This window comes from Sturnira hondurensis, unplaced genomic scaffold (genome assembly GCF_014824575.4).
Source record: "Sturnira hondurensis isolate 20B ecotype Veracruz unplaced genomic scaffold, ASM1482457v3 Scaffold0007797, whole genome shotgun sequence".
Lineage (NCBI taxonomy): Eukaryota > Metazoa > Chordata > Mammalia > Chiroptera > Phyllostomidae > Sturnira > Sturnira hondurensis.
The window spans coordinates 1,722,731-1,785,767 of NW_028080428.1; the positions used below are offsets into that span (position 1 = coordinate 1,722,731).

The 63,037-nt window shown below is 53.2% G+C and overlaps 10 protein-coding genes and 2 non-coding genes across 15 annotated transcripts; 6 read left to right on the plus strand and 6 right to left on the minus strand.

Moving 5' to 3' along the window:
• Positions 1-416: 416 nt before the first annotated feature.
• On the minus strand, positions 417-6,763 carry CDCA5 (cell division cycle associated 5). Its single transcript, XM_037053156.1, has 6 exons — positions 6,578-6,763; positions 6,247-6,341; positions 6,103-6,168; positions 5,984-6,019; positions 2,268-2,702; positions 417-2,092 (listed from the first exon to the last, which is right to left on the minus strand). Exons 1-6 carry the CDS (start codon positions 6,642-6,644, stop codon positions 2,012-2,014), a joined length of 780 nt encoding a protein of 259 aa, XP_036909051.1. The 5' UTR covers positions 6,645-6,763; the 3' UTR covers positions 417-2,011.
• An 81-nt stretch (positions 6,764-6,844) lies between these two features.
• On the plus strand, positions 6,845-11,124 carry ZFPL1 (zinc finger protein like 1). The gene is made up of 8 exons (XM_037053155.1): positions 6,845-7,013; positions 7,317-7,426; positions 7,750-7,861; positions 9,240-9,433; positions 9,538-9,610; positions 9,684-9,830; positions 10,052-10,175; positions 10,665-11,124. Exons 2-8 carry the CDS (start codon positions 7,325-7,327, stop codon positions 10,849-10,851), a joined length of 939 nt encoding a protein of 312 aa, XP_036909050.1. The 5' UTR covers positions 6,845-7,013; positions 7,317-7,324; the 3' UTR covers positions 10,852-11,124.
• Positions 11,125-11,138: 14 nt separating this feature from the next.
• On the minus strand, positions 11,139-11,789 carry CATSPERH (catsper channel auxiliary subunit eta). The gene is made up of 3 exons (XM_037053158.1): positions 11,542-11,789; positions 11,337-11,436; positions 11,139-11,248 (listed from the first exon to the last, which is right to left on the minus strand). Exons 1-3 carry the CDS (start codon positions 11,713-11,715, stop codon positions 11,172-11,174), a joined length of 351 nt encoding a protein of 116 aa, XP_036909053.1. The 5' UTR covers positions 11,716-11,789; the 3' UTR covers positions 11,139-11,171.
• Positions 11,790-16,497: 4,708 nt separating this feature from the next.
• VPS51 (VPS51 subunit of GARP complex) lies at positions 16,498-22,389 on the plus strand. Its single transcript, XM_037053160.1, has 10 exons — positions 16,498-16,790; positions 17,260-17,389; positions 18,493-18,639; positions 18,720-18,939; positions 19,049-19,766; positions 20,123-20,338; positions 20,527-20,745; positions 21,152-21,273; positions 21,360-21,447; positions 22,001-22,389. Exons 1-10 carry the CDS (start codon positions 16,566-16,568, stop codon positions 22,259-22,261), a joined length of 2,346 nt encoding a protein of 781 aa, XP_036909055.1. The 5' UTR covers positions 16,498-16,565; the 3' UTR covers positions 22,262-22,389.
• Positions 22,390-22,551: 162 nt separating this feature from the next.
• Positions 22,552-27,229, plus strand: TM7SF2 (transmembrane 7 superfamily member 2). 3 transcript variants are annotated; one of them, XM_037053161.1, is made up of 10 exons: positions 22,552-22,746; positions 23,167-23,363; positions 23,465-23,519; positions 23,867-24,061; positions 24,141-24,244; positions 25,656-25,775; positions 25,855-26,023; positions 26,247-26,327; positions 26,415-26,537; positions 26,843-27,229. In XM_037053161.1, the coding sequence occupies exons 1-10, from the start codon at positions 22,698-22,700 to the stop codon at positions 27,001-27,003; spliced, it is 1,254 nt and encodes a 417-aa protein (XP_036909056.1). In that variant the 5' UTR covers positions 22,552-22,697; the 3' UTR covers positions 27,004-27,229. The 3 variants fall into 3 exon arrangements, with proteins under 3 accessions (XP_036909056.1, XP_036909057.1, XP_036909058.1); XM_037053162.1 differs by having other exon boundaries at positions 25,656-25,751; XM_037053163.1 differs by lacking the exon at positions 23,167-23,363 and having other exon boundaries at positions 22,553-22,746.
• A 123-nt stretch (positions 27,230-27,352) lies between these two features.
• On the minus strand, positions 27,353-28,672 carry ZNHIT2 (zinc finger HIT-type containing 2). Its single transcript, XM_037053164.1, has one exon. It carries the CDS (start codon positions 28,602-28,604, stop codon positions 27,396-27,398), a length of 1,209 nt encoding a protein of 402 aa, XP_036909059.1. The 5' UTR covers positions 28,605-28,672; the 3' UTR covers positions 27,353-27,395.
• Positions 28,673-30,844: 2,172 nt separating this feature from the next.
• FAU (FAU ubiquitin like and ribosomal protein S30 fusion) lies at positions 30,845-32,332 on the minus strand. The gene is made up of 5 exons (XM_037053167.1): positions 32,219-32,332; positions 31,889-31,971; positions 31,655-31,799; positions 31,177-31,232; positions 30,845-31,017 (listed from the first exon to the last, which is right to left on the minus strand). The coding sequence occupies exons 2-5, from the start codon at positions 31,961-31,963 to the stop codon at positions 30,892-30,894; spliced, it is 402 nt and encodes a 133-aa protein (XP_036909062.1). The 5' UTR covers positions 31,964-31,971; positions 32,219-32,332; the 3' UTR covers positions 30,845-30,891.
• Positions 32,333-32,431: 99 nt separating this feature from the next.
• MRPL49 (mitochondrial ribosomal protein L49) lies at positions 32,432-36,653 on the plus strand. Its single transcript, XM_037053165.1, has 4 exons — positions 32,432-32,562; positions 33,594-33,744; positions 34,518-34,642; positions 34,756-36,653. Exons 1-4 carry the CDS (start codon positions 32,485-32,487, stop codon positions 34,900-34,902), a joined length of 501 nt encoding a protein of 166 aa, XP_036909060.1. The 5' UTR covers positions 32,432-32,484; the 3' UTR covers positions 34,903-36,653.
• Positions 36,562-43,605, minus strand: SYVN1 (synoviolin 1). Its single transcript, XM_037053168.1, has 16 exons — positions 43,517-43,605; positions 42,542-42,690; positions 42,236-42,328; positions 41,994-42,146; positions 41,803-41,851; positions 41,287-41,390; positions 40,500-40,626; positions 40,305-40,404; positions 40,150-40,215; positions 39,940-40,056; positions 39,683-39,846; positions 39,287-39,415; positions 39,043-39,198; positions 38,771-38,957; positions 37,857-37,958; positions 36,562-37,797 (listed from the first exon to the last, which is right to left on the minus strand). The coding sequence occupies exons 2-16, from the start codon at positions 42,671-42,673 to the stop codon at positions 37,650-37,652; spliced, it is 1,827 nt and encodes a 608-aa protein (XP_036909063.1). The 5' UTR covers positions 42,674-42,690; positions 43,517-43,605; the 3' UTR covers positions 36,562-37,649.
• Positions 43,606-45,236: 1,631 nt separating this feature from the next.
• LOC118991832 (U6 spliceosomal RNA) lies at positions 45,237-45,339 on the plus strand. The gene has a single exon (XR_005067478.1). It is a non-coding gene; the product is annotated as a U6 spliceosomal RNA (small nuclear RNA).
• Positions 45,340-47,816: 2,477 nt separating this feature from the next.
• On the plus strand, positions 47,817-58,822 carry SPDYC (speedy/RINGO cell cycle regulator family member C). Of its 2 annotated transcripts, XM_037053398.1 has the most exons (7): positions 47,817-47,972; positions 56,873-57,052; positions 57,300-57,358; positions 57,620-57,705; positions 57,783-57,954; positions 58,036-58,378; positions 58,592-58,822. In XM_037053398.1, the coding sequence occupies exons 1-7, from the start codon at positions 47,912-47,914 to the stop codon at positions 58,618-58,620; spliced, it is 930 nt and encodes a 309-aa protein (XP_036909293.1). In that variant the 5' UTR covers positions 47,817-47,911; the 3' UTR covers positions 58,621-58,822. The 2 variants fall into 2 exon arrangements, with proteins under 2 accessions (XP_036909293.1, XP_036909292.1); XM_037053397.1 differs by having other exon boundaries at positions 58,036-58,822.
• On the minus strand, positions 53,917-54,021 carry LOC118991848 (U6 spliceosomal RNA). The gene has a single exon (XR_005067492.1). It is a non-coding gene; the product is annotated as a U6 spliceosomal RNA (small nuclear RNA).
• Positions 58,823-63,037: the final 4,215 nt, after the last annotated feature.

A 63,037-nucleotide genomic window follows, 5' to 3' on the forward strand; every position in this document is an offset into this window, starting at 1 on the left:
CCCACTGCTGTAGAGCACCCAGGCCGAGCCCGTGTGACCAGCTGGCTCCTCCACATGAGCCTGGCAGGGAGGGGGACAGGAAAACAAGGGCTGGACTCAGGCTAGGAGCAGGATTCATTCCCAGGCATTGGATAAAGCTCTTAGCAGCCTTACCCCGGAGTCAACTTTTCTTCCTGCAATAGCTGGGGATGGGGCTCCCCTTGAGGCCTCCTTCACAGGTAGCCCAGCCTCAGAAGAATGGTTGTGAGCGACTGGACAGAGCGACATGGTGGGGTGGAGGCAGTGATCTACTGCAGGGTACTGAGGCTGGGCTGGCTGGCCGCCCCTGTAAAGGGGACACCCTGTGATACAGCCCAAAGACGGCTTAGCTTTCTAAGCACTGCCTTTGACCCAGTGAAAGAAATACAATCTGCAAATAGACAGAAACTCTTCATTCAGATTTATTTAAAAGAAACTCCAATTTCCCCTTAAACTCCACACTCTTAGTTTTTCAGGGACAGAGATGTTTGCAGCGACGACACCAGCTCATCATCACTCGGCTACTCCTGATCAGGAGCCCTGCCCCACCAGCTGGTGAGGACAAGAATTCTTCAGGTGTGGTCCAGCTCACGGGCGCCTGGCTCACCCTGGCGAAGGGACTTGCTTGCAGACTCTGACACAAGGCGTTGGACAGGTAGTCCGGGGACTCTCAGGCCTTGACAAGTTTAATTAGCGCCCACCAGGCCCGTGGCATTTCAGGTAACCTAACCAAGTGCTCATCTGCCCGACACTCTGCTATCCACTCCACAGTCCTCTTCGCCTACACACCTACAACCCTGTGTATGTGCAAAGGTTCAGCGACCCGGGGGAAGGTGCAAGTTGTGGTTGAGTAGCCTCTGAAAGCACACCTGTTACTCGCACCGAGAAAAGAACAATAGGGGTGAGAGTAGGGTTCCCGAACACAGAGATGACCCCTCTGGCCACTCAGCTCAACCCCTGGCATGTGCCTAGGGCACTGCCCTCCCGTGAGAGGACACTAAGGAAGCTAAAGGCTAAACTGCTCCCAACCTCGGCCCCTTCTGGGTCGGGAGAAAAGCTTCCTACGCCTTCCCAAGTGTGGCTGCAAGATGCTGACGGGACCAGGACTGTTCGACCTACAGTTTTTGTCCTAGAGCTGATGAGACCCTGTGCACTTTAGTTTGTGAGAAACAGGTATGTGTGACAAGAGGGGTCACCCAAGGTTCTGTGGAGGCTAAAGCCTGCGGCACCTGGTGTCACACCCCTAAATGCACCCTTTGCCCCAGGTAGTCAGCCCTCCATCAGCCTGGCATTTAACCAAACACAACAGCAGAACACAGAACTATAAAATACAGTTTCTGAGGAGTAAACGCCCATGGTCTGGGACCAACCAAGGTTCCCCACTCTCCTTCAAGACCAGTCTCTGCTGGCTGAGTGTCCACCTTCCTCCCAGACAGAACTGTCCCCAGTCCACGACTTCTCCCCTGGACCATCTACAGAATCTAAGAGAAAACTCAAGCCTTTTTATAGACAGAACCAAGCCGCCAATAGGAGGCACCTCAGAAGAGAAAGCCTGAGGCTGCTGCGGCCCTTTGCGCCCTCGCCTGCTGGGGCTGGCACAGAGCAGACATGTTCCCCCATGACAGCAGAAGCCCTCGCCCAGTCCCCAGCTCTGTGCCCCGCTCTGGCTGGGCGTGAGTCCTCCTCCCCAGTCTGTGGCCCAGCTGGAAACTGGCCAGGGCACAGTGGGAGGTAGGGAGGAGCCGGTGGTGGGTCACTGACTAGAGCCAGGACACCTGGCCGGGCGAGCTCTACTTCCTACAGCTGCAACGACTGCAGCGGCTGCCACCGCCACACACACCCTCAGAAGACAGACCTGGTATGCAGCAACAGAACACGCACAGGTGACAAGGCCAGCGAAGGGGACCCCAAGTGTCTTTTCCACAGGAAGAAGGAGCTATGTACAGGAAGAAGAGGAGAGAGCCTGGCTAGGTCCCCCCTCCCCAGTTTCATCTCATTCAACCAGGAGATCAAACTGCTCAGCAGCTTCAAACTCAGCATTCATGGCCGCGGCCCACTCATCCAGCTCCGATTTCTGGGGGAAGAGAAATGGGGGACAGGTGAGTGGGGAGGGGGCACATTGGCTAGATCTTTTCTACCCACACCCTGCAGGTGCTGTCTTTCCTCCAAAACAACCAAAGCAGAGCACTGGCCCAGAGTGTCACCCACTCTGTGTGATGGCAGAGGCAAGTCCCTTGCCCCTCACTTACCAAGATCTCCGGCACCTTCTTCTTCTTCCTTTTCTCTTTCACTGGTGGGGAGATTCCAGGGAGAGTCATGTCTGGGGCCCAAGGATTCAAAGGGACCGTGGTGACTTCTGTTGATTTTGCACACACCAAGGGCGAGACTCCAGCCAGGTCTTCTGTCCCCAGCAACCCCTCAGAGCCAAAGCAGGACGGGCGGCCTGGGGTGGAGGTGGAGGCACAGCGAAGGGTCTCCAGCCGGCTATAGGATCTCCTGACTTTCTTCGACATTTCCAAGTCTCTGGTGTCTAGGTCTCCTTCCCTGGAGTCTGACTCAACATCTGGGTCACACAGCACAGGAGTGGTGTTGGGGGTGACAGGGACACTACATGTCTTGAAGAGGTCCTCCCTAGTAAGCTCCTTGCTAGGAGGGTTGTTTTCTTTCTCCAAGAAAAACGCAAGCTGTACCAGGACAGGAGAGAGAACACCTCCCTGTTACTTAGCCATATTACTACTTACTTTCAGAAAGACCCAAGCAGCTCGTGGGTGCAAGGAAAGCTCCACAGGACAAACACTTTTAAAAGGAAAAGAGGAGACAGGCCAGGGAAGAAATCAGACCCTGAGACAGACGTGGAGAGGGGGAGAAAACAAACAATTGGTCATTGCTTCTGAGGAGCCTGTTGTCAACGACACACAGACTCGCCACCTTCTGCTGGCGCTGCCAGCGCTGTCTCTAAAATGTGACTGGAATCTAGCCACCTCTAGCTGACACCAGCCCTCCGTTTCCCCTCCTTCAGACTAGTCCAGTAACCTTCTAACTGCTCTTCCTACTTCCACTCTTGCCTTCTGTGGTCCATTTGTCACAACTGACAAGGATCTCCCTGAAGTGTCCATTAAGTCAGTACGTATTTATTGGTCACCTGTCTGCTTTAGGCACTGGGAGTCCTGAAGGGAATAAAACAGAGAAGACCCTGTCTCTGTGGAGCTTCCATTCTAGTGGGAAAAAAGAAACAGGGAGAAGCCACGTTAAAGACAGCGAGCATTCTGGGAGAAAACAGAACAGGATGGTTAGCGTACTGGGCGCAGGTTGAAATTTTAAGTAGGTGAAGGTCAATGTAGGCTTCACTGAAGTGGCGTTTGAGCTACAACCTGAAAGAGGCGGGTGGGGGTGTAGAGTCATCTGGAGGACAAGTGTTCAAGACAGAAGGAATGGGTGGTGCAGGAGTCCTGGGACGCAGGTGCGCCTGCTAGGGTAAAAGAAGAAGGCCAATGCAGCTGAAGTGAGAGCACGTAAGGAGGAACTGATTGTGGGGTGGGAGAGGTAACAGGGGTGTTACAGGTGCTTTGTAGGCTACCGTAAGAGGAGGCCCAGGGAGCCCTGGCAGGCTGTGAGCAGGAAAGGGTGTGATCTGACCTGTGGACCACAAGGTCCACATACTGGCACTGCATGACCCTACTCAGCTTGGACGCTGCTTGTCAGCGAGGCTGTCCCTTGCCATGGAATCTAGACCAGCCTCTCCTCACTTCCGCTAGTCGCTTTCTTTGACAATGACTTTGTGCTTGTACAGCAAGCACTACCATCTGGTTTTGGTCTATTCACTTGTTAACTGCCGCCCCTCACAGAATGCGAGCTTCACAAGAAGAGTGGGCTTTGCGTCCGGCTGGCCCTGCCTATGCCAAGCACCTCTGGCGGGGCCCTGAGTGTGGCAGCTGTCCAGTGAGTACTCACTCAGTTAATGTACACAAAGCTCGGCACTGAGCCTTTTGGCAGCCCAGACAAGGGGGAAAATAGGGCAAATTCGATGACTATTATGGTCAGTTAGAAGTAAGGATATTGGTTATCAAAAGAGACATTTCCTGTCTACAAGTTCTGGGGAACATGCCCCATGGGTCTTAGTAAAAGAGATGCCCCAAGCCCTGGCTGGTGTAGCTCAGTGGATTGAGCATGGGCCTGTGAAGCAAAGGGTCGCTGGTTCGATTCCCAGTCAGGGCACATGCCTGGGTTGCGGGCCAGGTCCCCAGTGGGGGACACATGAGAAGCAACCAAACATTAATGTTTCTCTCTCACTCTTTCTCCTTCCCTTCCCCTCCCTCTAAATATAAATATTTTAAAAAAAGAGATGCCCCAAAAAACAGGGTTATCTGACTACTTCTTCTTCATCCCTCTCACTATGCAGTCACTCATGTCCTCACAGCCTTTTCTCTTCAATGTCTCATGAAACTATCAGTTAACCAATAAGAATGAGTGGTCACCATGGAGGAAGTGGAAGTCCCTCCCCAGTAAACCTGAAGGTCACTGGTTTGATCTCAGTCATGGTATGTGAGAGGCAACCGATCAATGTTTCTCCCCCCTTTCCCTCCCTTCCCTTTTCTCTAAAAATAAATAAATGAAATCTTAATAAAAAAAGAACAAGGAACGTGACAGTAACAGGGTAGGGGCAGTCAGGGAAGGCTTCTGGGAGGAGGTATCCACAACTCAGTTCTGCGTGATGAGATAGTTACGTGGGGAGCTGGGGTGGAGGGAGCATCACTTTGCCATTACTTACCATATTTGGCCATGTATAACATGCTCCCATGCATAACACACACCCACATTTTGTGTGCATTATACATGGAATTATTATACCCACGTATAATGCACATCCTTATTTTCTCCTCAAAAATTTGGGGGGAAAAGGTTCACACTGTACACAGCAAAATACTTCAGGCCTCTACCACTTCGGGATTCCTGTCTAGTCTTCCTACCTGGTCTCTGTTCCTAGGCAGCTTTGTTCTAGCCCATTCTCTTCCCAGCTCCAAGAGGGAGCTTTGTAAAACATACACCCAAGCTTAACTCAGTAACTACTTAACTTAGGACTCTCCAAAGGCTGCCCACAGCGCCAAGGACAAGAAGCTCAAGCTCCTGAGCACGGCTTTCATGCCTCATCAAGACTTGTGCCAGCTTAGCACACTTCCTCCCCAGCAGAGGCCTACTGCGGACACGCCACACGAACTGATGCTCCCCAAACCTCATGATTTATGTGTGTGGATGCCAGTTCTCTGCAATCACAGCTTCCTTTGCCCGGCATACCCCTACTTGTCTGTCAAGATGAAGGACGCCATTCAGTTAAAGCATTTCTTCTGTGAAACACTCCTGAACCGTCTGGGTTAGAGGCGCTTCGTGGTACCCAGTTCTTTCCACCAGACAATGTTGTTATCACGTGCTCATTTGACGTCCTCTCCACTTGGCTGTAAGCCCCATTCACTCCTCAAGAAGCTGTAATTTCTCACTCACTCTATCTTCAGGCACAGCTTTTAATGAAACATTTTGGCTTCTGCTAACACTATAAAAACATATATACATATGGGAGGGAGGTGGGGAGCACTGGGGGGAGCAGGGCTGGGAATACAGGAAAGAAAACTGTACTTGAACAAGAGTTCAATAAATTTAAAAAAAAACCATGTACACATGATTCGCCTTACAACCATAAGTAAAAACCAAGGACAAGATGGAGTGAAGAAAAAGAATAGCCGGGTCACAGTTCCACCTTTAAAGGAAAATAGTAGAGAATACCACCGCGTGAAAGGCTAGCGAAGTCTACAAGGAGTAAGCAAGGTTAGCGATGCAGGCAGGTGTTGCTTTAGAAAGCAAACTTTCTAAATACTGCAAGAGCTCCCTGAGCACACGGGAGCAGACACCGCGCCCGTCCCAGCTCGACGGTGCCCTGCACTCCACGCCACAAAGCAGATGAAGATGCACTCACCCTGGGGCTCCTTCGAGGCGAATGGACGGACGGCACCTGCGGGGACAACACGAGTCGATCGCGCGGCCGGCCGGCCCCCAGAGTCACTCCGCACCCACCGCCCCTCTCTCAGCCCTCACCTCCACCACATGGGCCACGATCTTCTTCAGAACGATGGGCTTTCTGGCCGGGGCCGCGTCGGGAGCCTGGGGAGAAGGAGCGACCATGAGTTTCGCATCAGGCCAAGGGGACTCCGGGGCGGGAACTGAGGACCCCCGGCTCACCTTCGGACGGATTTCAGGGAGGGGGTTGGGGGAATCAGAGCCAGATTTCCGCTGGGATCTCCGCAGAGACTTAGTAGGAGACGCTGCCGTAGGCCCTGGGGGAAAAGAGAATTGGAGGTAGTGGGGGACTCCAGACCTCAGAACCTGGACAGCAGCGCCCGGAGAGAGCGAAGGAAGGCCCCCGCTAGGCCGGTCGGGGGCGCCCTCGGGGGCGAGGGCGGGGCCGGGAGCCGAGCCTCCTCTGGAGGCAGGGGTAGGGCCTTCCTCAGGGACCAGGGAGGGCGCCCCTCAAACGGCTCGGCCCCACGTCCCCCGAGCGCCCTCCTCTCACCGGAGACTTTGGCGGCCCCGCCGGACCGCGTCCGCCTCTCGGACATATCTGGCCTTGGTCTCGACATTCGCCGCGCCGCGCCGCGCCGCCGCCGCCGGTGCTGGGGCTCGCGCCAACTCCAGACGTTGCCGAGGAACGACGTTCGAACTACCCGCCCTGGCCGCGAGGAAGCGGAAGTGACGCAAGGCGAGAGGGTGAAGGCGGTCGCTTCCCCCTCCCTCACCTGTCTCCACAGCTGGCGTCACAGGGGCGGAGGGGGCCAGGCGCGTGGCGTCATCAGTACGCGCCGCACCCGGAAGAGACGTGGCAGCGGAGGGATAATCCGAGCGGCCCGAGTTGGCAAGAACTGAGCTGAGGTCGGCGGAGCGCGGGGTCTACCTCTCGGACCAGCCGACAGGACCCGGGGCCGCGGTGCATCAGTAACGCCCAGAGTGGGGTCTGTGGAGAAAGTGGGGGCGGAGCTCGGAGGGGTGGTACCCAGGAGGGGCCCTTGGGGCGGGGTTGGTGATATGGGACAGACGCTGGTGGAGGATCCTGGCCAGGGGCGGCATCCAGCAGGAACGAGGGGGGGTCTTCGGAGGCGGAATTTTTGCAGGGGGCGTAGTCAGGAGTGGAGAGGGGAGGTGGGCAGATACATGGGGCTGGTGCCAATGACTGTCAAGGAGGGTAGAAACGAACTGGGCTGGTGAGTGCCTAGTGGGGGCCACCAGAACCTGGCTGCCTACCAACTCTTCCCCAGGGTCGACCATGGGGCTTTGCAAGTGCCCCAAGAGGAAGGTGACCAACCTATTCTGTTTCGAACACCGGGTCAACGTCTGCGAGCACTGCCTTGTAGCCAATCACGCCAAGGTGGGGCCTGTAGGGGAGCCGCTAAGCAGGGCACTGGGAGGGCAGATAGTATTGACTTCTTCCTAATTCATGAAGGGCCTGACACTAGATTGGAATCTCCACGAGGGCAAGGATTTGGTTTATTTGGTTCACTGCTATATCCCCAGATCCCCAGCTATTAAGACAGAGTCTAGCACACGGTATGTGCTCAATAAATGCTTCTTGATTGAACAAAGGAAAGGATCAGTCTCCTCTATGGCAAGAGTTAAAGAGGCAGTTGGCCTTAGGGAGCTGGGCGGTGGGTGGAGACCCTGATCTAGTGTGACCTCTCTCTCCCACTCCAGTGCATTGTACAGTCGTACCTTCAGTGGCTCCAGGATAGCGACTACAGCTCCAATTGCCGCCTGTGTAACACACCCCTGGCCGCCCGGGAGACGACCCGCCTGGTCTGTTATGGTGAGCCCTGGGCACCTTAGGGGTATCAGGACAGGCCCAGCTCGGTCACTGGTTCCTGGCCCTCCAGAAGCAGCAGGACAGTGAGACTGTCTAGCCAGGGAGGCTGGAGCCCCAGTTCCAAGTCTTGCTGGGTCATTTATCAACTGTATGAACTCAGACAAGTCTTTTTCCTTTTTAGGCCTCAGTGTTTTTCCCTAAAAATTAAAGCTCCTAGTTTCCTCCCTCCAGTCTCAGTTGAGTGAGAGCCAGTCAAACTGGTGGGCATGTTTGTGGCTGTGAGCAGTGGCTGGCCAGTCCAGCTATGCACTAAAAGCATGGGGCTTCCAGGCATTCAAGATCCATTACATACTCTAATGTTCAACAGAGAGGAAATGAGTTTCCCACAGTCAAGTCTGCTAAAAGAAGTCAGCAGACACACATAATGACCTTGACCTGGTCTAAGAACCTTAGCTCTACTTGTTGAAGGAGCTAGTGCAAAAGAGTGAGCTCTGTGTGAGCTCTGTTTTTACTGTGTGCACGTGGATATTTGTGCAGAATTTAGTGTGGTTTGTGTCTACGTAAGTATTAGTGTGTTCATTAGTACTTGTGTGTGAACATGACCACACATGTATTGGGGGCTGTAAGAGTATGTGGGTGAGGGTGCTAATGTGTTAGCAAACAAGTGAGTGTGCAGATGTGCATGTGTGAGTTGGTGTGTCTAAGTACAGATATAAGGATGGCACATGTGTTTGTGTGTCTATAAGCCCATGTATATGCATGCCCAGGAATGTGTACAAGCATTCTGTGCCTGTGGGTACATCTAAGAAGCTTTTCTGAAGCTATTCTTTTTTTTTTATACAAAGGAGTCCAATGAGATGGAGAACCTTTTTTTTATAAAGATTTTATTTATTTATTTATTTATTTTTAGAGGGGAAGGGAAGGAAAGAAATATCAATGTATGGTTGCGTCTCCTGAGTCCCCTGCTGGAAACTGGCCTGCAACCCAGGCATGTGCCCTGACTGGGAATCGAACCGCGATCGTGTGGTTCGCAGGCCCGCGCTCATCCACTGAGCTACACCAGCTAGGGCTGAAGCTATTCTTGATTAGCCATTAGTCCAGGCACTTGTGACATCTTCCCACCCATGCCCACACCCTAGTGGGCTGGGGAGCTTTTTAGCATCTGTTTCGCCTTAGTGAGATGGTGACAGTCAGTGAGTCTGAAGGCGTAGGGAACACTGAAGAAGTGGACCTAGGATGAGGACGGGAAGGAGGCGGCTCTGGGCTTACTTACGTGTATGTGTGCATATACCCCTGCAGTGGGCTGGGGGCTGTTGCTGGGCTAGGGATGCAAACTGTCTTCTTCCTTATGCTTCTTCTCTGCTCTTTCATGGGCCCTAAGATCTCTTCCACTGGGCCTGCCTCAATGAACGTGCTGCCCAGCTACCCCGAAATACAGCGCCTGCCGGCTACCAGTGTCCCAGCTGCAATGGCCCCATCTTTCCCCCAAGCAACCTGGTCGGCCCCGTGGCCTCTGTGCTGAGAGAGAAGCTGACCACAGTCAACTGGGCCCGGGCAGGACTGGGCCTTCCTCTGGTGAGAGTCCCTCTGTCGTTCCATCAGCCTTGAGTCCCACCTGGGCCAAATGAATGGGTGGGGACAGCACTGGGAAGGCTGGAGACACAGGTTCCTTCCTCCAGATCGATGAGGTGGTGAGCCCGGAGTCCGAACCCCTCAACAACTCTGACTTCTCTGACTGGTCCAGCTTTAACGGTGAGTGGTAATCTCCGCCTGCTCTTGGGGCTCTTGCCTCCCTGCTCTGCTGATAGCTGTCTTCCTGCCACAGCCAGCGGTGCCCCTGAACAAAGAGAGATAGCCAACGCTTCTACTGCCCCAGCCTTCTACAGCCAAGTGCCCAGGCCCCCGGCTTCTCCTGGCTGTCCTGAGCAGCACACGGTGATCCACGTGGGCAGTCCCGAGCCCTTGACCCATGGTGAGCTGGGGGTTGGCCAGGCCAAGACAGGGTAGAAAGGGAGTTGGGGGCTTCTCCCATCCAGAAGGACCCTCCCACACTCCAAGCACAGACGTTACCTCCCCACAGTTCTGAAATATAATGTCAGTCTGAGAAGGGGAAGGATCTCCTGCCCCACCCACCACCCCTGCTATGGGCCCGTTTCCCTGAGTCTGTGGATGCTGGTGACTCTGCCCTTGTAGCCTCGGCCCCAAGGAAGGTGTATGACACACGCGATGATGACCGGGCACCAGGCCTCCATGGGGATTACGATGATGACAAATACCGTCGCCGGCCTGCCCTGGGCTGGCTGGCCCAGCTGCTCAGGTACACAGGGTCAGGTGGGGCGGGATGCCAGGAAGGGGGAGGAAGCGAGAGCCAGAGGCCGGAACACTACAATTCGATGACAAAAGGGGCCTGGCCTGGTCCCCAGGTTTGGGGGCTGTGTGGAGAGACCTCAGCTGGATGGCAGGAGCCTTGGGTCTGCCCTCTCGGGCTGTTCCTCGGCTGTTAGAGGTGAGGTTTGGACTCGAGCTCTCTGAGGCCCCTTCCTGCTTTAGTGCCACCCAATCTGGTGACCATCCCCATGCCTGACACGTTCCAGTTTCCAGAACACAGGCACTGCCTCTGCTGGTTCAAGCTACACAGTCACCCTTGTAGTGGGCAGGTACAGGGACGGTGGCCCACTGAGGAGAGGAGGCTCAGGGATGGTAGCGCTGGGGCCAGAAGATGGGTGTCATGACCGGGGCTCCTCTCCAGGCCACAGGGGCCACCAGGGGCCGGGGGCCTGATTTGACTTTCCCCTCATCCCCCCAGGAGCCGGGATGGGTCTCGTAAGCGGCCGCTGACCCTGCTCCAGCGGGCGGGGCTGCTGCTGCTGCTGGGGCTGCTGGGCTTCCTGGCCCTCCTCGCCCTCATGTCTCGCCTGGGCCGGGCTGCGGCTGACAATGATCCCAACCTGGACCCACTCATGAACCCTCACATCCGTGTGGGACCCTCCTGAGCCCTTGCTTGTGGCTGGGCCAGCCTAGGACCTGAGGGCCTGAGGAGGGGAGGTGGGGAGGTCTGAGGGCCTTTCTCTGCTCCTTTCTCTCAAGCCCGAGACACTAAGATCCCAGGCCCAAAGCCAAGGCTACTAGAATGGCTGCAGGCTGGGTCTGGGGTTGCTGCAGATCAAGAGTTTGTCTTGACCTGCTTCCCCCGGGTCTCTGGCCTCCCACTCCCAGTCCATGAAGGAGCTGACAGGTGGAAATAAATGGCAGACTTTATTAAAATACCCAAAGCCTCCTTTTCCTTCCCCCTTCTCAGCCCAATCCCCAAGCCTCAGTGGGTCTCCTCCCGGTACTGCATCGCCAGAAACTCCAGGGACAGGCGGTTGAAGAACATGGCTCCATTGAGCACTGAGCAGAGGAGAGAGTTCGCATCAGCCTTTCCTGCCCGCTCCTTGTACCTTCTCAGGGTTCCACAGCTCCCCATGTCCCCACTCACTCAGTACGGTCAGGGCAAAGCACCGAAGAAACTTGTCTCCTCTCATCTCAGCGTAGAGTGACCCCATGGCGGCCCAGCAGATGCTGATCACCTGGGAGAACTGTGGGCCCCGCCCAGTGGGAGAACGGCCCCTTGACCCAGCAGTGGGGTTTCCATCTGCCCCGGGGCACCCCCCAGCCAGCCCTTGAGGCCCTACCTGACCTACCATCAGAACAATTGTGTAGCGGAAGCTCATGCGGTCGTAGTGGTGGGTGAAGTAGAAATTGTTCACGTCACTGGCGAAGACGCCCAGGTGTATGAAGAAGAGCATCAGCGCAGCCATGGTGAGCATCATGCCCTGTGGGAAGAAGAACACAGCTATGCGGTCCCGCCACTGCATCCTGGCGGCAGCACACACTCCAGTCAGACAGAAGAGCTTGAGCGATCCGACGATGCCCCGGAAAGCAGCTGAGCCCTCTGCTTCTAGAATGCACAATCTGGAGTGGCAGTGGAACTCTAGAACCAGGACATTTGAGGGGATAAAATTCTAGAAGGCTGGTTCCAGCCAATACAGGAGTGTTTTGTGGGTGGCCGGGGGAGTTCTGAATTTGGAGGTGTGGGGCTAATGGCACAGATCAGTGGGGCCCATGGTCCGGGAGGGACAGGGTCCTGTTTACCCCACCTGTACTCTGCACTCTTGTGCATGTCCTGTCGCTGAGCCCTCCGGGCACCCCCACCGAAGAGTTTGTGTGGGCGCACTGTGGATGAAGAACTGAGGAACTGGGGCTCAGGAAAAGGGCATGTCCCGGGCCACAGCAAGAATTAGATAAGAGGTCAGGACTCAGATGTACAGCTGGGGGGCACTCCCAGGTGAGGGGAGGCCTGGGCTCTTGAGCTCCAATATTTGCTTCAACACCTAGTGGAGAAGAGCTAAGGGAAGGGTGGAGGGCATCAGGTTTCCCATAGCTGACCTAGGACCTTCCTCAGGTGTGGCCCTGAGAGCAAGTGGCTTTTCAATGTCCTCGGATGTTCTTCAAGGGGCCCGACGATGACCAGCTTCTCCCTCAGCCGCCTACCGCCACTCATCATTTTCACACCCATTATGTCTGTCATTCCTACAGTCCTGTGACAAAGCTGGGGCTGGTGGCGCAAATCCTGTCTCACACACGAATCTGAGCTACAGAGAGGGACTGTGAGCTCAGGCTTTTGCAGCCCATGAGCAAGGGAATCGGTACTGGGATCAGACTGAGATCCAGCTCTACCTGAGGCTGTGCAAGGAGCAGGGGAAGAAACCAAAAAGAAAACATTTCCTCCTTATATGTAAGAGGTGAAAACTCCCAAAACTGTCAACAAAATAAGCCAGAGAAATGACCAGAGATGGTGTGGATGGTGTGGAGGGGAATGCAAGCTCCTCAAAACTTTAGATGAACAGGGAAAATGAGGTTGAACTTGGCCACCCCCATTGTCTCCTGCCTCACTGCCTGGGAAGTAAGGTCAGTCCAAGGCCCAAAGTCTGCCTCGAGGGGTAGGGTCAGAGCCTGGCCTCACCATCCATACTTGCTGCCTAGTGTCATTAATCACAGTGGCCCCTCAGGCCCCTGTCCTATCACGCTAAAGGGGTGATGCCCCAGTGCCCAGCTATGGTCCCACTGTGGAAGCAACTGTTTGCACCTTAGTTCTCATTTGAATACAAATACTTATAAATTAGGGCTTTGGGTTCAAAGCCATTGTTAATGGGCATCTTTGGGGTCCTTTCTTGATGTAACTTTATATACCTATACACTCATACACACGCATAGATTTAAAAAACATTTTTAAAGATTATTTTTAAAGGGGAAGAGGGAGAGAAATGTCAATGTGTGGTTGTCTCTTATGTGCCCCTGCTGGGGACCTGGCCTGCACCCAGGCATGTGCCTTGACTGGGAATCTAGCCAGCAAGCTTTCACTTCACAGGCCAGCACTCAATCCACTGAGCCACACCAGCCAGGACTGAAAAAACATTTTTAAAAATCACATCATATGGGTGTGCTCTCCCTGCTGGGAGAATGCCCACCCCTCTTCCTTTCCATTCTTCTTCCTGCACAGGTGTGCATCTCCTAAACTCGAAGGGTCACCACAAGACTCCTAACTAGGGGGACGATGGCAAGCTCATCTGGACTAAGATGAGCGGCAGCTCATCTGGACTAAGCCCCTGAATCTGTCCCCAAGGCCCTTTTCTCTGACTCTCCAGCAGGCTGACAGCAACCCACCTCAGCTCATTTCTTTCCCGTGACATTTCTGAAGAGCCAGAGCAGCCCCACCTCTCTCCTGTCCTGAACCCCTTCTTGTTTCACTGTCCCCAGCTTTAATACCTGTATCTTCACAGGTTTTTTTAAGTCACATCATATGCATTGTCAAGGTGAAATTTGCAAAAAGTTAAAAGCATCATGTCTAGATAGTGGACATGGAACTCATGTATTAACTCATCAGTGAGGGGACTCCCCCTTAGTAAGGCGGTCGTAGGTCTCGAAGAGCTGGGTATTGATAGGCACGTAAAGAGGGGTGTTAGAGTGTGATTACTAGATTAGATACAAAACTGACTGATGTCCTACAGGACAATAAAAATTTTAATTACAATAATTTTAGGTTATTTTTTTACTGGATATGTTTTGCATTTTTCCTGGAAAGTATCTGTTTGTAATTTCAGAGTCTGAACCCTTAATAGTAAGTAGTAAAATCGAAGAAAATGTACATTCCTGTAGGTAGTTAAGTAATCCTTGGGTGGGCTTGTGAAATAATGGTCCAGCCCTACTGGTGTGGCTCAGTTGGTTGGGCGTCATTCCACATGAATGAAAGGTTCGATTGAATGCTGGTTCAGTTCCCGGTCAGGGCACATGCCTGGGTTGTGGGTTCGGTCTCAGGTCAGGATGTATATGAGAGGCAACCAATCAATGTTTCTCTCTCACATCAGTGTTTCTCTCCCTCTCTCCTTCCGTTTCCCTCTGTCTAAAAATAAATAGTTAAAATCTAAAAAAAAAGAGAGAAAGAATGGGCCAGTATGACACTCAAAGGACCTTTGCACTTTTGGTCTTATTTCCAAAGTTTGGATGATTTTCGTTAGTGTTCTGCATCCCTTTAAAAAGTTTATAGACTTCTTGGGGTAGATCTAAATCTATGCACTTCTTCATCTTAAGATTATAGCTTCATAGGCTGAAATCTTCACATATATTTTTTAAAGCACCCTCTGAACATCCCATAGATTTGGGGATCAGCACACTTTTTCTGTAAAGGACCAGACAGTTAATGTTTTAGGTTTTTCAGCCATATGGTCTCTGTAGCAACTACTCACCTCCACAGTTGTAGAGAGAGCAGATGGGAATGGCTGTGTTCAAATAAAACTTTATAGGCACTAAAGTAGTTTCATATGATTTTATGAAAATAATTTTAAATGAAGATATAACTGATATGTAACATTAGTTTCATTCAATATTTGTATATGTCTGCAAATGGTCACCACAGTAAGTAGTTAACATCTGTCACCACACATAGTTACAATATTTTTTCTTGTGATGAGAATTTTTAAGACCCTACATGAATTTCATATGATTTTCATGTATCATGAAATATTATTTCTTTCAACCACTTAAAAGTGGAAAAAAATCTTATTTCATAGGCCACATGAAAACTGGTGGTGAGTGTATTTGACTCATAGGACCCCCACCAAAGAATAATTAAACAAGATTTTTCCATTCTACCACCATCTCCCCCTCCCTGCCAGTCCGTCATAAGTAAGGTTTCAAGGACCACATTGATAAAAGTCCTTTGTTCCATTCAATGTCTCGGTTTGAACTCCAAGTCATCCCCTGTCCTCTTGAGCTTTTCATCTGGGTGAACAGCTGCACCTTTGTCCAAATCAGGAACCTGAGAATTATCCTCTAATCTCCACTCAGCCCCTCCCTCAGCACATCCTGTCAGTCAATTTAAGATCTGCCAAGTCTGTCCTGTAAACACTGTATATTTAAGTGCACTAGAACCCCTTGGGGACTTAAAAAAAAAAGCGGCAGTAGCAGCAGCAGCAGCAGCAGCCAGGTCTAGCCCTGGCTGGCTCGGCTCAGTAGATTGAGGGCCTGATACGTCCCTGGTTCCATTCTAAGACAGGGCACATGACCCAGGTCCACAGTTGAGGCGGCCCAGAGTCAACCAAGTTATCTCTCGCATATTGATACTTCTTTTCTCCCTCCCTACCTTCCCCTCTCTCTAAAAACATAGATAAATAAAATATTTTTTAAAATATATTTTATTGACTATGATATTACAGGTGTCCCATTTTTTCTACCCTTTATTCCCCTCCGCCCTGCACCTCCCCTCCCACCAGGATTCCCTCCTCACTTAGTTCAAGTCCATAGGTCATACATATAAGTTCTTTAAGAAGCATAGTGGTAGGTACAAAATAGACAGGGGGAGGTTAAGAATAGTATAGGAAATGGAGAAGTCAAATAAGTAAAATCTTTTAAAAAGAAGCTAGGTCTGCCTTGACATCGTCCCTCCCAGTAAGGGCACATGTCTGGGTCGTGGGTTCAGTCCCCAGTCCAGGCACGTGTAGAGGCAGCTCCCTTTCTTTTTTCCTCTCTTCCCCTCCTCTTTAAAAATAAAAGTAAATAATCTTTATTAAAGAAGCAGTAGTACTAGAAGTTCTATCTGGGCGAAACCCAGAATCTTAAAACGCACCACAGGTAATTCTGAAGCACGTCAGAGAACTAGGCCTCGAGAGACTGTACTGGAGGCACGGTGCGACTTACTATATGTGCATTTAATCCTCGCAGCTCTCCTGTGATGTACCCCAATTTTAGGAATTGAGGTGGCAACCGAGCCGCTGCCCAGGTTTTACAGCCCGGCTTTACACACGCCCTCCGGTTTTACAGCCCGCGTTCCGTGCACTGCATCTAAGGACATATTTCGCGGACCCTTGCCTGTGGGGGTGTGGGGAAGTGGGGTTGGGAGCCGCTACCCGCCTGCTCTTTGGGAGGGCAGCAACCGGATCAATTCTACAAAGTTCTTCCATCTGAGAAGGTGGGAGAAACCAAGAGCTCTCTCGGAACGTCTTCGCTCGGTGGCGGAAAGATGCGGGGGAACTCTAGTCTCAGACTCCGGGCGGCGGCGGAACAATATACCTGAAGGACTGCTTCGTTTCAACAATAACTTTATGGTTTCCGGAAGTGCCTCCTCCCAGTCCCCTTCCCAGTCACACGCCGGTGGGCTGAGGTTGGAGCGATGGCGGCGGCAGCCGCTGGGTCTGGCCCGGGGCCCGGACCTGGGGACTCCCCGGAGGGGCCGGAGGCGGAGGCTCCGGAGCGTCGGAGAAAGGCACACGGAATGCTGAAGCTTTACTACGGCCTCTCGGAGGGGGAGACAGCGGGGCGCCCTGCGGGGTTGGACCCCCTGGACCCTACTGATCTCAACGGGGCGCACTTCGACCCGGAAGTTTATCTGGACAAGGTATACTTATGTGGGGGGAACCAGACCCCCAATGTTTTGCACCCCCAGGTCATTCCTCCCACTCTGTTGCGAGGGTGAAGGAAGCAGGGATTCATTAGAGGAAGACGGCCGTCGGCCAATACGGCCCTCGGCCAGGCAATTGGAACAAAGCTGGAGTGTAAGGGGGAGTGGACAGACCTGCGGGTCCGAGGTCTCCTGATGTTCTGATAGTCTCAGCAGAGGGGGCGTGGCCCAGGCGCTGACAGGCACTGGACTGGGCCTTGGTCTGAGGATTTCAATGCTGACAGACCTCAAATATGGTTCCCCAAACGCAGTAACTCCTGAGCCATGCCGGTTTATAGACTCCGTTTTGCGATTCCTGACAGGGGTGGGAAAAGGGTGTTCTTGCACTGAAAGCCCTCCAGTTAAGGACAAGGCTTGGGGACACAAATACCTCTCACCTGAACACTAAATATCCGATTTCCTCCAGCTGCGTAGAGAGTGTCCGCTGGCTCAGCTGATGGACAGCGAGACGGACATGGTGCGGCAGATCCGGGCTCTAGACAGTGACATGCAGACCTTGGTATATGAGAACTACAATAAGTTCATCTCAGCCACAGGTGATTCCCACTGGGATACACCCCTCGGTCCCCCTGCCCCCTAGTCTGCCCCCGCCCCCCATGTAAGGGTTAGTTCTTTTATTAGTGGTAGTCTTCATCTCTGGTCCAGGTCTGTCTTGAGGATAGGCGTGCCTCTTCCTTCCTTTTTTTTTTTAAAGCTTCATTCACCTAGATTTTATTTATTTATTTTTAGAGGGGAAGGGAAGGAGGGAGGGAGAGAAATATCAATGTATGGTTGTCTCTTGTACGTCCTCTGCTGGGAAATGGCCTGCAACCCAGGCACATGTCCTGACTGGGAATCGAACCGTGATCCTTTGGTTTACAGGCCTGTGCTCGATCCACTGAGCTATGCCAGCCAGGGCATCTTCCTTCCTTTTTTCATTTCTCCTTCCTCCCTCCCTCCCTCCCTCCCTCCCTTCCTCCCTTCCTCCCTTCCTCCCTTCCTCCCTTCCTCCCTTCCTTCCTTCCTTCCTTCCTTCCTAGAAGCAGGGGTCTTGAAGGGAGGAGGAGTGGAACCTGTCTGGAAGTGTTAAGGGGCCAGGCCCTGAGGCACCTGGATGTGAAAGGGAGAGCACCCTTCTTGGGCAGGTTTCTGTTGGAACGAAAGGGAAAGGACCCTTCAGAGAAGATGGACCATGTTCCAGAGGGCAGAGTGGAAAGGTTTGGGAAGCCTGGGAAGGAGAGAAAGGTGAACAAGTATTTATTGTCTCCCCAGTGCCTGGCATTGTACTGGGCATGGAGGATCCCCCTGGGAATAAGCAGACTTGTCTTTGCCAGGTGCCCAGTGCCCTCCTTTGGGCCCAGGCATCTTCTGAGGGCAGGGGCTGCGGTGCCATGGACTGCTTTCCCACAGCACCAGGGCCCGGATACGCACAAGGGCTGCTGAGAAAACACCTGCTGCACTGACATAATGCCCCCCCTTCCCATTTACTGTGACCAAGCACCACAGCAGCCCGCATCACTGAAACATCAGTGTGACCCTCCAGTTGCGGGCTCAGGCCCATGGGGAACGACGCGAGTGTGTGCCGGAACACCTGGACTGTGCCTGTTACTGCCCTCCAATCCCATCTCCTTTTCTCTTCTCTACACCCTTGTCCTTCCAGACACCATCAGGAAGATGAAGAACGATTTCCGGAAGATGGAGGACGAGATGGACCGGCTGGCCACCAACATGGCTGTGATCACGGACTTCAGTGCGCGCATCAGCGCCACGCTGCAGGACCGCCACGAGCGAATCACCAAGTTGGCAGGTGGGCCCTGTCCCAGAGAAGGTGCTAAAGTGGGCTACCCTCGGGACTTTGGGGCTAACATCACCTACCCTCACCCCCAGGGGTCCACGCTCTGCTGCGGAAGCTACAGTTCCTCTTTGAGCTGCCCTCTCGCCTTACCAAGTGCGTGGAGCTGGGTGCCTACGGGCAGGCGGTGCGCTACCAGGGCCGTGCGCGGGCCGTGCTGCAGCAGTACCAGCACCTGCCCTCGTTCCGTGCCATCCAGGATGATTGCCAGGTCATCACAGCTCGCCTGGCCCAGCAGCTGCGACAGCGTTTCAGGTGTGGCCCCTGGGTCCTCATCTCACCCCTGCCCAGCACTTTCCTGTCTCCCCTAGCCCCACCCCAGATTCTGTCTTCTTGCACTTCCCTGCTATCTTGCTCCTGGCAGGGAGGGCGGCTCTGGGGCTCCTGAGCAGGCGGAGTGCGTGGAGCTGCTGCTGGCCCTGGGCGAGCCTGCAGAGGAGCTGTGCGAGGAGTTCCTGGCACATGCTCGAGGGCGGCTGGAGGAAGAGCTGGGAAGCCTGGAGGCGGAGCTGGGGCCCTCACCCCCGGCCCCTGATGTGTTAGAATTCACTGACCATGGAGGCAGTGGCTTTGTCGGTGGCCTCTGCCAGGTGGCTGCAGCCTACCAGGAGCTGTTTGCAGCCCAGGGCCCAGCAGGTGCCGACAAGCTGGCAGCCTTTGCCCGGGAGCTGGGCAGCCGCTACTTTGCACTGGTGGAGAGGCGGCTGGCACAGGAGCAGGGTGGTGGTGACAACTCACTGCTGGTGCGGGCACTGGACCGCTTCCACCGGCGCCTGCAGGCACCTGGGGCCCTGCTGGCCACTGCTGGGCTGGCTGAGGCCGCCACGAAGATCGTGGAGCGAGTGGCCCGTGAGCGCCTGGGCCACCACTTGCAGGGCCTGCGGGCAGCCTTCCTGGACTGCTTGACTGATGTGCGGCAGGCACTGGCCGCACCTCGCCTGGCTGGGAAAGAAGGCCCTGGCCTGGCCGAGTTGCTGGCCAATGTGGCCAGCTCCGTCCTGAGCCACATCAAGGCCTCGCTGGCGTCTGTGCACCTCTTCACTGCCAAGGAGGTGTCTTTCTCCAACAAGCCCTACTTCCGGGTATGGCCTGTCCCTTGGCATTTTTTTCCCTGGGGAATTATTTTATCATTCCACAGCTTGGTGGCTACCAGGGCACTTAGTCCTTGCCCTCAGACACTCCGGGTGTGGTTTCAGGCTGCCACGAGGAAGACTGGCATAATCTGAAGGGGTGGGGAAGGCTCCGAGGGCAGTTGCAAGCAGGGTCCCCTGTGCCAGTCCCTTCCCTAAGCAGGGCAGCTGCTCTGGCGTACTGGAATGCAGGAGGAAGCTGTCCCTTGGGGAGGGGCCAGGGCATTTAGGGTTCCAGCCGAGCATCACTAGCAGCCCCTGCCTAGAAGAGGAGACCTGCTGTATATCTGGGCCCTTCCTCCTCACAGGGCGAGTTCTGCAGCCAGGGTGTCCGTGAGGGCCTCATCGTGGGTTTCATCCGGTCCATGTGTCAGACGGCTCAGAGTTTCTGTGACAGCCCTGGGGAGAAGGGGGGTGCCACACCCCCTGCCCTGCTCCTGCTCCTTTCCCGCCTCTGCCTGGACTATGAAACAGCCACCATTTCCTACATTCTCACTCTCACTGATGAACAGTTTCTGGTGCAGGTGAACTGCCAGCCCTGGGCAGGGTGGGGGTGGGTGGTGCTGGGAACACAGGAGGCCATGCAGTGTGCCTTCTTGATTCGACCTAGGACAGCTGCCTGTGCCCAACTCAACCTCCCTCTTGCCCAGCTTATGCCCCTGAGCTTCCCCCAGGACCCACTGTTTCTCTGTCCTCTGCATCCTTGGCTCAGGACCAGTCTCCAGTGACACCTGTGAGCACACTGTGTGCAGAAGCCAGGGAGACAGCACGGCGGCTGTTGACCCACTACGTGAAGGTGCAGGGCCTGGTCATATCACAGATGCTCCGCAAAAGTGTGGAGACGCGAGACTGGCTCAGTACCCTGGAGCCCCGCAACGTTCGTGCTGTCATGAAGCGGGTGGTGGAGGACACGACGGCCATTGACGTGCAGGTGCAGGCCAGGGAGCCCTGCTGCCAACGGGGGTGCTGGGGAAACAGCCCTCTGAGGGTCAAGACCGCAGGGGTCAGGCAGTACCTGCACCCGTGGCCTCAGTCATCTCTGACCTGGATTGTGGCATCATTGCCCCCATTTCACCTGCGAGGAAGCTGACCCCAGGGTCACCCTGAAAATAAGGGCTTCAGTATCAGCTGTGTATGTCCCCACCTTTGCCCCACTCCACTAGTTCTCTACATAGTGACTGGGTACTAACTAGGTAAACCAAGCTTGTGATTCTTGTAACAAATGTGACTCTTGTAGTACATGAGTGTGTGACATAGGGCATCCTTAGCCAGAGCACCTGGTGGGCTGGGGGGCCCCTGTGCTCTGGTCTCCTTGCATTGTCCCCTTGCACCCGCAGGTGGGGCTCCTGTACGAAGAGGGTGTCCGCAAGGCCCAGAGCAGCGACTCCAGCAAGAGGACCTTCTCGGTGTACAGCAGCTCCAGGCAGCAGGGCCGCTACGCGCCCAGCTACACACCCAGGTCTGCTGGCCAGGGCAGCCCCTGGGGGAATGGGTGAAGGGGAGCTGGGTGTGAGGTGGGCTCTGAGTGCTATTCCCTCCACGCAGTGCCCCAATGGACACCAACCTCTTGAGCAACATCCAGAAACTGTTCTCGGAACGTATTGATGTGTTCAGCCCTGTGGAGTTCAACAAGGTCCGAAGTGCGCAGTGACCCTGCCTTCCAGGGGCCCTGCGGAAGGTTGGCTGAGGCAGCTCCACACAGACACAGGGAGACCTAGAACTCTGTTCCCCAGCCCCTGCCCCTGAAAGGTGTTTCTAGGAGTGAGTGGTTGCCCAGAGCCCCACCACTACCATCCCATGGCCCTCTGCCTTGACCTTGGTGTGCCGCCAGCCTGGGTCTGGATGTTTATCTAGTGCACCTCTTTGGCCCTTCCAGCACCCACAGTAGTCCTGGGATCTTCCTGGGGATTTCTGTTCACGCCGTGGTCTCTGCCACAGTCGGGCCCAGCCCATGCCAAGGGACCTGGTGGTGATCCCTAGCTCAGTAAGCCCCTCTCCCCCTCGTTGCCGACCCACATCCAGGCCTGCAATTGCTGGGTGTTCCCTGACTGCGTCCCTCCAGATGAAGGGCCTAGCCTTGTATCCCTCCCTCTCTGGAGCGTTCTGCACCATCACAGCTACTGGCATGGTACTGTCTCTTTGGCCCCTGCTGGCGTGGAGCTGCATCCCTGTGTCCGTTCCTTCAGGTGTCAGTGCTGACCGGCATCATCAAGATCAGCCTGAAGACGCTGCTGGAGTGTGTGCGGCTGCGCACCTTCGGGCGCTTTGGGCTGCAGCAGGTGCAGGTGGACTGCCACTTCCTGCAGCTCTACCTGTGGCGCTTTGTGGCCGACGAGGAGCTTGTGCACCTGCTGCTGGATGAAGTGGTGGCTTCAGCTGCCCTGCGTTGCCCCGATCCAGTGCCCATGGAACCCAGTGTCGTGGAGGTCATCTGCGAGCGCGGCTAGGCCTGGCAGTTGTCATGTCATGCACGGGCTTGCCCGGCCGCCGCAATCGGCACATCCCTTGGCCTTCGCCCGCGTGGCCCTTCCCCTCCAGCCTCAAGACCTTCCTAATAAAGACGCGCTGTCTCCTCCTCTTGCCTTCCCTGGTGGGCGGGGCTTGGGGGGTGGAGTTTCGAGGCTGAAGCTCAACACTTGGGCTGTAGGTGCCTGCGTTGGACTCGCCCCTGAGAGCTGATTGGCTGATGTGCTGGGCTCAGGATGATTCGGGGGGCGGGTCCGTTTCAAGGCCCTGGGACCAGAGCTCTCTCCAAGCTTATCCCAGACAGGGGCAGGTGCTTTGGGCCGGATTCCTCCCGTTACCTAGCCGATCTGCTAGGGGCAGGGTGGGGTGATACCTTGACGGATTTTTGCAAGCGTCGTCTCTCGCGGAGAGGAGATTATGGCCCCTCAGGGCCCGCGGGCCTCGCTGGAATTCGGGGGACCCCTGGGTAATGGGGCAGAGAAGGGGGGTATGGGGCCGGAAGCTCCTCCAGGGAAAACTGGAGGAGTGAGCTACGAGCAGAAAGGGGCAAGATCGGAAGGCTTTGTGGGTTATCGGGGCAGAGTGATGGGGGCTGTTGTGAGGCAGTGTCTGGAGAGGGAGCCGGAGAAGAGCCGGCCCTGGGGAGTGCAGAGTGAGGAATTTGTGGAATGGAGGACTGGACAGAGTTTGGGGAGCGAGAAGAGGGTCTTCGAGGGAGCCGGAGGCGGGGACCAAGATGGAGGTTAGGGGCTGGGGGCTGAGAACAGGCTATGGAACAAGGCGATGGGAATGCTGAGGGGTTCCTGGAGACGACAGGGCGCCCGTGGGGGTCGTGGGAAAGTTGGGGGGCGGACGCCTGACGCGATCGGCATCCCCACTTCACCAGGAGCTGCGGCGCTAATGCTGCTGCTCCCTGCCACCATGTTCCACCTGCTCTTGGTGGTTCGCTCCGGGCCGGCGTGCCTCCTGGACCTACCCCCCTACCTGCCGCGACCCGAGGCTCTGTGGAGTCCCCGGGCACTGCTGCTGTGGCTCGCCTGGCTTGGCCTGCAGGTGGCGTTCTACCTACTGCCTGCGCGCAAGGTGCGAGCAGGGCTCCGACACTGCTCTGGGGAAGAGGGCGGAGGGAAGGGCTCGGTGAGAAGAAAGGCGCCCTCAACCATTGTCAAACTTTGTGCCCGCAGATGGCTGAGGGCCAGGAATTGAAGGACAAGAGTCGCCTGCGCTACCCCATTAACGGTGCCTGGGGCTGGGTCCTTTTGCTAGAGTTGCAGGGTTCGGGTGGAGCTCCAGGTCTAGCGGGATTAATCCCTGACCCCAAACTCCATTATGCGCTTCTTCCGCCCGGGGCTGATCTGGGGGGATCTCACTGTCCCTCTGCGCACCCCTGTCCCTCTGCCCCCTCCTCCAGCATTCACTGCTACTCTGCACCGCAGCAGCCGCTGAGGTGATAGTCTGAAAGTCACGGTGTCAACCTAATGGCTTGGAATGAAGTCTGACCTCCCTGGGCTTCAAGCTGTGTGTGGCGGGGGGGGGGGGGAGGTGAAGGGGTGCAGTGCCCTGGACTCACTCCAGCTGTGGCCCAGGCTTCCAGGCCCTGGTGCTGACAGCCTTGTTGGTGGGCCTCGGGGTGTTGGCGGGGCTGCCCTTGGGGGCACTCACAGAAATGCTCCTGCCCTTGGCGTTTGTGGCCACCCTCACTGTCTTCATCTTCAGCCTCCTTCTCTATCTGAAGGCTCTAATAGCCCCTGCCTCTGCCCTGGCACCTGGGGGAAACTCAGGTGAGTGGGGTTCCAGTAGGGTGCGGGTGGAAGCAGGTGGGGGTGATTGCTTGCACCTTTACCTTCCATTATTCTCCAGGCAATCCCATTTACGACTTTTTCCTGGGACGAGAGCTCAACCCGCGCATCTGTTCCTTTGACTTCAAATATTTTTGCGAACTGCGGCCTGGCCTCATTGGCTGGGTATGCTGGGCATGGCTAAGTGGGACTCGAGCCAGCAGGAGGGGTGGGATGGGTGAGCAGTTCTTGGGCAGGGCAGGCCCAGTATTGCACAGAGATAAATCATTCATCATTCAATCATTCCACAAATATTTGTTGAATTCAACATGTGCCCTAGGTACCAGGATACATGAGAAAAAATACAGAAAAAAATTAAAAGTCTGTCCTCACAGAGCCGACATTCTAGTGGGAAAGCCAGACAAAAAATAAGTATATACAGCATATCGGGCCATGCTGAGTGCTCTGGAGAAAAGAGCAGGACAGGGCTCTCGAGAGCGGGTACAGTTTTAAACAGCGTAGTCAACCCTGGCTGGTGTAGCTCAGCGGATTGAGCACGGGCCTTCGAACCAGAGGATCGCGGTTCGATTCCCAGTCAGGGCACATGCCTGGGTCTCAGGCTGGTTCCCTGCAGGCCAACTCCCAGCAGGGGATGCACAAAAAGCAACCATACACTGATGTTTCTCTCCCTCTCCTTCCCCTCTAAAGATAAATAAATAAATTTTAAAAAATAACATTAAAAAAACAGCGTAGTCAAGCACAAAATCTATTTAGAAGAGGAGAGTGATCTTACACTGCTTGCTCATCACAGCAGCGCAGAACTGAGAACTGATCACTGGGTTTAGCAGCCTGTCCATCACTGACGTGCCAGCTGTTTCTTGGTTATGTTCAGTACTGGACTGCGGTCAGGATTTTCCAGAGGTCCCTCATGTCACCCTGGAAAACTCATTTGTAGGCAGGAGAAATGCCATGTGCTGGGGATTGGGGTCCCGGCCTCCAAGACTATGTCCTGATGTGTGAAACAGAATAAAGTAAGATTATTGTGAGGGTTAGAAGTGGTGGCCTAATGACAGCACCTAGCTCACTACTACCAGATGGGGGTACTCCGTACAGCCAGGCTGCCAGCCACCATGACCGGGCACTTACTACATGTCAGACACACTGTGTTCAGCGTTTCACACCACATCATGTCAATGAGCCCTGAGGTAGCTCTAGGAGGTGGACCCATAATTATCTCCATTTTCCACGTGGGGGTGGGGAAGGTGGAACTTAGAAGGGGTAAACAACTTGCCCATGTGGGGAAGCTGAGATCAAAACCAAGCCTGTTTTAATTCTCAGGCCTGAAGTGTCCATAGATTTCCTATGCTGCTCTCCCGAAGTGAATGCTACAGGACAAGACAGAACAGTCTGGGAGCGCCTCCGTGGTGGTGGCGCTCTCTGCCCTGGGTACAGAGCCTGGGTTCATTTGACAAAGACCTGGAGAGTTAGTGAATGACACCTGAGAGAGAGAGGCAGGGAGAGGCTAACCTCTGCACCACCCTGCCTCCTCCGTGGAAACGGCCTGGGGACAGACTGCCCTGTCTTCCCCAACCCCCAGGTTCTCATCAATCTGGCACTGCTGGTACAGGAAGCAGAACTTCGGGGGAGTCCCTCTCTGGCTATGTGGCTGGTCAATGGCTTCCAGTTACTCTATGTGGGTGATGCCCTCTGGCATGAGGTGAGGTTAGACGGGGCAGGGGAGGTGGAGGAAGTTGCTTGAGGACCTCGTGGAGTGTGTCTGGGTCTTGTCCCTGCAGGAAGCTGTCCTCACCACCATGGACATCACACACGATGGGTTTGGCTTCATGCTGGCCTTTGGGGACCTCGCCTGGGTACCCTTCACCTACAGCCTGCAGGCCCAGTTCCTGCTCTACCACCCACAGCCCCTGGAGTTACCCACAGCCTCAGTCATCTGCCTCATGAATGGTCAGTGAGGAAGGGGCGGCAGGCTGGGTGCATTAGTCTCCCTCCTCTTTCATTCATTCACTGTTTATTCAGCACCCACGAGGTAGGTGCTAAGCTTCAGGCTCTTCCCTAAAGCTAGGGGCTGGGTCCTGGGATCCAGGCAGCCTGGGTTTGGCTGTGGGGGGCGTGATCAGGGCTAGCCAGGATCTGACCCTCAACCCTGACTGCTCATGCCTTCCCCCAGCTGTTGGCTTCTATGTGTTCCGGGCAGCCAATTCCCAGAAAAACACCTTCCGGAAGAATCCTTCTGACCCCAGCGTGGCAGGTGAGCTTGGTTGCTAGGGCGGCACGAGTGAGGTGGGGTAGCTGGGTTTTCTGGGCCTTGCCTACCCCACTACCTGTCTTTCCCCAGACCTCGAGACCATCCCTACAGCCACGGGGAGGCAGCTGCTCGTGTCTGGGTGGTGGGGTCTGGTCCGCCATCCCAACTACCTTGGAGACCTCATTATGGCTCTGGCCTGGTCCTTGCCCTGTGGTGAGTGGCTTGAGTTGGTACAGGGTGGGGCGGCATGTGTGTGGAGCAGAGACGACTGGTAAACACAGGATACCCAGTCTGGGTGTGGAGAATGGGTACGCTACAGCAGAGGCAGCAGCTAGGGAACTGAGGGTGGACTCAGGATGTGGCTGGGCTGACCTCTGTGCCAGCCTTGCCCCACCGGCCCCTTGCTGCAGACGCTGGACCTTTCACCATTGAGTCCTGATGCTCCCATGAGCCATCAGGTGTACAAACCTTTGTGAACTAGGGGCTGCCTGAGTGGTCACAGAGCCTCCTCCCCACAGGGGTTTCCCACCTGCTGCCCTACTTCTACCTCCTCTACTTCACTGCGCTGCTGGTGCACCGTGAGGCCCGGGACGAGCAGCAGTGCCTGCAGAAGTATGGCCTGGCCTGGCACGAGTACTGCAGGCGTGTGCCTTACCGAATTGTGCCCTACATCTACTGAAGTGACTGGCCCACCCACCTCAGGTCCGAGCACGTGCCTGCCTGCCAGGAACCTGGGTGCACCCGACTCAAAAGCTTGTACTCAGTCCTGCCCTGAGCTCCAACAGGCAGGGATGAAGAGCCTCAAAGAAGTGGTTTGGAGCTAGGAGAAATGAAGCCAGTACCCAAACTTGGAGTGGAGGGGTTGCTCTCACTTCTCCGATAAACATCAGGAGCCCTTGGTGTCACTTTTCTGCCTTTCTGGGGCAGGGGCATTTAAAAACTGGCTGGGTCAGTCCTGAGAGATGATTTGTGGGCCCAAGAGTCTGGGGTTGGGTGGGGACGACAGCGGTCTCAGAAATGGGCACTGCTGACAGGGCGAAGTTACAGCTTTATTGACAAGGGGTCCACAGCTCAGCCAGGAAGCTCCTCAATGAGTGTCCTTGGGGCAGGTGGCAGGGGACCTCCCCACAGCCGCTCCAGCTCCCCGGTGAGGGCTGCCACCTCCTCAGCTGCTACCGTGTGAGCTCGGTGGGCCCTGGCACAATCCAGAGCCAGGGCTGGGAGGGCCACCTCATTTTCGTTGGTCCAAGCCAGCAGGAACTGGCACTTCTTCCGGGCCCGGTAGAGGCGACCTCGCTCTTCGGTGGCCTCGGCCTGTTTCCGGGCCCGGCCCAGGGTCTGCGCCAGGTGCCCCAGTGCTGCCAGGGTGTAGCCCTTCGGGTCAGCAGGGCCCTCACCCAACAGGATGCGAGCGGCCTCGCGCATGGCACCCCATGTGCCCAGGGGCCCGGGTGGATGCTCGCCCCCTTCCAGAATGTGAGCTGCAGCTAACAGGGCTTCTTCGGCAGAGGTAAAGACTTGTTGGGCGCCCAGGGCCCCGGAAACCCCTAGCAGCGTGGCACAGAAGTCAGAGAGCAGCGCGTCGTCGCCGCCGTGATACAGGGCAAGAGTGTGTGCATAAGCGAACAGCACGTTGGGCAGCTGGAAGCGTACGAGCGGCGAGGCCCGGCCGCAGCTCAGGCTGGCCAGCGTGGGGATCCGGGTGGGCACGGCAGGCATGCAGGCCCCGGGAGCATCTCCCCTCTCCTCGGCGGCCCGGGTCTCCGCGACAGCGGCATCTTTCGCGGGTCTAGGTGGCGCTCTCGCAGGGGCGGGCTCTAGCTCTCTGGCCTCACCGCCCGGGGTATCATCCAGCTCCTCCAGAAGTCGCGGCCCGGCCCCGCGACTCCACCACCACGGCCGCCAGGGGGGCAGCAGCCGACCGGCCTCGCCACGGTTCAGCAGCCGCTCGAAGGCCGCCTTCTCGGCCGGATCTAGCCGCTCCCAGAGTCCTAAGAGGCCGCCGGGCGCCGGGCCAGGTCTGAGGCCTGCATCCTGCGGCTCGTCCTCGGCCTCGCGTTGCTGGCGCAGGCGGCGGAGGGCGCTGGCTAGGCGGCTGGGAGAGGCGCTGCGGCCGCGGAGTTCTCCTAGCACCTGGTCACGGTAGAAGCCTTCGGCACAGGTGCCATGCGCCCGGTAGCAGCGCAGTGAGCAGTAGGGCACATTACAGCGGGGGCAGGTGTAGCGCGCTGTTCCGGCCTCCCCAGCCGGGCAGAAAGCGCAGGGCCCGGCCGGCTCCATGGCAACCGGCACCGCGCGCCACCCGCGAGCGCACGAGGACTGCGGCTCCGCAACTTCCGGCGCCTCCCGATTACCTCTTCCCCTCTCTGGAGCCTACCGAGGGCCTAGTCAAAATTCCCCGAAGACTCTCGGCAGCTCCCGCCCACGCTCGGAACAAACACCACCCCTTTCTCTAGAAGCGCTTGGGCGGGGCTGGAGCGGGTCGTGACGTAAGCCCGGCCCCGCACAGGGTGAGGTAGGATGGCGCCCTCCGCCGGTTCAGCTCGCCACCTGGCGGTTGCCTTCTCAACACTATAAATCGAAGAGGCAGAAACCCATCTTTGCTAAGCACCTAGTCCGGGTTATTGTTCCAGGCCCGTGCGAGATGAGATGCGTTCCTCCGCTGTAGGGGCAGCCATTCTACTAGGCGTTACAGACAAAGAGCGAATGGAAAGGCCAAGGTGGGGTAACTAGCCCACACTGGGTGTGTCTTGGGGCATTTTCCCTCTTCAAAACAGCAACATTTAACAAAGATCTGAGCTCCTGTTTGATTTTCTCCTCCAAACCTACCCTTTATCCAACTTTAAAGTGCAGATTCCATACGAGGCACCAAAAATACATTGAGCTGAGACGAGGTCCCATCATAATGGAACTTCCATTTTTCGGCAGAGTGGGGCAATGACCCACAAACTTGAGTTGATCCATGGAAGCCCTGAAATCAAGCTTTGGCTCTTTGGTCCTTTCACTTCATCCATATCCAATCTCACATGGTCAGTTCTGCCTTCAGGATACCTTGTACTTATTTCAATATGGATCATATTTCCCTACCAAGATGTAGACAAGTGTAATAACCTTCATGTTTTTTGTTTTTTTCAAGTGCGAGTTGGTTTGTGAAGTGGTGAAACGGTTAGGTATGTTCATGTTTTACATCCCCACCACTGCTGGTGGTCTACACTCCTTGCCCCTCAACCGGATGACTCAACCTTTACTGGTTTCCTATTTTTTTTTTTGCCAGCCTTCTAGAAAAATCAGCCAGAGAAAACATCACAAAACCTTTCCCTGCCCTTGGTGATTCTCCACTGCATTTGAACCCAATTTCCTTTGCATGTGTGACTGCAGCTCTCAATGCGAACTTACCATCTGACCACCTGACTGGCTCCTCGATTCAGGTTCCACATCCTGTCCTCAGAGGGCTTTCCCATGATAGTATGTCTGCACCCAAACCCCCTTCATTAGAGCACCCTACTGACTTTAAGCTATTAACACTTCGTTTCCTCCCCTGAATCTTGAAATATAAATTCCTAGAAGGGAGGAAGCCAAGTCTTTCTAACCAAAGACAAAAACAGCCAATATATCGGTACTTACTATGCGGCCAGTGCTGATCTCAGCACTTCCTCCCATCCTTTATTTAATGCTAACAGCAACACTCAAGAGCCAGTGAATTAAACAGCAGAGATTAAATAGATATAAACGGAGCAAGGACCCAAACTCAAGGCAGTCCAAGTCTAGAGCCCAACCAAGGTCTTTCTCCAAGAAGCAGCAGGTTCAAAAGCAGCAGGTTCAAAAGCATCAGCCGAATGAATGTGTGGGTATGCACTCGTTACTAGCAGAACCCCTGAATCAGTCCCAGAGAACTCACCTTTCTGAGAACAGTGAAACGATCAACCGACTGACCTCAGCTGTGATTAGGTTGAAAAGACCGGCCATGTAATCGGAAGTACAAACAAAGGTCAACACGGCGCCAGTGTAATCAGACAATACTTCCCAAAGCTGGAGCAGACCAAGTTCCCACCCTGGACTCCACACTACGGCCACAGCTGGTCCCAGGTTCAGGGAAAGGCCATACCCGCATCCCGACATTTCTCCCACCAGAATGCCTCCCTCCTAAAGCTCCCACCATGAAACACCCACCACAATGAGTCTTACCTTCTGTTTAAGAGTAAATAAAAGTAATTAAGTAAATAAAAGAAAAAGAACACAAAGATTTGGGAGAATTACTAAGTTATCTGAGTGCAGAAATTTCCCCACCTCTACATTTGAGAAACTGGCACATGTTGTTACTGGTTTTCACAGAAAGCCTTTTCTTATAGTTTACCACGTCAACCCAACCCCCCTCCCCTGCTACCAGCCAAGGGCCTCTGCCATTCTCACTTTACACTGCCAAGAAACCCCAATGAGATCTCACTGTTGTAGGGGGCACACTGCCAGCCCTCAAAGCCATCTCTCTCTCTAAGGCCCTGCAAATGAAGACAAAACAAGAGGACTGGGCTAAGTGGCTTTATTGGGGAAAGCCAGGATGACAAAGGACTTAAGAGTTGGCATTGGGGCCCTTCTTCTTGCCAAAGGTGGGCACAACATTGACAAAACGCCGGTTGTACTGCATCCGCCGCTTGGCCCGACCAGTCTTCTTCTTCTTCTTCTCCTGCTTGGCCACCTGGAAAAAGGGAAGGTAGATCAGACCCTGACTGGCTCTTCCATGTCTTCCCTCGAGCTCATCTCCAGGGTGGGAGAGGACAGACAGGACAAGAGCCAAGGATCTTGGTTTCCTGTGATACAAAAAAACAAAGCCCAAAGGACTAGTACTCTCACTTACCTTGGGGGTCTGACCTCTCACTTTCCCAGCACGGGCCAGGGAGCCATGGACTTTACCTGTGGTGGAGAAGAGCAGCAAGCAGTTAGGAGAGCACAAAGACCCCAGGCAGCAGATTTCTTTCTCCCTCAACTCAAGCCTTTACAGGAACAACAAACAAAGTGGCAGAGATTTCACATCTGACCAAGAATGTTGATCTGGAATGTTCTGGGTTTCACATCAGGACTTTCCAGCCCCTGAGTTTAAACAAAAACTGGAGAGCACCTGGGGATCTGGTCTAACCTGATTTTAGCGAGGAAATGGGAAACTGACAAGGCTCTACTGATTGAGGAAAACAGAACTGTACTCTGACTCAGTCTTCGCAGACCTCTAGAGTTAATTCTGAGGTAAACAGAAAGAAAGCACCCTGAATTGAGGACAATGACCTCCACGCTCACTGTGTGTTGACAAGCAGTTCAAAGGACAGTCCTCTCCAACTCACCTCCCAGCATGCGGCCGGCTACTTCCAGAGTGGTCAGGGACTCCACCCCACACTGGCCCAGGGTAGCCTCATCTTCCAGGGGCGTGCCTGCCAAAAGCACCACTTGATCTTCTGGAGCGATGCCCTCCAGCGAGGCTACGTGAGCCTACAGACAAAAGTGAGGTTCGTTAGCGTTCCCGCAGGAAGCGAGATAAAAGAACAGAAGGGCGCCCGGGGAGCGCCACGCAGGCTTACCTTGATCTGGGCGACAGTCTCCTGGCCCGTCACCTCGAGGGTGTGTAGCTCCTGGGCGCGGACAAAAAGCTGCATGTCGGCGACTGAGGAAAGAAATGCTTGTAAGAGAAGAAATATCCTAGGAGACAGGGAGTTCGGGAACCGGTGGCAGGCTGGCGGCGATCGCAGATCTCACGTGGGTAAGACCGGGCCCACCCACTAGGTGGGTCGGATGGGGACAAGAATTCGGCCCACATAGCAGCCTCTAGTCCTCTATTTCCCCCGCGTCCGCTGACCTCGCAGCCAACCCGCTATGAAGCCCTCCACATTCAACCGTGCCACGAAACTCACCTGAACTGCGGCCCACCGCCGCTACCGCGAAGATGGAGTCGAGAAAGAGGAAGGATCAAGATCGCACACGTACAAGCCGCTTGCTGCGTCCTACGTCACTGCTGAGAGACGACGGGAGCGTCTGCTATTTGTACTGCCCACGGTCGCCCTAGCCCCGCCCCTTTACGCTTGCAAAGGCGTTCTTTCAGTCCGGAGAGGCGTGCTCAGGAAGGGGCGGGACCAGGATGGTTGCGCGCGCAGAGGCCTGATAAACGGGAGACTTCAATATGGCAGCGACCGTGTTCCGGGCTTCTCTGCGGCCCTGGAGAGTCGGCATCCAGCCGGGTTGCGGGCTACGGCGGCAGGTGAGAGCACAGAGATTGGAGCTGAGAGCAGAGGGCTGGGTGTGAGGCTCACTGTCATTTTTTTGGTAACTTTGCAAGTCGCTTTCCTACTAGGGGTCTTAGTTTCCCCATCTGACCCGAAAGACCTTTTCTGTAGTTGAGATACTAGATTGAGGAGGAAGGTGACACGGATTTGTGTGTGTATCGGCATGTGGGGACTTGGAACCTGATTGGAGGACAACCCTGGTTAGTCAGAACTGGGAGGGGCTGCACATCGACCCTCGCTGCCTACTGTTTCGAAGGGGAAACGGTCCGTGGGGTCTGCAGGACGGTCCACTTCTGAGAACCTAGAGCTCATGACATAACAGAGCCTCTGCTTTATCCTGCTTCCCTGTGCCCTTTGTTACCGGGGCCAATTAGGATTCCGGGGTATTTTTAGGGAAAAGTGTCCAAGAAGGATCTTAAGGCTGGAGAATGGGAAGACAGCCTCCGGAGTATGACTTTAGGGGGAGTGCTTAATGTCTTAGTCTTCCTTGGATTCAAAAAGTGTGTAATAAAATACGTTAACTTGTTGCATTGTAACAATTAAGTGAGTGCTTGATGATATCTGTCCAAATGAGACTGAAACCCTCCCGGTAAGAGAGAATCGTGTCAGGTGAGGGTGAGAGGAAAACTATCGTGATTGCTGAAAGTGTCTAACCCCAAACTAGAATATTTCAGTAGAACATTTAAGTGAAACTTCAATTTTGAAATATACCACATTGGTCAGAGTTTCAGTTAATTGACTTTTCAGAAGTATACACATTCTTGTCATTTATGAGTCCCAAGAGGGGCAGGAGAGGAAGGCTCCTCAGAATGCTTGAACTTCTTTCCCAGTCCCACCTGCACCATGATAAACTGAAGTCTGGTGCTTTTCCATCTCCAGCCATTTGTGTATGCCATTCTCGGCCTGCAGTGTTTCCTTCCTCTAATTCCTGAAGTTCTGTCTGTGTTGTGTTGGTTGGGTGGTGAGTGGGCTGATGGAGAGATGGTGGTTTTTGTTTTTGCCTCAGAGCCAGACCAAGGGACCTCCTGATTACCCCAGCTTCGTGGAGTCTGTGGATGAATACCAGTTTGTGGAGCGCCTGTTGCCCTCCACCAGCATCCCAAAGCCCCCAAAGCATGAACATTACCCCACTCCTAGTGGCTGGCAGCCCCCCAAAGGTGAGCAGATAATGGGAATGGTGTGAAGACTGCAGGGAAATAGCCCTCCTTAGTGGTCACCATGCCCCAGCTGAGATTCTGAACTACTCAGGATTTGCATTGAGATCTCTCAAGGCTTAGTATCTGTCTCATGTTCATGGAAGGGCCCAGGATTGGAGCCCTGTGTTACAAATAAACATCCAACCACACTATTGGGATAAGGTCTTCCCATGCAGGAGAAGTGAAGCATAGAGGGAAGACCCAAGAGCTTGGACCACCCCCCGCCCCCATCCCAACACACCCCATAGGCCATGTATTATCATTGAAAATACAGTTTGGGAGCTGGACAGTTCTGGGTCCAAATTTGGCTCTGCTCTTCACCGCCAGCGTGATCTTGTGTCTGCTTCTCCCAACCTGTTTCAGCAAAATGGAGATAATCAGCTTGGCACATAAAGCACTTAGTGCAGAGTCTGGCATGTGGTAATCCTCATTGCTTTGTGCCAGAGATTCACTTTAGTCTCCCTGACCCAGAGGAGAAAGGCAAGGATTGGCCCCCTAGGGGGACCCAGAGATCCAGGGAGGCACAGTCCTGACTTCATTTCTTCTGGAGCATCTTCTGGTGCCTGGTCCTGTGCTGAGCCTTGGGGTACCAGTGTCCTGGCGCTAAACGTAGGGAAGGAGCAGGTCTCCTGACCTGACATCTGGACGAGGCTCTGCCATCGCTGCACCTACCCTCTGCTGCGGTGGGATAAAGCCTGGGAAGGTTTAGCTTATTGCTGTCCTCCCTGTCCCAGACCCTGCACCCAGCCTGCCGTACTTTGTGCGGCGCTCTCGGATGCACAATATCCCTGTCTATAAGGACATCACGCATGGCAACCGCCAGATGACTGTGATCCGGAAGGTGGAGGGAGATATTTGGGTAAGTGTGTGGGCCAGTCAGGGTGTGACTGTGACCGTTCCAGGGCTGAAGGGATGGGAGTCCTCTAGAGGTGACAGTCTTCTGACCAGGCTTGCTTTGTTATCTTCCCCCAGGCCCTGCAGAAGGATGTGGAAGAGTTTCTGAGCCCACTGCTGGGGAAGACGCCCATCACCCAGGTCAATGAGGTGACAGGCACCGTGCGGGTCAAGGGCTACTTTGACCAGCAACTGAAAGCCTGGCTCCTGGAGAAGGGCTTCTAGACCTAGCTGCGCAGCCTGCGCAACAGCATCCCCCACAGATTGGGGTCCAGGGAGTCTTAGGAGGAGGGAGGTGGGTGCTGGATCAACTAGGATGGGGGTGCAGAGACCCGGGGGGCTAAGGGCTGGGACAGGGTAGAGTGAGGGCTAAAGGGCTGCAGAGCTTGCCTGCATAAAGGGGGAAACAAGACCATCTGCACAGGCGCTGGCACTGGGGGAGGGCTGTCTGACACTGGAGACCCACTAGAACAGGGCTGTCAAACTCACAGTCACCATGGGCCACGTCAGCCTTGCGGTTGCCTTCAAATGGCCAAATGTAATTTTAGGACTGTATAAATGTAACTATTCCTTAACAGTTAAGTGAGAGCTCACCACTGCCGCCTGGTAGAAACGAGGTGTGGGGCCGGATAAAAACAAGGTGGAGGCCCGGGTTTGTCCCACGGGCCTGGTGTGTGCCGCCTGTGCACTAGAAAAAGCCAAGCTTTCCCCTGTCACTACCACCTCTGATTTTGGTCTGTTCCTTTTTTTTTTTTCCAATCCTCACCCGAGGACATACTTGCTGATTTCAGAGAGGGTAAGGTAGAGAGAGGGAAAGAAACATCGATGTGAGAGGAACATTGATGGGTTGCCTCTTGCGTGTGTTCCAGTGGGGGACTGAACCCACAACCTAGGCATGTGCCCTGACCCAGAACTGTACCCATGACCTTTCAATGCATTGTACAACCCTCCAACCGAGACACACCAGCGGTCTGTTGCTTTTTTTTTCTTTGTTGGCACTCCTTGGGCTCAGCTATTCAAATTCTGGAGGATGTTGACTGCCTCTCTGGTGAAAGCAGTAGCCCAACCAAGTGCAAGGAATGGCAGCAGGACTGACCCTTTGGGCACCGCCTTCCTGGGCCCTCCAGTCTCCCAAGCGTTCTCAAGCCCTTGCTCTGGGCCAGACCTGGCTTGGAGGCGGCGGAGAATACAGATGACAAGGGTCTAGGAGTCTTCAGTTCCAAGTGCAGTGCTGGGCACAAGGGCACAGTGTGCCCATGTCAGCCCCCCCGGGCTCATTCTTTCTACCCATGGTGAGGTAGAAGGCCCACTTACCTCTGCTCCATTCTGGACCAGAGTTGAGCCTGATTGAGTTTCCAGCTCCAGGAATCTAAGTGATAAGCTGTAGCTGGTCTGCCCACAAGGGGGTGCTTGGGAGCTCCCAGCGGTCCAGCACACAGGGTCTGCTTCCCAGTTGGCAGACCTGGGATCAAGGGTGGACAGGCAGGAAAAGGCTGACCTTTTGTCCCTGCCACCCCACCCCACCCCCAGCCAATAAACCTCACCCTTGGCCTGCCACAAGGGCCAAAGCCCTGAGTTGCCACCCCTACCCCAGCATCAGACTGGCTAAGACAGGGTTCAGAGCCTGGTTCCCCTACTTGGTCTCAAGTCTTTTTGCGCCTCAGTTTGTGTGTAGTATGGGTTTATCTTTCAGACGGTATCAGGCACATTCAGGGTGGTAAGGCCACAGACGACATGCGTGTATCTTTAAAATAGTTTAACTACAATGTGCCCAAGGACAGTGCTGGCTTGTGTAAATAAACCCTCCCTCGTAGAGAGTCCAGGCCACGAGTCTACAGCCTGAGTAAGGAGCCCGGCTCACTGACCCTGACACCAGCTCTACCAATTGTTAATGCAAGTTTTTATTTGGCTGTATATACAATTCAAGCTATTAAAATTTGTACAATATTTACAAATTAAATAATCATCTGAAACTCTCCTGCAACTCATGTAACACAAAACCAAGGGGAAGAAGACAGGGCCGGGCAGGCCTTGGCTCCTGTGGAGCACTGTCCGGCCCAGAGCCTGTTCTGAACTGGAAAGACCCGGAGCCTGGCGTTCCTGTTTCTGTTTCCAGGGTCAAGCATTCAAATTCAAAGACAAGACTTAAGCTGAAGGAAATAGCAAGGAAGGTATTCCAATTCTTCTAAACTCAAAAGAAGTTCTGTATGTTGCGAAGTGGGCTCTGGAGCAGACACATGAGCCCTCGGCCTAGAGGGAGGCTGGGCAGTGGCTGCTGGCTGAGACCGGGGGCAGCCTCACTTCAGACCAGCTACAGGGGGAGAGGCCTGGGGGCGGGGGGCAGTGTCCCTCAGCGCTGCCCTCTTGCTTCTCTGCCCCCAGGCACTCCTTTCCCTGAGTTGTGTGGTTGACAGTAAGACATGGACATGTCACACGGTATAAGGGACACAGCCACCACCACAAAAGGGCTTCCAGGGAGTCGAGGGTAAGAAAGGGACATTGGTACCAGTCTTGGTGGGTGAGCCAGGGAGCATGTTCCTGGCCTGGCCCGGCCCCTTGAGCCCGCACTTGGGAATGGGAGCTAATACTGTTCAGCCCTGCAGCATGGCTCCAGACACACAAGCGGGGCTCGGAGGGCCTGCCCCCCTCCCAGAAAGGGGTGGGGGGACAGCGGGCTTTTTCGGAGGCTGTGCTGTTCTGCCCTCACGGCCCCAGCGAAACGCAGGGCTGCAGGGCTGGGGAAGAGGGTGAAACTGACCCACAACCCCCGTGGCTGCCCCGGACTGGGAGGGCTGGAGTCAGCTGGGGCCTTAGGCCTCTTTCCACTTGGCCTAGGGGATGCCACCTGCTCCGTCTCAGAGCTGGGGGTACTACTCCCTGGTACAGACAGAGAGGGAGCTGGCACTTGGTGGCAGGACATGTTCTAGCAAGGGCTGCTGAGAGTGGGAGCAGGGGCCAGGACTGGGGCAGTGTCAGTGGGCAACCGGCGACTCCAACTTTTGTAGACGGCGGCGGCGGAGCTCTGCTGCGTCAGGCTCCCCATCCTCAGGCAGCTCCTCGGCACCCACCAACTCGGGAGCTGGGCACAGAGAGGTCATAAGTGGAACACAGAGAAGTCCCCTGCCCCGCACCCCCCCCCCCCCCCCCCCCCCCACCCACCCACCACACAGAGCACCAACAAAACGGGGGGGGGGGTTGAGAGGGGGGNAGAAGAGGCAGCAGCAACCACAGTAGGGGCAGCCTCCTCAGTGGGGCTGACTGAGGTGGCAGGCCGGGGAGGCCTAGGGAGAGAAGGGACAAAGGGTGGGCACAGCTTTGACTTACTGGCGTGACTGGGCAGATTCTCTTATCCTTGGTTAGCCTTGCAAAACAGTCCAGCGCCGATGCGCCCTTGCAGCCTGGGGACCGCCTGACAGAGTCAGCACACACAGGCCTCCCTCCACTCCTGCTGACTGTAAACCACTTGCAGGAAGGGACGCATCCCGTTCACTGCGGACACTGCACCCTGGGGTGTCAGGCACCTTTTAAAAGGTACCTACGGAGCATCCCACAGAGCACTCAGGCCTCAGACCCCAGCCCCTGTCCACGCCTGTGCTGTCCTTGTTAGGTGCCAGGCACTGTGTACATGTGACCTGTGAATAGGAACAAGAATCCCTTCTATTTGAGTCATGGTGGCCACACAGCACGTGAGTGATGGATCAGGACCTGAACTTGAGCCAGGGTGGCTCCAAGTAACTAACTTTACTTGCTGTCTCAAATCGGGGTCACTGATTCCCAGTCACAGTGTCACCGTGTCAGGAGGGTGTACACAATGAACTAAAAGACTGAGAACTATGAGTAATTTGACTTTACAAAAATGCAAAGTGACAAGACTCCAAGTCGGCTCTCTAGTAGTCCTCACTCCTACTCATCCAGACAGGCCTGCAGAGAGAGGATCAAAAGGCACCACGAGCCCTCAGACCCAGGATGTGCCTTCAGAGGTGCCTTGCATCAGCAGGTATCAGGGTGGCAGAAGAGAAAAGGCCAAGAACCACTGCTGGGAGCCACCTCCTCGCAGCTGTGCTGCCCACCCTGGTGCCCTGGGCAGACGTACCCCAAGGAGGCGAGCACAGTGAGGTACTGGTTGATTTGCAGCATGGCAGCGTCCAGCAGCGTGTGGATGTTGCGTAGGCTCTGCAGCCGAGCCTCCAGGTGCTGCCGCTCGTGGCCTTCCAGAGCCCGCAGCTCCTCCGGGGTCAGCCCAGCAAAGCCAGCAGGGGGCACAGGCATCGGTGGGAAGGCTGGAGAAAGGTGGAGACTAAGCATGGGTTGCCTGGGCAATACACCCCCCAAGCCCCAAGAATAATTCTGAGTGGCCCTGCTTGCCAAAGGGTGGTGGCAGTGGCATGCCCATCCAGGGAGGAGGGAAGGGGAAGCCTGGGGCGGGGGCAGCCTCGGAGGTCGGAGCAGAGCCAGGTGCCTGGGCAGAGGCGGCAGAAGCGGCTGTGGTTGTGGCTGCTCCACTGGGCCGAGAAAGGGCTGCTAAAGAGCAAGAACAGGAAGTCAGTGTTGAGGGCCTCCGCTTCCATTCCTCCCACCCCCTGGTTGTTGCAGCACCCGAAAGGCTCACCTGCACTGGTGGATGGAGGGGCCGCAGCCTCTCCTGAGCTGGGGGGAGGTGGGACTGGTGGAAAGGGGCCCATGGGGGGCCACAGCGGGAACATCCCTGGAGGAAAAGGAGGCAGGAGGCCCTGGGGGACTGCAGAGAGAGGACAAGAGGTCATGAGAAAAGGTCCGAATCACAGGCAAGGGGTTGGGTGTTGGGATCCTCGTCCTCTGTTCCCACAGGTCCTTTCTGAGCTCACAACTAACCACATGACTGCAACCATCTGTCTCTTCCCATGACCCCCCACCCTAGACTGAGCTCCTATTGGGCAGGGGCTCTGATTCCCCTCAGTGTTTCCCATTCCCAGCCCAGGGCAAGTACTCGACAGTATGGTAGTTGGCCAAATGGGGGGCCACTCACAGTTGGGAGGCTGGGGCAGGAGTGGTGGGGGGTGGGCGGCAGGTGGTGGCCCCTGATCTGCAGGCTCGGGGGGTGGTGGTGACTGGGTTGGCAGTGACGCACGAAGAACATCCATACGGCAGGTGGGGCAGGTCTGCTGCCGCTGGAACCAGGAGCGCAGGCAGCTGGGAGTCCAGACCAGGCGGTGGTCAGCATGCCCCTCAAGGCCAGCCTCCACAAGCCTATCCCTGACGTACAGGCTCCCTGGGGCCCCCCACCTGGTATGGAAAATGTGGTTGCAGGGCAGTCTCTTGGCCCCGGTCACCATCTCTTCTCGACAGATGATGCAGACATTGTCCATTGCCTGGAGCTCCTCTGGGGTGGCATCCGGGTACCTGATTAGGACAGGCCAAAGACATGTCAAGATCAGAGGGCAGAGGGCCACAGCTGGGGCAGAGCCTAGGGAGCACCCGGGGCAGGCCGCTTACAGTGTGTTCATGTTGCGGATAGCGCGGCGAGACATGATGGCGTCTGTCACAGCTTTTTTGAACTGCCTGAAAGGACAGTTTCAGTGCTGGTTGGGAGAGGGAGGGAGGGGGAGGGGCGGGATGAGATGGGCAGGGAAGTGGCGGGCATGGCTTACCTCATGGCCAGGTACATGGGCCGGATGGCAAACAGGGGGAAGGTGTGCACCTTGATCATGATGGTCATGAAAGCCATGTACAGCAGCACCTTGATGAAGCCTGGGGCGAGGAGGCAGGCAGAGAGTGGCAGGTCACGGGCCTGTGGGCCAGAGGAGGATGCTAGCCAGGTCAGGGGAGGCCCAGGCCCCTCTCACCTGTGAACAGCTCTGTGTAGAGCATGTACACAGCTTTGTTGTCCCACGGGTTTTCACTCTGGAGGTCCACGGAGTGCAGCACGTACTTAATGAAGATGGTGAGCACCATGGTCATCAGGATGGCGTACTGAGGGGAGGAAGGGCAGCCGTAAGCATGCAGTGCTGTGCTGCTCCAGGCATGCCGCTGCTCCCAGGCCCCTGCACAGCAGGGTGTGAGAACACAAGCGTGGCATGGACACAGCCGGGGCCTCCCTAGCTCCTCCACTCACTAGCTGGTGCGACTTTTGGCGACCCGTCGCGCCTCTCTGAACTACACTGTGCTTGACTATAAAACAGAATTAACTGCTTCGCTGATTCAAAGACACACAGGGCAGGCACTCAGCACAGGGCCTGGCACCCACCAAGCACTCAACAATGCTAGCTGCTGTCGATGAGCACATTCTTCTCCTGCCAGCGTCCTGCACACTAATTCCTTCTGTCTGTCAATGGCCAGCACCTCTGGTACTAGCCTCCAGGAAGCCCTCCCTGAGTGCCAGGTCAGGGCTCCTCCTCCACAGGCGCCTCCTTCTGTGCCTTCCCCACCCTCTCAGGCTGAGGGTGCAGAGGGCTGGGACTGACCGATAACTGCTCCTTGGTGACACACATGGGCTAGCCATAGAGGGTGACCCCTCCACCACCCCCATTTCGGGGGGTCCCCACAGGTGCTCAGTAAGCATTTTTTGGGTTATTCAAGGCACGTGCAGTGCCACCCCAGGCTTGTCCTCCCGACCTCCCAAGCCCGTTTTACCTCAAAGCCAAACACCAGCTGCACAGAGGCCCCACGGGTCAGAACGCTGTGATAGGCATGGCTGACGAAGAGGAAGTCCAGGATACCCAGGAGGAACATAAGGGCTGTGGGGACCCCCCGAAATGGGGGGTGGGGGGGTCAGCCCAGGGCCCGACAGCCACTCCTGTTCTAAGACAGCTCCCACCCTCAAGCCTACCGAGGCCCCAGCCTCTAGTCAGGTAAGCACACCACTGAACCCGGCCCCCTGGGAGCTCCAATTCTGCCTGGCAGGGTGCGGGGGCAGCCCGAGCTCCAGGTGAGGAGGCAAAGAGCTAAGGGGCCAGGCGGGTGAGAAGCTGTGGAGCGGAACGGGACAGAGAGGATGCAAATTAATTTCCTAAATTATCTTTCCTGTACAGCTGTGGCAGAGCAGACAGCCTGTGCTCTGGGTACAGGGCCACAGCCAGTGACGTTCTATATCCAAACCCTCCACGGTGCCTCCTCTCCCTCCTTTACCCTCGCATGGGTCTCACTTACAAACAATGCGGCAGTGAAAGAGCCAGGAGATATTGGGGCTGCGTTCCATCTGAGGCAGAGCAGAAGAGGGGTCCTGTCAGGAAAGCTGGAGCTCACCCCGTATCCCAGACCCAGCCCCAGCCCTCAAAACAAGCCTGCCCACCGGCCACTCTGGCTTCTGTCTGCTCCAGAGAATCCCTGACCCAACTCACAAAGTCCACACGGTCTTCAGCCAGCCAGTGAAAACACTTGAGGAAGAGAAGGAGAGTGAAGAGTGCGACAAAGCGAGGGCTGAAGTCGTCTCGAAAGACAGTGAAGGCCAGACAAGTCTCAGTGACGGCATACCAGGAACGTTCTAAAAGGTGCTGGGGGTTGGGCAAGAAATAATGTGGAACTCAAGACACTGTGCTTGTCCAGCTCCCTGGCCCTCACTTTGAGACCACAAACATCTTACCTCCATCTCTGCTGCCCTCAGCTGTCCAAAGAACACCTTGCCCATCACCTTGCCCAAGAGGAAGACAAGAACGAAGGCCTGGATGTACAGGACCTAGGGGTAAAGAGAAGCTCTGGTTTGCAGTCAGCTTCCGCTTTGCTTTGCCTGGTGCTCAGCATTCAGGAACCTCCCCACATCCCCATCACAATTTACTGAGAGTTAAGCAGCTGGAGGCGACTTCTCTCCTACTCCCCCTCTAGCCCCACCCCTTCTCAAGCAACCTCCTTTCCTCCCAGGAGTTCCTCCCTCCCCGAGCCTTCAACTCACTGCCATGCTGGGGCTGGACTTGGTCAGGTACACCACAGTGGGGTAGAACTGGTGCTTGAGGTAGTAGGCATGAGCCACCACTGCCCCGGTCAGCGCCAGGCTGGCGGCCATCATCACTGCGGTGCGGAACATGGCCCTGGCCTGGAAACCTGCATGGGAAAGGAAAGAATGACTTGTATGATGTCCATACGGTGCAAGCCTAGCAAGTGCCCAAAACCCAGAGTCAGTTCATAGAAGAAAGAACAACTCATTTCACCCTCACAATCACATCAAGAATAGCACAGACTCACTCCCCCATACTGCAAACAGGAAACTGAGACTCGAAGTGGTTAAGTGATCACACTGGTGCCTGGATCAGTTTTGTCTCAAATCTAGGGCTCTTTCCTCGCTGCCTGCCTGCCGAGCCGCCGCCCCTGGGGAGTAATGAGGGAAGGCAGCAATATTTGAGGGGGAAGAACTGCTACCTAAAAGTGAAGACGATGCTGTGGGATGCAAAAGACAACTCCAGAGGCGGGAACGTGCGGCCTGGACTGGGAGAAGTCAAGGTGCTGCGGGGCACAGCCGGGCAGGCGACAGAGCCGGTGACAGCTATGCCAGAGTGGACAGCTCTGACACGCGCCCCGCGGGAGCGGGCGAGGCCCGTCAGTCTGGAACCCTGCTGCCCCCCAACCCCCGGGGCAGTGTCAATTCAGGTCACCGGAGAAACGGCCGACCGACAGGATGCAGGGGCGAGACTCAGAGGAACCGGGATCGCCCCCTCGTCGCGCACCTGTCAAGCGCCAGGAACGGCGAGCGTCGCAGGCAGGGCCCAACCTCAAAGACAGCGGCCGCGAGGGTGCCTGAGGTCTACCTACCGCCGGCTGACAGGCCGAAAGTGAGTGGCCGGCGGAGGGGCGCGCCAACCCCGGAGACCTCAAGGGGAAGGTCCAGGTCCCGACTCCAACCACAACCCCGGCTCAACCCCGGCCCACTCACCAGGAGCCCAACGCCGCAAGCCCGCTCAATCCCCGCGACTGCGGAGGCGTCCCGGTTAACAACACTCCTCCACCCCCTGCGAGCCGGAACTTCGAGGGTGAGACACCTCACTTCCGGAAACGCGGGGCGCGGCGTGGACTGTACCAAGTGCACCCTTTCTTGTGTCTTCTCTGGTGCTGGGAGCAGTCCTTCCACCACCATATCGTGCCCACGGTTCGAATAAGAGATGTCATATGTGGCCGGAGCGGAATAGGGCAACCCGGGGGGTGGTTAGAGTTTCCCTGTTCATTAATCAGAGATGGTATTGTCTCCGTCACAGAGTAGCGTAGGACTCAGACTCTCAAAGAGGATGGAAGGTGGAGCATCGTGCGGGCCGTACCACGTGGAAGGGGGGAAGTAGGCAGGCAATACACGTTACGGGCCTACGATTAATGTTTTAGAAACTCATTCCGGGGGGAATTTACAACAGTTTGACAAACAAGAAGCTTTCTGGGAAAGCTGGATTCAGAAAAGGAAATATCTACCCCCTCCATGATTACCCCCAAATTGTATGGGAGAGAGTTGAGTCTCCGTGGCTGCTACTAATTGGTCAAGATAGAGTCACGCGGACCAATAAGAAAAATAAAGGAAATTTACTGGCCTATAGGAAGAGAAAACAGGTGAGCGGTTGCTAGGGGCGGAAGGCAGCGTTGCCTAGGACTAGGTCCAACCCCCGGTGGGCGGGGAGTAGAGGGAAGGTACTGTCAGTGGGCGGGTGGGTGATCCTAACTGCCTCGGGGAAAGTTTGCTGCGCTACATAGGGGAGGGGCAGTCAAGTGTGCTAGGGGCTGAGGAGAAGGCAGACCTTTAATACAGTTAATCTTGGAGTGGGAATGGTTTGTGCAAAAGGACTCATTTCAAAGCTGCGTTCCCGCAAGCCTCCCCATACCTGTAGCTTGACTGCCCTGGTATAATCAGTTCTGGGCCATAGGCGCAGTTCCCGCTCCTCTCGTGCTGCCCGGTATTTCAGTTTGTGTCTGGGTCACCGCCAACCCAGTCTGTTCTTTGGCAGAAAGGAGCTAATGGACTAATGCACCCACTTTGTGCCTTGCAAATTTGTCGTCTTCGATCTACCTATCAATCATTTAAGTTTGTAATCTAGGTGTGGCTATCCTCATATTGTACGTGGCACAACTGAAGTCCAGAGATTGATCAAGACCGGTTCTGGGATTGGCAATGGGTACCGTTTTATTGGCCTCAGCCACCTTTGCCACCACCTGTTGACCTCAATTGGCTTATTCAGTTTGGCTCGTAACCCGTCACTGAGTTGACTCCCTATAAAGCTCTCTATGCCTTTCCAGTGACTATTAGAGTTTATAAATGAGTTCAGCAAGTTGCAGGATAGAAGATTAATATGCAAAAAATCAGTTGTATTTTTATATACTAGTAATGAACGATCCAAAAATGAAATCAATAAAACAATTCTATTTGCAATGCATACAGAAAATGCTTATGAGTAAATTTTGTAACAGCAATGTAAGGTTGGTACACTAAATGTTACAAAACATAGAAAGAAATTAAAGATCTGAATAAATAGATAACTTATAAGCATAGATTCGAAGACTTAATATTGTTTGGTGGCAATACTTCACAAAATTATCTAAAAATTCAACAATCCCTGTCAAAATCCCAGCTGCCCTTACTGCAGAAATTGACAAGGTGATTTTAAAATTCACTCTGAGTGCTCGTTTTGGCAGCGCATATACCAATACTGGAAAGATACAGAGGTCAGCTGACCCCTGTGCCAGGGTGACATGCAAATGCATGAAGGATTCCGTGTTTTAAATATTTTTATGTTTTTATTTATTTATCTTCAGAGGGGAAGGGAAGGAGAAAAGGAGAGAAAGAGAGAAATGTCAATGTATGGTTGCCTCTCATGGGTCACCTGCTGGGAACTGGCCTGCAACCCAGGCGTGTGCTCTGACTGGGAGTCGAACCTCCATCCTTTGGTTTATAGCTCCGCGCTCAGTCCACTGAGCTACACCAGCTAGAGCAGATTCTGTGTTTTAAAAAAATAAAATGCGGGCCTGCGAACCACATGATCGCAGTTCGATTCCCAGTCAGGGCACATGCCTGGGTTGCAGGCCAGTTCCCAGCAGGGGACACACCAGAGGCAACCATACATTGATATTTCTCTCTCTCTCCTTCCTTTCCCCTCTAAAAATAAATAAATAAAATCTTTTAAAAAAATGAAGAAAATCCATGTTAAATGCATGAGATCCAGACTAGAGGAAACAGTTTTGAAATGAATAAAGTTGTAGCACTCATACTTTCTAATTTTAAAACTTACTACAGCCCTGACTGATGTGGCTCAGTTGGTTGGGCATCAGTCCACAAACCAAAAGGTGGTCCCTTGGATTCCAAGTCAGGGCACAGGCCCGGGTTGTGGCTTCAGTCCCCAGTTGTGGCATGTACCAGAGGCAGCCAGTCAATGTTTCTCTCTCACATGGATGTTTCTCTCCCTCTGCTCCCCCTCTTCCCCTCTCTCTGAAACTAAATAAATAAAATCTTTATTTTTTTAAAGAAGTACTATAAATCCACACTAATCCAGATAGACAAATAAATCAATGGAGTAGAACTGAGTCCAGAAATATGAAGTGGGACCCCCAAACAAACTGGAATTATCTTCTGGCGGGTGGGAGCCTTGTAGTACAGGCTTTCACCACTAGGTGAGTGTTCTAGGAACCCATGTGTAGCAGTGTGCCATCTGGCATTGTTGGGAGAGGCTGCATTTGGCTTCAGTGAATTTTTTTTTAATATTTTATTTATTTATCTTTAGAGAGGAAGGGAAGGAGAGTGGGAAAGAAACATCAATGGATGGTTGCCTCTCATATGTCCCCCGCTGGGGACTGGCCTGCAACCCAGGCATGTGTCCTAACTGGGAATCGAACCACAGCTGTTTGGTTTGCAGGCCCACGCTCAATCCACTGAGCCACACGAGCCAGGGATGGCTTCAGTAAATTTTTTTTGAAGGCTCAACATGTTTGCCCATTTCATAATGGGTGATTTACGAGCACACCTGCCCACATCACACTGAGTCTTCAGCAGTTTTTGACCAAAAATGGCATTATCCTTGTACCTGCTCCACCCTATCCACCCAGTCTTGCCCTGAGCGACTTTTTGTTGTTGTTGTTTCCTGGGATGAAAACAGTCTTCCTAGGGAAATGTTTTGCTCATGCGGAAGAGGTGACACAAAAAATAGCATAAAAATCGACAAGTTAGAAAACCGTTTTGAACAGTGGAAAAAACATCTCAGTAGGTGTATTGCATCAAATGCAGAGTACTCGGCAGGTGACTGAAGTTTCAACATGTAAGAATAAACACACAATTCTTTATAAATAAATTCCGGGGTTTGGGGGCCCCCTTGTTAACTCATACATATATAAGCAGCTGATCAATAAGGGTGCCAAGACAAAGCGACGAAGGAAACACTAGTCCTGTCAACAAATGGAGCTGTGGCCTCTACCTCACACCATACACAACGATTGGATCAAAGGCCTAAATGTAAGACCTAAAGTTACAAAAGTCCTGGAAGAAGTCTGAAGCATAAATCTTCACGACCTTGGGTTAGATAATGGTTTCATGGATATGACACCGAAAGCACAGCAACAGAAGAAAAACTGGATCAATTCAAAACTTGCCAGTGTTGTGCTTCGAAGGACATCAACCAGCAAGTGAACAGACAAGCCACAGGATGGGAGGAAGTATTTGTGCATCATATATTTGATAAGGGACTTGAATCTATAACATATAAGGAACTCTTTAAAAATTTGTTACATTTTTGTTTTTATTTTATTATTATTATTATTATTAAATACTTTATTTATTTATTTTTTTAGAGAGCGGGAAAGTGAAGGAGAAAGAGTGGGAGAGAAACATCCATGTATGGTTGCCTCTCATGAGTCCCTTACTGGGGACCTGGCCTGCAACCCAGGCATGTGCCCTAACTGGGAATGGAACTGGCCACCCTTTGCTTCATAGCCTCCTGCTCAATCCACTGAGCTACACCAGCCAGGGCTTTTTTTTTTTTTAATTTAAAGATTTTAGTTATTTATCTTTAGAGGGGAAGGGAAGGAAAGAAGGAAACTATCAATGTATGGTTGCCTCTCGAACGTCCCTCGCTGGGAACTGGCCCACACCACAGGCATGTGCCCTGACTGGGAATCAAACTGCGATCCTTTGGTTCACAGGCCCCCAGGCTTCATTCACTGAGCCACACCAGTCAGGGCAGGAAGTGATGTTTTAAATTAAACTATAAGATGATTAGAGGGTAGAATGGGTGGAAAGATCAGTCAGGAGGAAGACCCTCTGACTTGAAACTCTGGGTGTATTTTAGGAAACAAAGAGAATCCCAGGATGCCTGCCTGGTGCTTGGAGAGTGAGGCTGAGAATGGCAGAAAAGGAGTCAGAACAAGAGGTAGGCGGAGCCAGTTCAATATACCATGTAAACAGCCTCTTAATGACTTAGGGGTTTACTGTAGGGTCAGTGGAAAGATAGTGCCCCAGCAGGAGGTGGTTGAACATATCTCCACCGGGAAATATTATCCCTGGCGCAGTGGAGTGGGGGACCGAAGGGGGGCGGGGCGTGCCAGCCGAGCTGGTCGGGAAGCTGATGCAGTCGCTTAGGAAGGGCTGAAGAGAGCCTGCTCTGAGCTGCACAGGCCGGACGGAGGTGGTGAAGGTGTGTAGGGCCAGATTTCAGCATCTGATTAAGCGTGCGGCAGAGGGAAAGGGAGAAACCGAGTGGCCTCGGGCTCCTGTGTGGAAGGTGAAATTTTTCTCTAAGATGGAGAATCCCAGAGAGAAATTTGGAGGCAGCATGTGGAGTTCACTTTTTAAAATTATGAAATATGAAAAAAAAAAAGCCCTGGCTGGCATGGCTCAGTGGATTGAGCACGGGCCTGTGAAGCAGAGGGTCGCTGGTTCGGTTCCCAGTCAGGGCACATGCCTGGGTCGCAGGCCAGGTCCCCAGTGGGGGACACATAAGAGGCAGCCACACATTGATGTTTCTCTCCCACTCTTTCTCCTTCCTTTCCCTCTCTCTAAAAATAAATAAATAAAATATAAAAAATAAAATTATGAAATATGTGATATATACACAGTAATTGGTGTCAAATATACATAAAGAATGGAGTAAATAAAAAAATAACGCCCCAATTTGAGAACCAGAACATTAGCAACATTGCCGTTTCCCAATTTCCTCCCCCCATCACATCTGTCTCCCACCCAAAACACCACACCCCCAATTGTATATTTTTAAACTCATTACCATACTTATATTTTTCTCAAAAACTCAAATGATTATCTTATTATAAATATGCCCCTGGCCAGTATGGCTCAGCAGGGCCAGGAGCAGTCATCCCATAGACCGAGAGGTCGTGGGCTCCGTAACCGGCCACGGTATGTGCCCAGGTTGTGAGTTGGATCCCTGGTCCAGGTGCCTGGGGGAAGGAAGCTGATCAATTCTTCTCTCACAGATGTTTCTCTTTCCCTTCCTCTCTCTCTAAAAGCAATGAAAAAACATGTCCTCGGATGAGGATAAAATATATATATATATATAGGCCTGCAAACCACACGATTGCGGTTCAATTCCCAGTCAGGGCACATGCTTGGGTTGCAGGCCAGTTCCCAGCAGGGGACTCACGAGAAGCAACCATACATTGATATTTCTCTCCTTCTCTCCTTCCCTTCCTCTCTAAAGATAAATAAACAAAATCTTTAAAAAAAATGTTCCAGTTAAGAATTGAAAGGATTTACTTTTTCCATGCAAAACTGACTGCCCTCCAGAGAAAGCTTCCAACATCTAGATCCCATCTCAATAGCTGGCTCAACAAGAACAAAAAAAAGAAAAGAAAAGGGAAGGGAGGGGAGGGCAGGGCAGGGCAGGGCAGGGCAGGGCAGGGCAGGGGAGAGCAGGGGAGGGCAGGGGAGGGCAGGGCAGGGGAGGGAAGGAACAAACTTGCTCAAACATTCTGTCCAGCCCCTTGCTCTTAAGCACGTGCCCCTCCTGCTGTGGCGGGGCCTGTGGGGCCTGCCCTGTGTCACTGCGCCTGGCCACATGCCTTCTGGATTCATTGAGACGCTGCTGTTGTTCTTCTCTAATCTATTAAAGGAGTAAATTGCACAAATAAAATTTCTCATCTCCTAACTGCACTTTTAGAATAAATCCAATGTGGGCACCGTGTTTTATTTATTTTATACATTACTAGATTCAGTTTGGTTTGCGGATAATTTGCTTAGGACATTTACATCTGTGTGAATGAGCCTGCGGTGTTGGTTTGCCATGAAATCCTTATCAGTTTGTGGCATCAAGCCTGCTGTCTGTATGACCTGTGTGAAGGAAGATGGGAGGACTTGCGCAGAGAGCACTACTTGTTCTTTGAGTGTTTGGGTAATCTTACTGGCGGAGACATGGAGGTCTCGAGTTTTCTTTGTGATAAGATTTTGTGTACTGATTCAATTTGTTTACTATTCTAGGACTAACTAGGATTTCTATTTCTACTTGTTTTAATTTTGCTGAGTGTTATTTTTCTATAGAGACTTGTCTATTTTCATACAAATTTAAATACAAGTATATAAAATTAATACATATTATATGTATAAAATGTAAAGTTGGCACAAGATTGTACATAACATCTTCATATTTTTATTGTCTACCAGGTATAGTTTTATCTTCTTCTATATTCCTGTTATTAATTTTTGCCTTCTTTAAAAAAATATTCTGGCCCTGGCTGGTATAGCTCAGTGAATTGAGAGCAGGCCTGCGAACCAAAGGATCACAGTTCAATTCCCAGTCAGGGCACATGCCTGGGTTGCAGGCCAGTTCCCAGCAGGGGACGCAAAAGAGGCAACCATACATTGATATTTCTCTCCCTCTCTCCTTCCCTTCTCCTCTAAAGATAAATAAATAAAATATTTTTAAAAATATTCTGAACTCTTGATATTTTATTTATTTATTTTTAGAGAGAGGGGAAGGGAAGGAGAAAGAGTGGGAGAGAAACATCAATGTGTGGTTGCCTCTCATGCGTCCTCTACTGGGGACCTGGCCTGTAACCCAGGCATGTGCCCTGACTGGGAATCGAACTGGCAACCCCCTGCTTCACAGGCCCATGCTCAATCCGATAAGCCACACCAACCAGGGACATTTATCATTTTTATTGGTGTCATCAAAGAACCAAATGATACTTTTTTCATTTTCCATTATGTTTTCTATTTTATTAATGTCTGCTCTGTATTATTTTATTTCTTCTACTTTTATTAGGTATATTTATTTATTTATTTAATTCTTATTCAAGTACAGTTTTCTGTTTTATATTCCCTGCCCTGCCCCCCCCAGTGCTCCCCACCTCCCTCCCATTTCCACCTACCACCTTAATTATTGTCCATGTGTCCTTTATACTTATTCATGTGAGTCCCTTCCCTTTTCCCCCTATGATTCTCTCCCCTCTCCTCTCTGGACCCTGTCAGCCTGTTCCGTATTTGAGTGTCATTGGTCATATTTTGCTTGCTTGTTTGTTTTGTTGTTTAGATTCCTGTTAAAGGTTAGATCATATGGTATTTGTCTTTCACTGCCTGGCTTATTTCGCTCAACATAATGCTCTCCAGTTCCTTCCATGATGTTGCAAAAGGTAGGAGCTCCTTCTTCGTTTCTGCAGCATAGAATTCCATTGTGTAAATGTTCCTTATTAGGTATATTTTTTAAAGATTATTTATTTATTTATTTTTAGAGAGAGGGAAAGGGAGGGAGGAAGAGAAGGAGAAAAACATCGATGTGAGAGAGAAACATTGATAATTGTCTCTTGTACGTGCCCCAACTGGGGACCAAACCCACAACCTAGGCATGTGCCCTGACTGGGAGTCGAACTGGCGACCTTTCGATTTGCGGGATGACACCTAACACACTGAGCCACACAGGTCAGGGCAAAATTGGTATATATTTTTATGTATTTATTTATTTAACATGTTTTAATTGCTAATTTTAGAGAGAGGGAAAGGGAGAGAGAGAGAGAGAGAAACAAGAACTGGTTGCCTCCTGTATGAGCCTGAACCAGGGATCAAACCTGTAACCCACGTATGTGCCCTGACCGGTGGTAGAAACTACAAAGTTTTTGGTGAACAAGATGAAGCTCCAGTCAATTGAAATGCCCCTCCAATGCTGCTGAATATATTTTTTCTATGATCAGAGATTTTTATTTATTTATCCTTAGAGGGGAAGGGAAGGAGAGAGGGAGAGAAATATCAATGTGTGGTTGCCTCTTGTGAGTCCCCTGCTGGGGACTGGCCTGATACCCAGGCATGTGCCCTGACTGGGAATCAATTGGCGACCCTTTGGTTCACAACCCGAACTCAATCCACTGCCATTTATATAATATTCTTAATATGACGAGATCACGGAGACAAAGAACGGATCAGTGGTAGCCAGGGGCCAGAGCGAGGGGCAGGCTGTGACTCTTAAAGGGAAAACATCAGGAAAAAGGAATGACGTGAGGGTCCTACTCCTGACTGAGATGGTCTTACACCAGTCTACTCATAGGATAAAACTGATACAGCTAGACACCAAAAATTTTAAGTGGGTGCTAGTAAAATCTGAATAAGATCTGTAGTTTTGTGTTGTACCGGTCGGTGTGAGTTTCCTGGTTCTAACTGCATTGTAGTTACGCAAGATGTCAGCACCGGGGGAAGCTGGGGGAAGGGGACACAAAAGTTTTCATACTTTTTTAGTAACATCTGTGTGCCTAGATTCTTTCATAATAAAAAGTTTTAAAAAGGCACCGCTGGGCATGCGCCTGAAGCCCACCCAGGGTTAAGGCAGGCTCTTCCGTGCCCCCTTACTGACCTCTAGCCTTATGCATGGTGCAGGGAAGGAGAGAGGTAGAAAACACAGCTGGCCTGGGAGTTCATTCAGTTTTACTGAGCACCTTCTCTGTGACAGGTTCAGCCCAGAAACGTAGGTCCCTGGCTGATGCTTCAACGTGGGGCCTGCGCCAGGTGCCAGGCAGCCAGGCTGAAACGTGGCTCTCCATGCACTAGCGGTGAGGCAGCAAGTTACTCTACCTCTCAGCAGTAACCCAGGTCTGTGCTTTAGCTGCTGTTGGTTTCACTTGTAAAATGAGGCTATGAATACCATGTGAGCTCATTCAGTTCTGGCCTACTTATTATTATTATTTCTTTTTTAAGAGAGAGGGGAAGAATGGAGACATAGATGGAAACATCTATACAAGAGAGAAACATCCATTGGCTGCCTTCCAGATGTGCCCCAACAGGGGACCAAACTCGAAACCCACGCATGTGCCCGACCCGGAACTGAATTGGTGACATTTCGGTTTGCTGGATGAGGCCCGAACAAGCCACAGTGGTGGGGCCAGTTATAGCCTCTTTAATAAGTTTGCGGGGCTTGCTCTGAAGGTTGCTAGAGTCACCACTTCCTTTCTGGAGAAGGCCAACAACAAATGCGTGAGGAAAACACACACGCATACAAAACAGAGTGTCCTGATGAAGGCAAGGTGGTTAGGGAAGGCCTCACTGGCCTCATGGGGTGTGGAAGGTGGCCAGGGGGAGACCATGAAACCCAGAGAGCATAGAGACACCAAGACACAAGACCCCAGGAAAGGAAAGACTCAGACCAGAGAGACTGAGAGACCAAGGGATTCGAAGACACCCAGAGACCAAGGGAGATACAAAGACCTGGAGAGACCCAGACACCATGGAGACCCAGAGACCCAGAGTGAGCAAGAGATTCAGAGATGCTTATGGTGACCCAGAGACTGAGAGAGATCACCCCACAGACAGAGTGACAGAGAGAGACCCAGCGACACTGAGAGACCTAGAGACTCAAAGATATCCAGACGCTCAGAGAGACTAGGAGTTCAGAGATTCTCAGAGATCAAGAGACTGAGAGACCCAGAGACCAAGAGAGACTGAGGGACACCAGAGACACAGAAAGGGAGGGGAGGCCCCTAGGAGTGAAAATCCGTACTGGCCACCAGGGCAGAAGCCTGAGACCAGAGCAAAGCAGACGTGAGTACCGATGGCCCACGAGGGAAGAGCAGCTGTGTCACAGGAAGGGGTCTGTCTGCATCTGGGTCTAGAGCACACCTGGCCCTGCGCCCACCACCCACCTGGGCCGGCCCACATCTCCTTCATCTGTCGTTCAGACATCAGGAGACTGGGTTCTTGAGCTTCAGCTTCCTGTCTGATGAGAGTGCAGATGAGACCACAAAACCTACTTCACGGTGCCAGCCTCACGGCGTGTTGGACATGTGGCTGAGCCCACGCGTGCTGTTGGCAGCGGCAGGCCTTTTCTTTTGTTTTTGGTTGTTTTTTTAAAAATCCCCGTAAGTTTATTGGGGTGACGTTGGTCAAAAAAAATGGACTGCCTCACGAATTTGCACATCATCCTTGCACGGGAACCAGGCGAATCTTCTCCATATCGTTCTGATTTTAGTCTGTTGCTGTGGAAGCGAGCACAGCGGTAAGGCTTCGATAAAGCCCAATTAGTCAGCTCCTCCAGGGGCCTCCATTTCTGAGAAGATGTTTTTAGAAAAGATTTTATTTATTTTTAGAGAGAGGGGAAGGTGGGGAGAAAGAGGGAGAGAAACAGCGATGTGCGAGAGAAGTGAGAGAAAGGATTAATTGGCTGCCTCTTTCCTGCACCCTCACTGGGGACCTGGCCCACCCCTGGGCTCGTGTCCGGACCTGGATGGAACTGGCGGCCTTGTGCTGAGCAGGACGGCGCCCAACCCACTGAGCCACATGGATCAGGGCAATTTTATCCATATTTGAAGTCACCTGTTACTACCTCACACTTGTTAGCATGGTTACTATTGACACAACAGAAAAAAAAAACCAAGTGTTGGCCAAGAATGTGGAGAAGTGAGAACCCTGAGCAGTTTGTGGGAATGTAAAATGGTGCAACCCCTGGGGAAAACAATTTAATGTTTCCTTCAAAAATTAAAAATAGACCCAGCAATTCCACTTTCTGGGTATAAAACCCAGTATTGAAAGCAGAGTCTTGAGATACTCGCACACCCTTGTTCACAACAGCGTTATGCACAACAGCCAAGGTGTGGAAATAGCCCTAAGTGCACATCGACGAACACGTGGCATCGAAATGTGGCATGTACATAGAATCAATATAATTTCATCTTAAAAATGAAGGAGCCCTGGCTGGTGTAGCTCAGTGGATGAGCGCGGGCCTGGGAACCACAGAATCGCGGTTCGATTCCCAGTCAGGGCACATGCCTGGGTCGCAGGCCAGTTCCCGGCAGGGGACTCATGAGAGGCAACCATACATTGATGTTTCTCTCCTTCTCTCCTTCCCTTTCCCTCTAAAGATAAATAAATAAATAAATAATATTTTTAAAAAATGAAGGAAATGGATGCCCTGGATGGTGTGGCTCAGTGGATTGAGCGCGGGCCTGCGAACCAGAGGATCGTGGTTAGATTCCTGGTGGGGGCGCGTGCCTGGGTTGCAGGCCAGTTTGTAGCAGAGAACGCACAAGAAGCGGCCATACATTGATGTTTCTCTCCCTCTCTCCTTCCCTTCCCCGCTAACAATAAATAAATAAAATCTTTTTTTTTAAGGAAGGAAATTCTGAGGAATGCTATGATATGACAGCATGAATGAATCCGGGGACATTACGTGAAGGGCAATGAGAGTCATGAAAGGCAGATGTTGCGTGATTCCACCGCTATGAGGCACCTGGAGCAGCTGAGCTCGCAGAGCCAGGAAACAGAATGGGGGCACGGGGTGGGGGGGCGGGGGAGGGAGGACAAGCAGCTAGTGTTTCACGGGTGTAAAGATCCCGTTTTGCAAAATGAAGACTTCTGGTTTCACAGTATGAATGTACTCAAACACGCCGAACTTAAAAAAGATGGTGGGAGTAACTTTTATGTTATGTGTATTTTACCCCCTCGCCCCAAATGGGGAAAAAGTCATCTGTCAAACGTGGAAAGGCACGTCGGTGCTGGTTGTCCCGCAGGATTGTACCCGGTCAGTGACTGAGTTAGCGAAGGCAGGAAGGCCGAAAGGCTTAAGGCTGCTGACCGTGGGGTGCGGTGGGGCGGGGGCAGCTCGGTGGCCCGGGGCAGAGGCCTCCTCCGCCCACCTGGAGCCACAGGTCAGGCCCGCTCTACCGCAAAGGATCTTGGGAAGAGGATGTGGCCTCTGCGAATCCTCACGACTGGAAATCTCTTCTCTGGCCCCCAGGCTTTGGGATTCCTGGATCTGACGAAAACACAGACACATCCCGCGCCCCTGCCACGGGAAGGCACAATTAGGGACTTTTCATTTATCCGTCAGTCACTGGCACAGCTCAGGCCTTGTTTCCAGGATGCACCTTGGCTCTGCATTTGTAAAGAGGTGGGGAGGGTCCCCGCCGCCTCTCAGGCCATGGGGTCCAGCTGGTCGGCCTTCACCCTGCCTTGTAGGTGATGAAGCTTTGGAGATTTTACCTTGGGCAGCTGGCAAAGGCTGGATTTACTCCAGGTAGAGTTAGGCGGGAATAGCCCAAAGCCCCACCCACAGGACGGGATCTGATTGGTGGAGTGCTGTGGGCGTGGCATCTCTGAGGCTATATAAAGGCAGTGGTTGGCGAGCACTGGTTATGCTGTAGGTAATCCCTGAGCTCAGGTGAGGCTTCTGGAGCGAGGGGGAAGGCTGGGCTGCCTGTGGGCTCCTAGATGGAGGCTCCCCGGTTGACTACAGGGTGGTGGGCTGCACTTTCTCCCGAGTCCTTCAGGCCTGAAAAATTTGAGATGGCCCCCAGGATTTGTATAATAACATCCATTTTTCTGGGCCTCAGTTTCCCTCCGCGTAGTGAGGGGTTGGTAATTCTGTAAAGTCTGCCATCTTGGTGCGTGGTGAGGAGACTGTGAAGAGTGGGGGTGGGGCAAGAGGAGCAATCAAACTCCTTGGCTTTAGGGGTCAGACAGGCTCCACTTTTAGGTGGCCACGAGTCTTCCGCACTTCGTTCTGTGTTTGCAAAATGGGTTATACCTACCAACCAGGATGAAAAAGGTGATGCCGCGAAAGCACTTAGCACAGCTCCAGGCACCCAGGGCGCCCTCAGTGGTGCTCGCTGCTGCGGTTCTCACTCCCAGGCCCGGGCTGGAGGGCAGGGTGGGCGTGGGAGCTACTGCTTTTCTGGCCTCCCCACCCTCCGGGCCTCCCAGTGTCCTTCTGTTTGAGCTTCCAAGTCTCCCTCCATCTTCATCCCTCCGCTTTCTGGAGTGCCTCTCTGACCAGCCTCACCAACCCCTTTGACCTGTTGGGGGCGAGGGGACAGGCGCTAAGAAATGGGGCTCCTCTCTCTACAGGGCGCTCACCCCCACCCCACCCCACCCGTCCCCACCCCTATGAGATGAGTGAAGCCCAAGACCCTGCCCATGTGGTTGCCACCCAGGTGAAGCTGAGGGGCTGGAGCCAACAAGATGGGGGCAGTGGGGCTCTCTATTCGCGCCAGCACCAGGAGCTTCAGGCCTTTCTCCACCTTCTGGGTGAGTTGACTTGGGGCCAGCATGGGAGGGGGCTGTAAGGACCAAGTTTGAGGCTGATGTCAGAGGTGGGGTCTCAGACGCCCACAAGAGGGTCTGAAGTCTCTGTCTCTTCCCTTCCAAGGTGACCCTGGTTTGGCAGGGGTGGGGGCAGAGGGTTGTGCCAGAAAATGGGCCTGGTGGGTGCCACTCTTGTCTTGTGGGAAGTGCGTGGTAACCCCAGCCTCCTATTTCTCCTCTCTACCTCCAGAGCACAGTTTCCTTCAGGAATTCCTCTCCAGAGATCCCTGTTTCCAGATTTCAGATAAGGTGAGGGGACACAGTGTGGGTAGAGGTTGGGGTCACTTGAGGAAGGTTGAATCAGTGGGCCTCTTGTGCTGCTGATTCATTGGGTCCCATCGTCTGGTGCAGGGAGCACCTGCCTTTCCAGCCCTTGTCTCTGCAGACCCCGCCTCACGTTTTACCCCTTTCCCTAGCCCCCACCAGGACTTCCTCGGGAGCAACTGGGCCTGGCACAGTCCCGTCCTTCCCAGTGCCTAACTCTGACCTCTCCCCTTTCTGTGTCCGCAGTACCTCCTGGCCATGGTGCTAGTCTACTTCCGGCGTGCCAACCTGAAGCTCAGCGAGTACACCTGCAGCAACCTGTTCTTGGCACTGTGAGTGTCCCGGGCAGGTGGCGGTGACCCAGGGAGGATGTTTATTGCCTTTGCCCAACCCCCACCTCTGTGGCCAGGTTCCTTGCAAATGACATGGAGGAGGACCTAGAGGATGCCAAATGTGTGATTTTTCTATGGGCCCTGGGCAAAAACTGGCATAGTCAGGTGGCAGACTTCCTGCGTCAGAGGGACAAGCTGTGGGCAAGGATGGGCTTCCGGGCTGTTGTGAGCCGCCAGTGCTGTGAGGAGGTGAGGCCCGGATGGCGTCCTGGGGTGGGAAAAGGAGGCTGGCCCTCCCATCCGACTTACTGTTTACTCTACACCTGCCAGGTCATGGCCAAGGAGCCATACCATTGGGCCTGGACTCGGGAGCGGCGCCCCCACCACGGCGGGGCTCAGAGGAGCTGCCCAAAGGCCCAGGTTCCCCTCCCGCGGGGCCCTGGCCTCTCACCACCCTACTGTTCCCTCTGTGGTGTGCCTTCTCTCCTTGGCCGCTGCTGCCACCAGCCCCGCCCCTTGCCTGTCTTACCCACATGTCCTTCCCCCAACCCTGAGTGGTACTGCCCTCCTTCCCACACTTATCTCTCAGTGGCTGAAGACCCCTGGGGTGGGGGCTTCCTCATGATCCTGCCTCCACAGCTGCATCTGGAGCCAGGCACCTACACCCTCCACAGTGAGTTGGGGACAGGAGATGGAGGGGCCTGGGTTTGGGAGCCTGGGAAGCAGGTGTGGGGCCTGACAGAATGAGAGGAAGGAACACCAGCCCGCCAGGACACCTGGCCTGGGGACCAGCAGGTTTGGGCACGTGTCCCAGCTCTGCCACCGCCAGGCTGCGCGAGCTTGGCAAGTTTCCTCTCTGAGTCTCTCTTTATCCTTCTCCCCCTAGTGCTCCCAAAGCCTTCATCAATGCCCTAGGCCCTGATACCCGCAGGGTGAAGAGCAGCCCCCTGCGTGCCCGCCGACTGGACGCTCTATGGGCTGTGGCCCCCTGGCCTCCTGTCTTGTGGGCCTTAGGCTGCCACTGCTGCCCAAGCCCCCTGCCCCCTCCCCCCAATCTGCAGCTTGTACTCACTCTGATTCTGTTCCCCCCCCCAATAAACTCGTGTCCACAGGACACCAGCTGTGCTCAGGCCCTCGCCTAGCTCCTTGACCCAGGGCTGGGGGAGGGAAGGAGCTGGGGGGGGCGGCTGTCAGGTTTAGATGTCAGCGGTCGAGACCCATGAACACAACAAGTTCTGTGGTAGCTCTTCTCCTTCCCGGTGGTGGCCGGTCATCCCTAGCCTCGATTTCTCTATGACCCAACCCATGGATGACGAGATCTACACAGTGTGGGTTGGATTGAATGAGATGAGGTCTGTGTAGCCCTCAGAGGAGGGCCTGGGGCCTACTGGACCAAAAGGGCTCAGGTGGAAAAGAGCTCTGTGTTAGAAACGCCTGGGGGCCAGGTCTGCTCAGGGAATGACTGGGGTGTTGCCCTGGGCTGCAATCAAACACAATGTAATTATCATAGAACATCCCCTCCCCAAAAGTACACTTGTTAAGGAAGGGGTAGGGAAGGCTTTCCAGAGGAGGTGCGCTTTGAACTGAGCCTTTCACACGTTCAGGTTTGCCCATGAGGGTTGGCAAGCGGGGTGCTTATGAGGAAGGGTGTTCTTCGACAGCCTAGGGTAATGATTAAGGCTTGGCATCTAGTGCCAGACATCTTAAATTCAAATTCCTGCTTCCTGTGTGGACTTGAAATATTATTTAATCTCCTCCATTGCCTCATCTGTAAAATGGACACTGAATGAGTTAATACTAGAAAAGTTTAGGACTGTGTCAACAGCAGAGCTGGCCCTGGCAAGTGTGGCTCAGTGGATTGACTGCTGGCTTGCAAACCAAAAGGTTGCTAGTTCGACTCCCAGTCAGGGCATGTGACTGGGTTGCAGGCCAGGTCCCTGGTTGAGGGTGTGTGAGAGGCAACCAATTAATGTTTCCCTCCCCAATGATATTTCTCTCCCTCTCTGTTTTCCTCCCTTCCCCCTCTCTGAAAATAAATGAAATCTTAAAAAAAAAAAGAGTAGAGCTGGAGCCCTGGCTGGTGTAGCTCAGTGGATTCAGGCCTGCGAACCACACAATCACCGTTCGATTCCCAGTTAGGGCACATGCCTGTGTTGCAGGCCAGTTCCCAGCAGGGGACTCGGGAGAGGCAACCATACATTGATATTTCTCTCCTTCTCTCCTTCCCTTCCTCTCTAAAGATAAATAAATAAAATCTAAAAAAAAATAGAGTAGAGCTGGAATGTGTTACAAGTGGAAGAGGAAAATGCTGTGGACAGCAAGGCTGGAGGGCCCGTATGTTTGGGGCTGGGACAGAAGGTAGAGCAGGTCCCAGGCCCAGAGGGCACGAAGGTGGAGGAGATTCTCCCGATGAGAAAGCCTGGGGACTGTGCTCACTAGAAGCCAAGACAAGGGCTCCGAGGCTTTGGATTGTTTTTCAAATAGGTGATAGACTCACATGTACATTTTCAATTTTGAACCAAAAGTCACCTCCTATTCCAGACTCTTAGCCACCTGGCTCCTGTCCCTGGAAGCAATGAAAGTAATAGTTTATGTCCTTCCAGAAAGGAATCTAACTCACTTTACCAAATGTGGTATGATAAATAAAACATACATTTGGTCTTTGCCCCAGGTTCCTGGCACAGAGTTCCTTAATTAAACCCCTGGAATTTCCTGAGTCATAGGAGTAAAGAGTCAGTCACCTCTGGACCACACCTGAGTTTGTGCTAATAAGTGACATCGGGTGGGGGCTGGTCTCCAGAAAGATCAAGCTACAGGGTGGGAACTTGCAGCTCCCTCTCTCCCCTCCGGACACAGGAGAAAGACTGGAGATTCGGCGTTTCTGGGCTGGTGGACACAGATGTGCTGGGAGGGAGGCTGACCTGGAGAGAGCGTGGAGGCTCTGTACCCCATCGCCCAACACCTTGCCCCACGCATCTCTCCCATTTGGTGGCTCCTGAGTTGTATCCTTTCTAATAAACTGGTAATAGTAGAGTAAAGCACTTTCCTGAGTTCTGTGAACCTGGTACTAAATTATCAAGCCTGAGGAGGGAGACATGGACCCCTCAACTTTGTAGTTGGCCAGACAGGAGTAGGGGTCGCCTGGAGATCCCATTGTGGCTGGAGTGGTGTAGGACTGAGCCCTTAACCTATGGGGTCTGTGCTAACTCTGGGAATTAGTATTGGAATTGAATTGAATTCTAGGTGCCCAATGCATGTTAGAGAGTTGGAGAATTGGTGTGGGAAGGAAAACCACATATATTTGATATCTGGAAAAGCACGTGTCTGATGTGAAGTGGCATCAGGAAAAAGACGCGACACTGAATATCCATATTGGGCCCACCCCCTTTTTAAAGATTTTATTTATTTTCAGAGAGAGGGGAAGGGAGGAGAAAGAGGGGGAGAAATATCAATATGTGAGAGAGACATCTATTGTTTGCATCTCTCACAGCCCCAGCTGGGGATCTGGCCCTCAACCTAGGCAGGTGCCCTGCCTGGGAATTGAACTGGCGACCTTTTGGTTCTCAGGCCACCACTCAATCCATGGAGCCACATCAGCCAGGGCAAAAGATTAAAAATATATATATATATATATATATATATATATATATAATATATATATATAAATTCTTCTCTTAGAAGAATGTTCAGCCAAAGGCCAAGTCAAAATAGTCATTTTGATGATTTTTTCCAAATGTTCTTCTGTGGGGGTTATACCTACACTGCCCCCCTCCCCGACAGTGCCTGGGAGGGCTGTTTGCCAGGACACTCACCAACAGGTGAGGACCTGATTTGTTGTTGTTGTTAGAGAGGAGAAGGGAGGAAGAAAGAGAGGGGGAGAAACATCCATTGGTTGCCTCTCATATATGCCCCAACTGGGGACTGAACCCCTAACTCCAGTATATGCCCTGACCAGGAATCAAACTGGTGACCTTCCCTGCCCCCCTACAGGAAGACACCCCACCCGCTGAGCCACCCGGGTCAGGGCAGGTACCTGATTTTAATCTTGGCCTCATTTTTAATCTTATTAAAAGTGGAAAACAGTCTCTTGGTGAAATTTAAATTTGTCTTTCTTCTTCTTTTGAGAGAGCTTGAACTTCGTTTCATACGCTTAGGAGCTGTTTGTCTTTTCTGCGAACTGTCTGCCTTTGCCCATTGCTCTGCTCGTTTTGGTTTCTGATTGACGTCTAAGGGTTTGGAGGAAAAAATGGGTCTTCAAGCTGTAAACTGTGTTTGCTTCAGGTTATCATCTTGACTTCACTGTACAGATGTTTACATATAGTAAAATCAATTTTTGTGTGGCTTCTGGGTTTTGTGTCACAGTTAAAAAGGCCTTTCGCAGCCCCGACCACTGTGGCTTCATTGGTGGGTGGGTGGGTGGATTCCCTATCAGGGCACGTGCCGGGCTGTGGGTTTGGGCCCTGGTCGGGTGTACGAGAGGCAACCAATCGATATTTCTCTCACATCAATGTTTTTCTCCCTCCCTTGCCCTCTCTCTAAAATAAATAAATAAAATCTTAAAATAAAAAGAACGTTTCCACACTGAGACAGCTAAAAAAGCTTTTCCTTAGCTCCTAGCTGTATTTTTGTTTTCATTTTTATATTTAAATCTTGGGTTCATCTGTAATTTATTGAATATAAAATTTCTTCCATTTCTTCCAAAATAAAAACCATTTTCCTAATGGTTTTTATTGAAAACCTCATCTTTTATTAAGGCATAGTTGACATGCAATGGACCACATGCACTTAAAATGTACATTTTGGCTCTGACATATAGAAATCTCCAAGAAATCATTGCCATAATCAAGATTATAAACATGCCCATCGCTGCAATAAATTACCTCCAGCCCCTTGATAATCCCTCCCTCCTGCCGTTTCCCCCCTGCCAGCACCCTCAGGCCACCACTGATTTGCTTTCTGTCACTGAATTGCCATCCTTTTTCTAGGATTTTCACGTAAGTGGAATTACACAGCATGTACTCTTATCTGGCTTCGTACGCTCTATAAATTATTCTGAGCCTCAGTTGCTACTGTTCCTTTTATTGCTGAGTAGAATGTGGTATGGTATACATACCACAGTGTGTTCGACCACTCACAGTTTGTCGGTGGACATTTGGTTGTTTCCGGTTTGGGCCGTTCCAAGTGAAACCACTGGGGACACCCGCGTCCACGTCGTCACGTGGAACAGGCCCTCATTCCTCTGGGGGAAATGCCGAGGAGTGGAGCGGCTGGGGCATGTGGCAAGCATACGTTCAGCATTTTTTCTCTTTTTTAAAGATTGTAAAAAGTTATT

Bases quoted from the DNA above. Each gene is read 5' to 3' on its own strand.
- TM7SF2 (XM_037053161.1), top strand. From the start codon at position 22,698: ATGGCCCCTCAGGGCCCGCGGGCCTCGCTGGAATTCGGGGGACCCCTG. The intron at 26,024-26,246 runs GTCAGTGAGGAA...GCCTTCCCCCAG, and splicing joins AGTCATCTGCCTCATGAATG to CTGTTGGCTTCTATGTGTTC. The intron at 26,328-26,414 runs GTGAGCTTGGTT...GTCTTTCCCCAG, and splicing joins TTCTGACCCCAGCGTGGCAG to ACCTCGAGACCATCCCTACA.
- CATSPERH (XM_037053158.1), bottom strand. From the start codon at position 11,715: ATGCAGTGGCGGGACCGCATAGCTGTGTTCTTCTTCCCACAGGGCATG. The intron at 11,437-11,541 runs GTAGGTCAGGTA...CGGGGCCCACAG, and splicing joins GCTACACAATTGTTCTGATG to TTCTCCCAGGTGATCAGCAT. The intron at 11,249-11,336 runs GTGAGTGGGGAC...TCCTCTGCTCAG, and splicing joins CTTTGCCCTGACCGTACTGA to TGCTCAATGGAGCCATGTTC.
- MRPL49 (XM_037053165.1), top strand. From the start codon at position 32,485: ATGGCAGCGACCGTGTTCCGGGCTTCTCTGCGGCCCTGGAGAGTCGGC. The intron at 32,563-33,593 runs GTGAGAGCACAG...TTTTTGCCTCAG, and splicing joins GTTGCGGGCTACGGCGGCAG to AGCCAGACCAAGGGACCTCC. The intron at 33,745-34,517 runs GTGAGCAGATAA...TCCCTGTCCCAG, and splicing joins TGGCTGGCAGCCCCCCAAAG to ACCCTGCACCCAGCCTGCCG.
- CDCA5 (XM_037053156.1), bottom strand. From the start codon at position 6,644: ATGTCGAGACCAAGGCCAGATATGTCCGAGAGGCGGACGCGGTCCGGC. The intron at 6,169-6,246 runs GTGAGCCGGGGG...CCTTCTCCCCAG, and splicing joins TCCCTGAAATCCGTCCGAAG to GCTCCCGACGCGGCCCCGGC. The intron at 2,703-5,983 runs GTGAGTGCATCT...GTCCTGGTACAG, and splicing joins CGCCTCGAAGGAGCCCCAGG to CTTGCGTTTTTCTTGGAGAA.
- ZFPL1 (XM_037053155.1), top strand. From the start codon at position 7,325: ATGGGGCTTTGCAAGTGCCCCAAGAGGAAGGTGACCAACCTATTCTGT. The intron at 9,611-9,683 runs GTGAGTGGTAAT...TTCCTGCCACAG, and splicing joins TGACTGGTCCAGCTTTAACG to CCAGCGGTGCCCCTGAACAA. The intron at 10,176-10,664 runs GTACACAGGGTC...TCATCCCCCCAG, and splicing joins TGGCTGGCCCAGCTGCTCAG to GAGCCGGGATGGGTCTCGTA.
- FAU (XM_037053167.1), bottom strand. From the start codon at position 31,963: ATGCAGCTTTTTGTCCGCGCCCAGGAGCTACACACCCTCGAGGTGACG. The intron at 31,800-31,888 runs GTAAGCCTGCGT...TTTTGTCTGTAG, and splicing joins AGACTGTCGCCCAGATCAAG to GCTCACGTAGCCTCGCTGGA. The intron at 31,018-31,176 runs GTAAGTGAGAGT...CCCTTTTTCCAG, and splicing joins TGAGAGGTCAGACCCCCAAG to GTGGCCAAGCAGGAGAAGAA.
- ZNHIT2 (XM_037053164.1), bottom strand. From the start codon at position 28,604: ATGGAGCCGGCCGGGCCCTGCGCTTTCTGCCCGGCTGGGGAGGCCGGA.
- SPDYC (XM_037053397.1), top strand. From the start codon at position 47,912: ATGCCTGCCTGGTGCTTGGAGAGTGAGGCTGAGAATGGCAGAAAAGGA. The intron at 47,973-56,872 runs GTAGGCGGAGCC...CTCTCTCTACAG, and splicing joins AAAAGGAGTCAGAACAAGAG to GGCGCTCACCCCCACCCCAC. The intron at 57,359-57,619 runs GTGAGGGGACAC...CTGTGTCCGCAG, and splicing joins GTTTCCAGATTTCAGATAAG to TACCTCCTGGCCATGGTGCT.
- VPS51 (XM_037053160.1), top strand. From the start codon at position 16,566: ATGGCGGCGGCAGCCGCTGGGTCTGGCCCGGGGCCCGGACCTGGGGAC. The intron at 18,640-18,719 runs GTGGGCCCTGTC...CCTCACCCCCAG, and splicing joins GCGAATCACCAAGTTGGCAG to GGGTCCACGCTCTGCTGCGG. The intron at 21,274-21,359 runs GTCTGCTGGCCA...CCCTCCACGCAG, and splicing joins GCGCCCAGCTACACACCCAG to TGCCCCAATGGACACCAACC.